Here is a 64,076-nt window from a genome sequence, read left to right as displayed (position 1 = left end):
AACAGAAGTGTCTGTTCTTCGCTGGGAAGAATACTAACTATAGTATTCAGAACTCTGGTTTTATATTTGCTAAACCTTATTCTTCCCAGCGAAGAACAGACACTTCTGTTAGTTAACATATAATTTATTGTGCGCTGTTCTGTAATAGTAAGGTTTTGACATGTAACTATCACAGATTGGACACTTTAGGTACTAACCAGTTGCGTGCAAATAATGTATTTTCTCTGACTGAAGAAGTTTGTGCACTTTGGAAATTAGACTGAGTAATTTGAATCCAGAGGAAGTGCAAATTGCTATCTTATCAAAATTTTCACCTAGAACACACAATCCACCATATCCAGTGAGTAAGACAGGAAAATTTGGCAGAATTAAGGCTATGGTTTTTGTGTAGACAATAATGTGATTCGGTGCGTTCAGAAGAATTTTCTTTAGGGCAAAGATGAACTGACTTGCAGTGTTATATTCGTGCTTAATGGACTCACAAATCCTATCAAAGATATGTTCCAATATTCATTTCAAACGGGTAATCCGTTTTCGATTATGCAATCACAAACAACAAATAACATATTGCAAAGTGGCAAAAGAATTGTAGAAATTGCACCTGCTCCCCTTAAAACTGGAATTTTGGAAAATGCAGGGTCAAATGTCCGCTTATTTGTGATGAGCTTCTATACAGATTTTCATCTTCCTAACTTGATGAGCTCCTGAGATTGCTCTATTTTCTGTATTAATTTTGAACACATATTCCTTTAATCAAAGTGATGATTGAAACCTAGCTTGGGGTAGATACTAAGTACGTTCCAAAATTCATTTCAAAGTTTTCAGTCATTTTCCCGTGATATGATCATAAACAACAGACATCACTTTCATTGCGGTGGAAGAAAAAAAGCCTCTTCCTCTTAGAACAGGAATTTTTAAAAACGGTGGTACACTTGTCCACTTATCTTTGATGAAGTGTATATATGCCGAGTTTCATCTCCCTTACTTCAGAGATTTATGTGATACTCAATTCTAGGGAAAACATTTGAATCCCGTTACCTTCCTTAGCAATGCATTTTTTAAAACCCTTTCTTATTAATTGCTCTCATAGCAAAAAGAGTTTTCTGACCAAATCTCACGGCTTAAATGTTCAGTGAATCAATTTCATATAACATATTCCCTCATCCCGGTACCCCTTCCAGGGGCGGAATTTTCGAATACACTGAAATATGTGTTTCCCTTATTTTTATTTAAGATAATATACCGAGTTTCCCATCTTGAACTTAAGCAAATCTTCACAATGAGCACTTTAGTCAATAAAGAAAAAGAAATTTATATATTATAGTAATGATCACCTTTTGCCCTACAAGGAGCGGAATTTTCCAAAATGCTGAAACACGTGTCCCATTACTTGTATTTAAGGGTTTATATACCAAATTTCACGTCTATAACTTAAGAGCAAAATTCTCACACATGGCACTTAGTGAGAAAAATTCGCTCTTTCCCCCTTAGGAGCGAAATTTTCAAAACTGTTGAAACACGTATTCTCTTATTTTGTGTTAAGATTGAATAAAGCAAATTTTACACCTCCAACTTCAACAAATCTTCACATGGATACTTTCTCAATAAAGAACGAGAATTTTGTATCTTATAGAATTGATTCCAGTTTTCCCTCTTAAGAGAAGAATTTTCGAAAACGCAAAAATATGTTTCGCTTTATTTTTATACCAGTTTATATACCGCGTATCACATCTTCAATTTAAGCGAATCATCACATTAGACACCTTCTTAAAAAAAAAAATTAAAAATTGGATCTTATAAGATTGACAATCTTAGGAGTGGAATTTTCGAAAACGCTGAAATATATGTCCTCTTCCCGCATTCGGCACTGTGTGAACAAATAATGGGGAAATTCAATATTATTGAGATTTTTCTCCTTAGTAGCAAAATTTTCGGAAACTGAAACATGTATTCTCTTATTTTTAATAGTTTATAAACCGAATTCCACACCTTAAAATTAAGCGAATCCCCACATTGGGCGCCTTCTGAATAAATAATGAGAAATTTCAATATTAAAGGAATTGCTTCTCTTTCCCGCCTTAAAAGCGGAATTTTCGAAAACTCTGAAACACGTACTCTCTTATTTTTCAAGAGTTTATCCTCTAGAGTCCTAGCACTAAGCGGTCCACATTTGTTTTTTATAACTACTGCTTGTAATAAGATGATTGTTGATGCCATCTAATGAACAAGATTAGTAATAAACACAGGTGGAAGGTACACAAACGTTACAAAGCAGTTTGTACTATGCAAGCCTCAGAATAGAAGCAAAAAATAAAAAGAACCAGAGGTGCACATATGTGCACCTATGGACTGAAGAGATTGTATACCGAATTTTATATCTCCAACATTATAGAAGCCTGACATTCGGCACTTAGTGAATTAATAAATAAAGGAAAATCTCAACGTGATTGAGATTGTCCTCTTTTTTCCTTTAGGAGCGAAATTGTCAGTAACGCTGAAGTTTGTGTTTCCTTATTTTTAATTAAAGGTTATATACCGAATTTCAGATCTCCAAATTAAGGGAGTCCTCACATTCGGCACATTCTGATTAAACTAAGGGAAATTTGAATATTTTAGAAATATATATTTTTTTCCTTCTTTCGAGCTGAATTTTCGAAAACGTTAAACACATTTTCCCTTATTTTTAATGAGTTCATATGCTAAGTCGCATCTCTCTAACGCCAAGGCTTCGTGAGACACATTATTCTTTGAGCAAATTTTGAACCCCTCTTTACCGCTTAGAATGGGTATTTCCAAAAATCATTCTTTATTCCTTACTTTCGTAATAAAAGGGGTATTCTCTCCAAATTTCATGTTAATACTTCTAGTAGTGTGACGTGGGCAATAATGAGTTATTACTTCTACCATTTCCGCAACCATTTTTATAGAGGTAGTTGGTGAGCACTTCAAATTATATACCCCGCACCCAAACTCCTTCTATTAAAAGTGTTGCGTGAGTACCTTAGGATTCTGAAACATGGATATTTGGATAGGGCACATATTAGTTCCTAGGTGAAGTCTTGACCCGACTTCAGTAGGTCCCATAGTTTTGAAGCTATGAACCTTTAAAATTCATTTTTTCATGTTTTCGGCAGCCTATAACTCCGAAAGGAAGCATTTGTGCATCCAAGTTGGTCTATACTTTTTGTCTTATCTTGGTGTCAGGAATCACCTCCCAAACGTTGTCGGTGTTGTTTTGAAAACACCCTAGATATATATATATATATATATATATATATATATATATATATATATATATATATATATATATATATATATATATATATATATATATGTAAAATTGGGCCTGAGGTTTCGTCTAGGATGATTTCTATAATTCTTTCTGCGTAATTCTTTGTACAATTTCACGGTAGGTTGGCTTAATAGAGTTTACATTTTTTGTTTTCTTAAAATATTCTCATCGGGTGCTAGCATTAGTCTGAATTTTTCGAGAAATTCTCTGAAAGTTGGTTGGTTCACCACATTAAATAGAACTGCTGTCTGGGTTAAAGCTACAGACAAATCAACATTATTAATATATATATATATATATATATATATATATATATATATATATATATATATATATATATATATATATATATATATACAAGAGAGAGTTTTAAAACAACACCGACAACGTTTGGGAGGTGATTCCTGACACCAAGATAAGACAAAAAGTATAAATTAACCTGGGTGCACGAACGCTTCCTCTAGGAGTTATAGGCTGCCGAAAACATGAAACAATGAACTTTAAAGGTTTGTAGCTCCAAAACTATGGGACCTACCGTATCAGGTCAAGACTTCACTTAGGAACTAGTATGTGTCCTATCCAAATATCCATGTTTCAGAATCCTGGGGTACTTCCCCAACCATTTTTAGAGATAGTTGGTGAGCACTTCAAATTATATACCCGCACCCAAACTCCCCACATATATATTAGGGTGTCCCTTAAATAAGGTAATTTCGTGTTACGATACTCACACCTGCTAAATGTACGAGGGCAAGTCAAAAATTACCTACACTTTTCATTCTACAGTTTATTTACATGAAGCTAGGGTTATATTATGCACATCATTTTTCTACGTAATCTCCCTCCTTATCAATGCACTTGGTCCAACGGTCAACGAGCTTATGTATTCCTTCCAAATAAAAGGTTTTCGGTTGGTCGTGAAGCCACTTTTGCACCGCATTTTGCACGTCTAAATCTGAGGCAAATCGGCTACCACGCAAAGCATCCTTGAGTGGCCCAAACAAGTGAAAGTAAGATGGAGTTAGGTCTGGGCTGTAGGGAGGGTGTTCCAATAACTCAAATTTCATCTTGTTGATGGTTTCAATAGTGTGATGAGCCGTATGTGGCCGTACATTGTCATGCAACAACAAAACTTTCTTCGACAACAAACCTCGGCGTTTGTTGCGAATTGCCGGCTTCAGGTTCTTTTCCAACATTTCACTATAACTCGCAATGTTGATCGTCTTTCCCTTTTCTATGAACTCTGCCATTATGAGCCCCTATGAGTCCCAAAACACATTTGACATAACCTTTCCTGCGGATGGCTCAGTCTTGAATTTTTTCTGCGTCGGAGATCCAGAGTGTTTCCACTGCATACTCTGGCGCTTTGATTCTGGCTCATAGTCACGTTTCATCACCGGTGACTATTCTGCTTAAAGATGAATCACCTTCATTGTTGAAGCGAGTGAGTAAGCGTTAACAGACCCTAACACGAGTGAGCTTGTGTTCTGCAGTAAGCTTTCTTGGTACCCACCGTCCACAGACTTTATGACAACCGAGCTCGTCGTGTATGATTTGATGGGCAGAGCCATTACTGATGTTCAAAGCAGATGCTACCTCATCGATAGTGATTCGCCTATTCGCCAGAACCATCTCTCAAGCTTGCTGAATGTTATCATCTGCAGTGGAGATTGATGGTCGTTCTGCTCCCTCTTTATACGTTACACTTGTTCGACCACTTTTAAACTTCTCGAGCTACAAAAAGACAGTTTTACGTGATAGTACACTTCTCCCATATTGTGATGATAGTCTGCGATGAATGTCTGACCCTTTGACACCTTCCGACCAGAGGAATCGGATCACTGCTCGTTGTTTCTCTTTGGTGCAAACTTCTAATGGAGCAGCCGTGATATATCTGCAACAGAAGGAAGAAAAATGGAGGAATTAAGATCACACTTTTACAGCATTTACCACAACAGTGTAACAATAAAATATGCGAGGACAGAAGACAAAGTGCGCAATGTAAGAAAAGTTATGACAAAAGGGTAGATAATTTTTGACTCGCCTACGTATTCTATGTTACCGTAAACACACATTAGTGAAATAGTAGCTCCCTACGAGAATGTTAACCCTTGCGGACTTGACGACAAAGTCATGAAATGACATTTCCACATTATAATATAATTTAGAGTGTCCAACAATGATAACGGAGAAACCAAAAGAGGCAAAGAAACGAAACTATGCATGAAACAACTAGAGAAAGGAAGATACCTGTCCGTGTATTGACGAACATCACCGGATGAATAGTGTTGCCAACCCAAGAGAAAATTATTTTTGTAAATCGAATGACCTAAATTGGATACCATCATTGGAAGAAACAATGAAAATAAAGACAAAAGAGAAGGTAAACGCATATCAGTGTTGCAAACTTTATATTCCAGAACGAAGTTAAATAATAATGGCGACAACGCATCTCCTTGCTTCAGGCCATTTTCGACGTGAAAGCTCGTGGACAAAAATTTTCCTACCCGGACTTTACTTTGGGATTCATTTAAACATATCTTAATTAATCTAATTAGCTTTCTCGGTATTCCAAGTTCTGTAAGAACATTGTATAATGTTTCTCTCCTAACCGAGTCGTACGCCTTTCTAAAATCAATAAATAATTGATGTACCGGGGTATTGTACTCCCACTTTTTTTCGAGTATTTGATATATATTATCTGTTAATGTAGAAAAGATATAAATCAATTTTCAAAAAAAAATACTGGGAACATTGGTAGTATGGCTGGTACATCGGGGAAACGATGCTAAGGGGCAACATAGCAAATCAATGCCTGAAACATATCCAAATCTGCTATGGTTAAAATCTGAGATCATAACACAGATCTAACAATGACATCACTAGATAAGAGTTAGTGTGTTTTCATTTGATAGCATTCGTATGCAAGTCTGATTCACCGTATCATAATATTTTATACTTTATTTGAAAGACAATCACCGTAGGTTTACATATGTGCACCTAATAAACGTTACGCACTGTATATGAGAGTAAAAGAAGATATTATTAAGTATTCTGCCTTTTGGTAAGTCTTGGAACTAATGAGGCTTTATTTATTTAGGTTTGGGCCCGTGCACAACTTTTACGTGCAAAGCTTTTACACATAAATCCTACATATATATATATATACCAAGTTTAATCAAAATTCATCTGTGAAATACCTTGTGTTCCCTCGTTCGTAAAAGGATATACACTTTTATAAATCTTATTTTGAATTCGATGTACGAACTTAAAGCAAAAGTTGTTTACATCATAGTTGGGAAGAAAAACACATTAAATGTACTGAAAACTCTCAGGCGGTGTCAATTGGTTATCGGACCCACAAACTAGAAATGAAACTTAGATTTCGCACATAGTTGTGGCAATCAACTAGAGATAGACCAAGAATGCACGAAAATTCACTTCAAGATTAAAACATTTGAACAACCTCCAAGGTAGATAGTTTCTTTTTCCCATGTACTTGTGAAAGTCATTTGTTCCAGGATCGTAAAGATTGCTTCCGATGCAAAGGTTTAGTCTAAATTGAAGTTAGGAAAGCGATTTGAACAAGTAGGTTATTCTCATATTTTTTTGTGATCTCTTACAACTATAGTTACCAGCAACTAATTGACAATACGCAAAGGGCCTGAGCTTTCAAGACATGAACGATTCGTCAACGGAATGTAATGAATAATGAAGAAATTAAAACGGTGCTAGAAATAAAAGTATGGTCATTAAAATGATTTTAGTTTAGTTTAGTTTAATTGTCTCATGGTTATGCCCTTTAGGTTGAAGGAGACGGATGGTTAATGAAAGCGAATGATCATGAAATTAAATTTGTGTAGTCTCCCACCGAGAACTCAACCTCACGAAAGGCACACACACTAGCCACTAGACCAGTAGGAAGGGGTAAGTCTGGTCATATATCACGCAGCCATATGGACTTTGACAGAAGGACACTTGGCCAGGTGAAAGTAAAAAAGGTGTGACGAAATGGGAAGAGAATGACAGAATCCGCTAAGAACTATTGCAGAGAAATTATAGAAATAACTAGACAGAATACAGAAGAATGATATATTAGCTTTTGTTCTATTATGTTAGTAGCGTTTGCTTACATATTATTACCTTTTTTTTTTTATTATTATTATTGATAGTAATTGTAGATTTTCAAAGGGGAAGGAGAGTGATAGAAGGGTTTTAGGGCAAAGTGGTAGGTTACATGTGTATCATTTGGTATATTCCTACTTTGCTGTATCGTATAAAATAGATACTTCTTTACATTCAAGTTAGTGCTGCCCTCCTGGGACAGTTTGCAGTACAACGCACACCTTTATGGCAGCAAATAGACAACTACTCGTATTTGATATTTCTTACAGATTGTTTACTTCAGATATCTGCAGAAGTTGATTTACACAAGTCTGCCGTACAGACCTTTCCTCCTGATGCCCATCGATACTAATATTATTTATAGGGAAAATAAAACAAACTTTATTTATAAAACATTTTTATTAAGTATGAAATAAGATGAGTATCACATGCATAATTCCTTATGAAAAATAAATGATGGCTTCCGGTCGTTAGACCTCAATACTTTGATGATAAACAAAATGATAGATATTTTTAACCACACGCTCACGCATACACATATTATATACACACATTCAAAACAATGCTATTTACAGACAAACATTTGCTACGATGTGGCACATAGATAAATTAATACAAGTATATAGTGAGCTTAGGCTCTTTAATACAATAGTTAATCATATTTTTGGTAATAAATTATTTTTGTAAGAGAAACAATTCTTGTCAATAATTCCAGTGTAAAGACAAAAGTTATTGTGAATAATTCAAAACTATTGCTAAACTTTCTAAAGCGGCGAAGGAACAAAACTTTGCTGCGCAGTTTATATATAGCAGGAGTCACATATGAAATTTAATTTATAGAATATACAGTATATTACTTTGCTACTACGGAGAAATATAGAGAATATTCATTAAAGGCGAGGTAATTGATAAATAACAGTAAAGTAGTTTCTAGTGAAAGCGCGTTCTAAATGGGAAAAATATTTCTTCAGGTGAGTTTAATCTTAGCGTGTAGTTAAAAGTTTGCTTTCGTTAAACATGCTATTACCTGTTTTCAAGGACAATGCGTAAATGCAAAATCAACTGAACAAGAAAACTAACAAATGAATCATAAATATTTCATTTTCAATGAAACGAGTCAGCTCCTCAATTAATAGATATTTAATAAAACCATTACGATTTGCAGAGATTGTCTCTAAAGATACTGGGCCTAATGCAGAGTCGTTTTGACGTATGATTAGCGTCATACTAAAGGCTTGACTACTGCAGGAAACAGTCAAAATCTTTACTATGGCACTAATCACGCGTCAGAACGACTCTGCATAAGGCCCACTGTGTTTAACTCGGAACTAAATAGTATATAAATATTAGTTATTACTTTTATTATGTGCGGTCTGGTTTCCTAAGATCAGTTCAATATAAAGCACTCTCATCCCAGTATAATACAAATCGCCTTTAGCTAATGACAGTCTCGTAAATATGTTAGAAAAACAATTACCCAATTTTATCTTAGTCCTGATATAAGTACTATGTTTAGTATTTGTATAGTACCTGTAATATATGAATTGAAGTACTCATATACAAATGTACTAAAACCATAAAGTATCGTTATGAATTCCCTCCGTGCAAGTAAAACGAAAACTATTAAAAAGAAGAGAGATAGGTAAAGAAAATACAATCAGGTACTTAACACAAAACAGAAGTACTAACTAGTTCAGAAACTTTTTCTTAGGAGAATCAAGTTAGCTGACTTTCCACTTAATAAACTGTAAAATCTTGACGGTTAGTCATACCTACTTGATGAGATATGTGGTAAGAGTAAGTTACGTAGTAAGAGTACAGTTTAAACTTACTTAAATACCGATTTAAGAATTAGTTTTCAAAATAATTTAAATGCTGTTTCTAAATACAATATTGTGAGCAATTTACAATTCAAGAAACGTATAAATGATCCTACATGAAGTATTGATTACTTTTTACTGGGAACCGTAACTAGTTGCTTCTTCTGACAAATCTAGTGGAAGAGCTTCATGTATATATTGGAGCCCGCCATCCGTGAAATCCGTTGCTGCATGGCCACTGCCTCTCAACACCCATTTGGTCGTCATTAGTCCCTCAACACCGACTGGACCACGAGCGTGAATACGGGAGGTACTAATTCCAACCTCAGCTCCTACAAAGAAATACGAGTAAATTTACAATTAGTAATTCTAATTCTATTCACTATTATGGTATAAACTAACAACAGTAAGGCCAATAAAAAAAAGAGAGAGAGAACATACATGTGAACATAACTGAGAAATTCTCAATTGTTGAGTCTGTTCAATGAGCTTTGATTTTCATAATTTCTGTTTAAGATACGTATTAGGTAGGCCTATCCCTTGATTTTAGTGATTATAAGTGGTAGTATTACAAGTATTGTACTACTGCTGACAGAACTATTTTATTCATATACTCTTGTCCTAAATAACTTAATTTTTAATTTTAATTATAGTCCTGGGTAGATGTGCATCTGAATATTTGAATGGTTGAAACGCTCCTTCTGATGTTTATGGTATGATATCTGCTGAGAGCAGTTTCCATTAGTCTACAGAGCAATCCGTAGATGGAAAGGTGAAATAAATTTTATACAAATTCTGCAATTGATATTATGTATAGTACAAATAAAATTGTTGTGTGTATAAATTGCAAGAAATTAAATTTTTAGTACCTATTCATTAGTATTAATTGGATTGTTATTATATAGTTGTTTTATACTTGCTATTTACTGAATACATACCTAGTCCAAATCTGTATCCATCAGCAAATCTCGAACTGGCATTATGGAAAACACAAGCACTGTCTACTGCTTTGAGAAATTCTTCCGCTTTATCGGCTAAATAACGAAAATCATGAGAAATATTAGTTGAAAAATCAATACTTTAAAAATCAAGTTTTAAAAATATAATAATTGCAAGAATTTGTATGTATACACATTGTTGATTAGTTGAAACTTACACCAAACAAATTCATAAAGATTTTCAAAGACTAGAATAGACATTTAATAGTATGAGTTTAAAATCATAGAAATGCTTAATTCAATGCTATGCGCAATTCAATTGATGAATGCTACTGAAGTATTTAATAACGAAACGTTTCCTTAGTAACTCATTGTGAAAATTATTTACTAATAGTTGAAACGTAAATGTCATTGCATTGCTGCAGTTTGTAAGATTTTTTTTCTTTAATAAAATAAGTGTAGGCCTATACAATAATATTATGTTTGTATATTAAACTCAACAATACAGTATATAATTTATTACGTACTATTTTCTGTTACGATAACATCTGTGTGACTGCTTCCATATTTATGAATATGTGTGATGGCTTCATGAAGACTCTTCACAACTTCTATGGTACATTCTAAACTACTGTATTCGATTTTTAATGACTTGGCTGGTGGAGGCCCAAAGGTTAGTTGTTTAGACAAGTTAGGTCCGGCATAGATTGTAACCTATAAAAATAATAAAAAAATATATCGTTTATGAAAAATACGATACAGAAACGTCCTAAATTAGGTTACCAGACGTCTCTGTTTCCCGGAAACATTCCCCAGATTTACAATTCTTGAGATAAAGGCAGACTTCCTATCGCACGATCATCCAGACTGAAGTTGAAAAGCGTCCCCATATTAATTGACAAATATCTGATAACCCTACCCTAAAAGCTTTTATAGATATGTAAAGTAGTACTATATTTAAGAAACTATCAACAGTATGCAGTGTGTAATTTACAAGATGAATAAGAATCCGGTAGTTTTATTATTGTTGTTGTTCATTTATTTTTAATCGAAATCCTGTCTTTATGTTTGAGCATTTTTTGTAAGAAGTGCATTATGAACAGAACAGTGGTGCCTCTTGAGGGAAGTCATATGGGTAAAGATTAAAGTTTCATCGTTAAAAATTAAAGGATGAAAGTTTACCTAATGTCCTAATTGTAGTATACAAAAATTAGGAAATTGGGTAAATGTTCTTCTCGTAGCTTGTAGCAAGAAAACCCGATTTGACTTCCTTCAAGAGAAACCGTTGTAATAGAACAGAAATAAATAAGTACAATATGTACCTTGTAACATATCTCCTTTTAAATTTCATTCATATACCTCTTAGCGTATGAGTAACTACATAGACACCAAAAGTTACAATATAGAAATTTATAAATTCCAAAAATACACTCAAAATGTACATGTCATATCAGAACTTAATAATTTCATAATGTTGTGAAACTTACCCCTTCTTTCTTCAGCATATTACAAACATCCACAAAGAAAGATCCAGAATGAATATGATCTTCGTGAACTAACAACGTTTCCATAGCATTGCACGCTGCAGGGTAGTCACATTTGGAATCTCGAACTATGTGAAAGAAAATAAACAGGAATCAGTTCGTTCCAATGATATTGATTGGTAGCTTCTAATAGAAATTCTACACATTATAGTATGTTACAATACCTTGCCTTACTTCTGTGTTTTGTGCAACTTTCACAGTTAAGTAAGTTAAATAAGAAGGAAAGACAGTCTGACGAAGGCACTATTTTGATTTCGAAACGATACTATTAAACAGAATTTTATATTTTTATCGTATCTATAAGCTTTGACTCAGTGAAACTCACATATTTCGCATGTGATTTAGGTTTGACCTTATAAATTAGAAAAGAAATCTGCATAATATAAAGTCTTCGAAGATCATTATCATCAGCGTTGCATTATTTGTAGATTTAGAAGGAAATATTATTGCTTCTATAATTTACCAGATTGAAGAATCTCTGGGTGAAATGTTCTATAGAGCCACGAAAGTTCGTATTTCTTGTAATCAGATAGAATTGAAAAGTGATAGTCACAGGATAAAATATCTATCACCAATTTCTACTGAAATATGCTATCATAGTCAACAACAATTTTGAAATTCTTTGTTTCAAAAAAAAAAAAAAAAAATGACCGTAGATATCCGTCTCTTACCTCAGCTGAATGTAAGCTTACGTAAAAACAGAAAATGCAGAAGCAAGTTCAAAGTAGACTGCGGCCTTGCGTTTTAATAATGAGCTTTAAATAACGTAAAACTTAAAACTTTAAATAAAATGTCAACGTTATACTCACTATAGTTCATTTCAAAACATAACATCCTCAGTATCAGATATTCGTAAAACTTACTCAATGGTATTTTCTTAACACACCATTGAGTACTAGAATACGATGTTCGGCTCTTAATAATGGATTTGATAACATCCTAAAATTATTTTCCCATCATTAGAAAGTAAGTACATGAAAAAAAGTTATGTAACGAGGACTCTATGTTTTGAAATTAACTATAAGGTGTTTGAAATAAATATATTCACTCTTTAAAACAATATCACACTAATTAAAGCAGATGGGTGTATAATTTTTGAGGTGGTGTGTACCTACAGGACGTAAATGTTTCTTGACAATGAAGATGGGTACTATTTTCAACAGGATGGGGTGCCACCGGGCTTTCAACTTGATGTGAAGGATCTTTTCGATTGCACATTCCCTGAGAAATGAATAGAACGAAGAAGTGTTATGCAGTACGACCACGATCTCCGGATTTGATCCTCTTAGACTTATTTGTGAAACTGTAAAGAACATAGTATGCACCGAAAAGTCGCAAACAATGGACAATCTGAAAGAGCAAATTGAGCAGACTTGTGATGCTATACCATTGTAAACAATACAATTGGTATGTATCTCTGTTTTACGTCATTGTTTATGTTGTATTACGGCGGAAAGTGGCCATTCTCAACATTTACGTCATTAATATACACCATACCAAAAAATTAAAAGAAAAAACTTTATCTACTTTAATTAGTAGGTATTCTATTTTAAAGAGTGTATATATATGTGTAATTTCAGACACACTGTGTACATTCGTATTTATCTACAAATGGTAAAATGTTTCTCTATTAAAGCAAAACACTTACGCAGTACAGAGTTTGACTTCTGAAAGGCATGAAATAATGTAAACGGTCTTGCAGATCTTTAGAGTAGTAACCAGAATGCATTATACATTAATGATGTGAAGTTTACAAAAATCAATTGGCAGCAAAAGGAAGTATTTCGTAAACAATCCACGTAACGGAAACACAATATGACATTAAAACAAAGGACAGATATAACAAGGGGATAAAAAAAATGTAGAATATTATTATTATGATCTGAACATACCTATCTTCATGGCCTTCTGAGGATCTGCCTCACTGTCAACGTAGACATGACAAATTCCTTCTGCGTGGCCTAACACAGGAATGTGATGGCTTTGTTCTTGAATGGTTCGTACAAGCTCATTAGAACCTCGAGGGATGACTAGATCAATGTGGCTGTCCATTGCTAAGAGGTCACTGATGTCCTCGCGAGTCGACACCTACGAGAATAAAAATCAAAGTAATTAAATATTATTTGCTTCGTGTGAGATAATATTCATTACAGGGATTGAAATTTGCACCCGTTATAATAAATAATATTTTGAACTCGAAAAATACTGCATCATTTTCCTTTTCTTAATTTGTCTAATGCTTGTAATCAATCCATATTTGTTTCTCTTTTACATTATCTATAAGTATTATAAATACTTAAGAAATAGCTTTTTAGTGAAATTTCAAAACTAACTAACTAACACTTGAATTAAGCTATTGATTATGTTAAACCATTGAAAATACAAGAGTAGTGACTGACCTTGAAAGTAATGAAGAGTTTAATGAAATCGATACTTCCATTTTTCGATACACAATGTATATATACCGTATATAATATCTGATAAAATAGTTTCCGCTTTTGACTATCCGAAACTAATATTATCATGCTTAGTTTAAACTAAATTGTTATTGGTGTACCTAATAATTCTTTCTGAATTAGAATTTGTATTTTATACAGAATATTCGCAAGTATTATTCATAATGGAATGAATTCAGATTCTTAATAGATGCATAATTTTGCATATCACTAGATAATTTACTTAAGAATATATTTTAATATTAGACAAAAGAAGATAATATTTTTAATCTCCACAAAATACTACGTCTTTGTATTTTAAGATAGAACAAAATAGTTCATTAAATGGAAAGATTAACAAAGTAAATACTTACCAGAGAAATAGCATTGCTTGCGCCAACTGTTGTTAAGGATTCTTTCACTAGTTCCATCAAAGCTTTGTTGCTGTGAGATGCCTCTTTTCCACCTTTCAACAGTAGGCCATTAGCAGTGCTAACAGCTAGTGCAGCAACCTATAAGCAAGATTATGATCATAAGCAACAATAAATAATGGACGATTTTTGATGTTTGTATTTTAAATATTTAATGAAAACAAGACATTTTCTCAAAAATGGTTTTAACTAATTTACTATTACACAATAATGAGATTGTGTTGCTAGCAAGCCCGGTAATTTTTCATTCTATAAATTTGAACTAAGAATTACTCCAAAGATTACACAGATAGTTTCAAATCTTGAAATTTATGTATTGGTAAGATACGTTCAGTTATATTGGAAAAAATAATTTTACTTGATAAAATTGGATTTTGTCATTAACTGGTAATTTTAATTCGTCTTTAGATTTAACTCTTCTTCAGCAGATAGCAGATGAGCTTAACCTTGCCTCCTGGATCAGTTCAAATCTAAAATTAATATATATACTTGAAATAAAAACGAACCTGAGGAAGGCAGTCAGGACGAGACTCAAAGATCACGAGAAGAACTCCAATAGGAACTGTCACTTGCGTTAAATCCAATCCATTGGCTAACCTTGTTCGTCGTAGCACTCGGTTAACATTTTCATGACTTGATTCGGCTATTTGTCGAAGACCTTGAAAGACAATTATTATTATTATTATTATTATTATTATTATTATTATTATTATTATTATTATTATTATTATTATTATTATTATTAGACTTGACTTTATGTGCCTCATTATTTTTCTAACTAGCTCATATTAGCTTTGCTATCTTAAATAACTTCAATTGGAATTATAAATCACTGAACAAAGCAACGTTTATTTAAAAAGAATAAATGTGTTACAGTTTCGCCAACTGACTGGACATATTGGCTGTGTCTGACGAAGTCAATATGTTAAGCCAATATGTTCAGTTAGTTGAAGCCAATATGTTCAGTTAGTTGAAGCCAATATGTTCAGTTAGTTGAAGCCAATATGTTCAGTTAGTTGGCGAAACTGTAACACATTTATTATTTTTAAATAAACGTTGCTTTGTTCAGTGATTTGTAATTCTAGTTCAAATTATTTTTTTTCCCTTTGAAATGAACTGAAATTTTTATCATGTGAATTAACTGATTTCTTTTTTAAGTCTAGTTAATTGTATTCTTGAATTTTGAAAATGAATTTGTATTAATACATAAATTCAATATTATTTAATTTAAATTTTATTATTAAATATTAAAATTAATTATAACGAAATTTAATTTTAACGAAGTAAAATACATTTAAATATATTTGAAAAAGAAATCAGTATAAATCAAACTATTAAAATTCAAACCATTAATTTCGTTATAATTAATTTCATCCGTTAATTTCGTTATAATTAGTGAATGAAATCAGTAAAAATCAAACCATCAAATTTCCCATTAGTTACAAACAAAACAGAAAAACAATTTCACATATCAATGAAACAGAAAAACAAAGATAGGGCAGGCATTAAATCACAGTTAAATATTATTTCTGTTATTCTGGTCACCAAACAAGTTTATATTTCCAACAATTAAATTAATAGAACTTATGAACTAATACTGTGTACTTTGTTCGATTTACCTGTAGACAAATTCTTCAGTTTCGTAGGATTCAGAGAGAGTCTGGATAAGAGAGGACCTGAGAGTCCATTCTTTGTTGCTTCTTCAATATCTCTGGTGTTAGCGTCCAGTATATCTGCTTGCTTTGTCACCAACAAATCAGCCAGAGTATAGATAATATTTGCACGATCTGATGGTCGTAATGTTTGTAGAATTCTACCACCATGACGGGCTGAAAGGAAAGAAAAAACCTCATTGAATAAAAACAAACAAAAAATTCTTATAACAGTGGTTCCCAACCAATGTGTCGTTCAGTTCCATAATGTGTGTCCCGATATTTTAGAATTTAAAAATTATGAAGCATTTAATCAATTTTGAGACAGATTGTACCAGTCAACCTTCCAGCGGCAGCAAAACAATGCTCACATTTAGTGCTACATAGAGTCACTATTTTACAGAGATAGAGACTTACATAGTCTTACATCATTGTAATTTATATTATTATTAATAAAAGGTGAAACAAGTGTGTCATGATAACGTGGATGTTCAATAAAGTGTGTTGTCAATCAAAAAAGGTTAGAAACCAGTGGCTTAATGATCCAGGTTGATATGGCCTAATGACCTATGATATGGCCTGTACCCCAGGAAAACTGGTGCCAAATCCAAATTTACATTTATTTCCAATCTCACATAATATGATCTACTGTCGTTTATTCTGCTTTACATCTTTTATTTTCAGTTTATATTATAAGAAATGCTCAAAAAGTTATTTCTTTATGATTTAACTGATTTGAAATATTTTGATCTTATAAAGAATGTTTATTTGTACTAAGTGATCACTCTCATGATTAAAAGGTTTCATAATTTTGAGATTTAATTTTTTTTATACCGAAAATCGTTATATCTTGCTTTAAGACAGGCATGTGTAAGTTGGAATATTAGTGTCCCAATCACAGTAGATTTATTAGTGATGATGTATAACGTTTTTACAAGAACTGAAAAAACTTGTTATTCCCATCTTGAATGGAAAAACTCATTCATCGTACACTAACGTCAAAGGAACAAAAAACTTGTTATAACAGTAACCGAAATATTTATTTACTAAGGAAAAGCACAAACATCTATTTACGTATCATTTTAGTAGGAAACTTGACTCTTCGTGTTCTGAACTAGTCTTTCACACCGCGCGAGATCGAGGGTTGGAAAAAATTTTAAGTTCAGTTTAAAAGATTACTACTTAGGAATACATTTTCAGTAACGGGTCAGGCGGACCGTATGAAAGAGTTAAATGGAAGGGGGTTGGCCCGGGAGCCGGCTGCTTTAGGAAATTCCTAATTGTTTCAAAATCTAACAAATTTAATTGTTTATTCATTCTCATCATCAAATTCGTGCACATGGTATATGCTCCTATATACAAAGACTATTTACCATTCTCTGCTAAAACTTCAACGGGTGTTCCCACACTCTTTGAGTCTGTGAAGAAAGTTCCAATCTTTCTACCATTTATGATGGTTTTAATCGCTTTTTCTTGCATTCCATTGCAGATGATAACAGAAACTCCATGATCCAGAGCCCACGTTGCAGCTTTCACCTATAAATCAGAGATTACTCATAATAATGAATACATAATTCTCGGTTGATTGATTATTACAACATAATTTTCCTTCAAAATTATGTATAATTTAAAAAGACTATAAAAGGATACTGAAGTCTTTCAAATCACGTTTTCCGAATTAAATTTTTAATTTTGTTATAAGATATGCATAAAGCAAAGCAGATTGTTTAAAGGTTAAAAAGGAAAACATTCGAAAAAGTTATGAGCATATAATAATAATAATTTGTTATAATCTATATTTATTAAGTCTATAATAATTTCGTTACTAAGAAAATTGGCTAGACTGTTTGGCTAACACGTTTTTGCAGTGAATTAAGGTTTTTACAAGAGAGTTTTTTTTAAATGTTATTTATTAATATTAAGTGTTTTGAACGAAATATATAAGAAGAGAAATTAAAGTCAAGAATTTAGCATTTTTTTTTTAAGTCAAGTGAAATTCTTGTATAATGGTAACATTTTGCCATATTCCTGATTTGATAAATGAAATTAGGATATACTTTGTGTAACACAGGAAACAAGTTATATATTTGAAAGGAAGTTATGACGTACCTTGGAGTCCATACCGCCTGTTCCAACCCTGGACGTGGAACCAAACTGAACATTTTCTCCCATGTCAGGTGTGTAAGTATTAATAAGACGAGCTCCTTCTTGATTGGGTGGACAGGTATATATGCCATCTACGTCGGACATCAGGACCAAAAGATCGGCCTGCACTTCAGCTGCCAACATAGCGGCTAAGCTGTCGTTGTCTTTAATGCTGATAAACTGAAATTTAAAAAAGATTAACGCGTCAATATATATCTATACAGATGAATAAAATGAACAATGAATATGTTTTATTTTACATTGTTGCCTCTAATGACGATCCCTAACATGTCTTACAAGAAATATTTAATTGCTTTCTAATTTGTTTTAGTGTTATAAATTGATTCAAATGTAAATTTTATAAGTAATATTAAATATAATTTTTTGCTTTCTTATTAAAGACAATTTTAGTTTACTTTTAAATGAAAAGGATCTCTTTCTTATACTAGTCGTCAATTAATTTTTGTACCCTTAGTGCAAATGTGCAGTTATTTTTCTTTGAATCAACAAATATATCTTCTAATTTGGAAATACATACATCCATAGATATCTGAAAATATCCATAATTATTTAAAGATTACATTTTTTGGACAATTTATTTTCTAGCAGAACAACAAGCAATGGAAATTTTACCTTTCTGGATCCAAATTTACTGAGATCTTCATCCACTTGTGGCGGAGGGGAAACGGCGTCATTTGTATTTATAATAGGAACAATGTTGAGACTAATCAACTCAGAGATTGTACTGAACAAATTCTTTCTGGTCTCTTCGTTATAGAAATCCGGTTTAGTAACTAAAACCTGAAAATCAAAGAGAAAAGTAATAAGATATATTTGCAAATTATTTCATAACTAACTTACTTACTTTACTTGCTTCTTATGTCTATATATATATATATCCAATCTAGAATCGATTTTAGTTTTAATGGTGTTAATTATTTTGACAACAGAAGTTCCCGCGTTGATGAAAATATATTTCGAAAAGTAGTTTAAATAATTTTGTAGTTCTAATAGCAAATTTTATTTAACAGAACAAGAAAATAAATATTTTTAGATGAAATCAAGAACTAACTGAAATTATAGTTCTTATTGATAAATCAAATAATTAGTGAAAGTTACATGCAAGTACAAATGTAATCTGTTAACTGAAAATCAGTGACAAATGAACTACTCCATGCCTGTTAATAATGTGAATAACGAGGTGTCTATTAATATGAAATTTCTTCATTGTGTTTTATAGTTAGGGTTACCTATGATGCTGTTTTATTTATTAATAATGTTATACAATGGAGAAAAGCAAACTATAAGATTTTTTTGTGTACTTTCATTAACTGACATGTATAGCAATCTCATTTATGTGTTGACATTACATTCGTCTAACACTATTATGCAAGCTGTATTTTTATATTCCAATCTTTAAGTAATTAATTGATATTCATGCCACATAAGAAGGCAAGTATTTTTTTTTCGGTAAATGGAAAGAACAAATATGTTTTAAAAAATTACTCCTCGAAAGTATGATTTTCACAATTTAGGGGTATAGAAGCAAAACCTGCTAAATCCATTTATCAATCTTGTCAGAAGACGAAACAAAAGCGACTCCCTTATGTTTCAGATTTGTTGAACAATTGTTTCTCTTTAATGGTTGATTTCATTCATCTGCATTAAGTTTAATAATTCTGAAACATAAGGAAGTCACTTTTGTTTCGTCTCCTGACAAAATTGAAAAATGGATTTTGCAGATTTTGCTTCTAAACCCCTGAATTTTTCTATGGTAAATACTTTGTTGCTTGTCCTACTATTGTAACGAAAGTGAATGTGTGTATGAACGAAGAAGGGAAAACAATGACACTTAAATTACGAAATAATCTAGAAAAAAAAAAAACAATGTTCAATATTTTTTTTTTTGTTCTGTAAAAACCATGAATTTTCGAATAATGTTACAAAAACAGTTACTAAGGCTATATTTTACGCTGAATTAACAGTAGAAGAGTGATCAAATAAGAGTGAAGAGGTATTAAGAATGAGATAAATCAACTTGAAGCGTTGGTTTAAATGTTAGACAAGCGAGTTTGGATTTCGAACACTATACTAACATAAACATGAAGAAAGGAATGACAGAAAAAGAGAATTTAGACAACATGCATTCCAACAACGTTCACAATAAGCATTAACACAAATTACACATAGGAGGAAAATCACATAATTCGTTTTGTAAAAATAAATTTAAAATTTTTTTAAATGTTTTGCTTAGTACAAAACTTGCTGCTGTGCTATATAAGAACTGATTTAGAACAATAGAAGTTTGTAATCAAACGTGTACGAAGAAGAAGAAAGTATTTCTATAAATTTTCAAGTGTAACTACTCAAACACACCTGGGCTATATGTATTCCATAATTCCTGAACATTGCCTCATACAAGGATTGCAGTCCGCTTTGACCAACAGCAGCAGGAGGTCGCTTAGTAGTGATAATATTACCCTGAAATGTAAAGGCCCAAGGAAACGTTACATGTAAGATCATTACATGAACGTTTTGTAGCACCCTTGTTAAATGCGCAAAGTTTTGTGATTTCCCCCAGTGTGTGTGGTTAAAATAAGTTCTTTTCTCCGCAGTGGAAAGTAAAACTAAGGCCAATATCTGTCAAATTTTCACATTTCCGAAATGTGAGGCTACTTTTTTTATAGAGTATGTTTAACTTTTTCAATTACAGTTATGCATTAACGTATAAATCTTGAATAAATTACGTTCTACTTTCCAGTACAGAAGAAAGACATCTATTACAGCAGCAACTATTCTTTATCTTCTTTGTAGTACCTGAGCAAGTTTAACTCCGTATTGAGCAAACATGGCATCATACAATGACATAAGTCCTGATTGCCCCACAGCTGCAGCTGCACGGGGTTCCAATAAAGTACCAGCATCCTGAAATGTAAAACTAACTATTGAAGAAACTAGTTTTTAAAAATACTGGAACTGCTCTGACTAAATTAAACGAAAGAATGAGAGTTAATTAATTGTCTTTCATTATTATGCAAGTCTGACATGTTAAACTTTAAACATATTTAAATTTATTCGAAACGTTCATTGTTTTAAGTAATAGGCATGGTTCTAGAAAACTGGTCCGCATACCAACTGAGTCCTCGCTAACGCATTCGCTTGGCATTACTATGTGTATTGAGTATTGAGCTTTAATAAAGAAAGGAACCAATCTGGCTACTAACCCACCTTCACCTATATATGTGGACCAGCATTCTAGAATCTTCCCAAGAAATCTTATTTCTACTGTGATGATCTCGTTTTTAACATAACAAAATTGTTATAAAATAAAACAACTATTTAATATAAAATGTTAATAGAATACGTGATTAAGATCAATTTTTAGCGATGATATAATAATGAAATAACGAGCGTCTACCCATCCATCTTTAACTTTAAATAGTCGAAAGCACTTAGACAAATTTAAATTTCAGAATCTGGTAGCCCAATCCCCAGAGGGATGCAGCGAGGAAACACTTAATGCCCTCACCTTTCCAGAACTACCATAATTTCCAAAATGTTGCATTTTATAGCTTAAGAAATCCATAAATGAAGGAAAATAAAATAATTCTAAGTTCAAAATCTAGTAGTCCATTAACTAAAAGGATATATATAATCTCAATGAAGAACTTCGAGTAGTGGTGTTCCAAGGACCACAAAAAAATCTCTAAATGTTATTTTTCATAAGAACTTTGATAACTTTTAAACAATTGTCATGATTTCAGCAAAAATCAACACTTAGATTGAGTAAATTTTATTTCAAACATTGACAATTTATTGTGTAAAAATTGATCTTTTTTCTTAGAAGTTAGAATTCTGACCCTTTTTTACTTACAAGCATTAAACACACGTCTTGTAATAAATATGGAATTATAGCAATATTGATATGATTTTAATCAACTTTTAATTAATATATCAACATTAAAAGATAAAAGATAAAAAATAAAAGATTCTGTTAAGAGCTTATGATCATTATGAATTAGTTTAAGTTGATCATATGTGTAAATAAATTATTTAAAGTTTAAATAATAAAGATCAGGTGAAGAAAGAAAAATAATATATAATGATATGTTGTAACAAAAATATATATATCTAATCTTTTGGTTGTAAAGATAAATGAAGGAAATAAATAACCTACATCTACTATGTAGCAGTATACCTATACTACATACTAAGAATAAAAAGAATGGATTCATGTATAGGGTTTAGTAATAATATACTAAGATTAAATAACTTTTTCTAAATACATGAATGATTTCTAAACGAATCCGTTTAGAAATCCTCATAAATTATTACTTAGACAACATACGCACCTGTCTTGTATGGTCTTTTGGTGAAAGCGTTTCACGCATACTGAGTGACATAAGTAGTTCTTGTGTAAGCTTTTGCTTCCCAAACGCCACTGCACCACTAGTCACCATAATACACTCCCGTCCTTCATTTTGTAACTCTGCTACCTGTTAATTAATAATATAATTTAAGAGACAAAATATAAGGACAGTACAACGATTGAAATAGTGCTAGTTTATTCGACAATCTAACATATCAGTCATGAAACATCTGACAAATAGTATGGCATTGACAAGTAATAATAAATTTGTGAAATAACATAGCAATACGAAACTACTGGCGTCTCCTACAAAAATATTGAATTACATCACAATATTACAATGAAATCCAGAATCTTTCAGTTTTACGTTCCGCAATTGTGCCGTGTAGGCTAAAGGAGAAGGTAATGATGAGACTGAAGAATGTGGGAGGAAACGGGCAACTCCGAAGAAACTCAGGCACATGGTGTTTGTCCACTATAAAGCTCAATTGAAGCAAGCTGAGATCGAACCAGGGACCCGGGCTGAGGTGAACGCTCTGCCGCTGAGCCACTGCAGCCATTATATTACGAGTATAATAAAGATACATGTATAATTACAAAGAGTAGGTGTGAATGTGTGAATTGGTAAACAAAACAATATGATTGTGAATTACGGTAACTAAGGAAAGTATTACAATTTTTAGGTTTCCATTCTTAACTAAATTATAACACTTATGTTAGCCTTGACTTCCGTATTTGATTGTAATATATTATTACTGTATGCTATTTATTTTATATTTTGCTGCAATATGAAAAAAAATCATAAAAATTATACATTTTAAATCTAGACTCTGTTGTAGTGGACATTTTTCAACATTATTCTATTTTCTAGTTTATAATTATTATCAGTATTAAAATATTTTACCTGCTCCACAATCGAAGCCAAACGTCCCAATGCGAGACCACATTCATCTTCTCTTGTGATGACAGCGCTCCCTAGTTTAACCACCAGACGTCGAGCATACTTCAGTTGACTACGATCTGTGAATCCACCTCGCCTTGGTTCAGTTGTTTGCAATGTTCTTGTGCCTCCATGGGAGCTCTACATGGTAAACAAAATCTGTTTTATTTTAAGGCTCTATCAAAAGTCTGACTTTTAGATACTAGAATATCTAAATCACCAGTAGGGCCTAACTTTGTATTTGAAGAATATTAATTTTCTATGCAAGTAAAGATGAATTCGTACTTACTCATGTGATATTACCTGTTACTAAAGCTATAGCTCTAGCACTCTTTATTTATAGTTCCTTAGTCTATTGTATGTTGAATTATTATTATTATTATTATTATTATTATTATTATTATTATTATTATTATTATTATTATTATTAGAAACGATTCGAAGATATTTATTTTGTTTGAAACGTCGAACTTGACGATGTGTTGTGCTCATATACAAATCCTTAGTATCTGAATCTCCTTGCAATACCCGATGTTCACATTTACTTTGGTCCTAATACTATATTTGACATACCAATATTAATACTATTATGTTCGTAAGTGACCTCGTAAATTCCAGGTTTGGTATCCAAATCTACTACATTGAAAAAGAAGTCCAGTAGCAATGAATAATTTGGCAAGTGATAACTTCAGAAACATGCAAGAAAGCAATTTTCTATATTTATATTTACCTCTTGTTAACAAAAAAAAAAAAATAAATAAATAAAAAAATAAATAAATAATAAATAAATAAAAATTAGCGTATCCTTCATAATTGCTCTTATAAAAGTAGTCTATCGAAATTATAAGCAATTAATTTAAGAATATAATATTTGAACATTGGTGAAGAATTATAGTCTATACTGTACATTCAACAATTTTAAGAACAACATGAACATTTGTGATCTTCACTAAGAAAATTCTTACAACCATTTCCACACTTAGATTTGAAGATTGTAAAGCGCCCTTTCATGAATTTGTATTGAAAGTATCCAATTAATCTCTTGATTTAATATTAGAAAAATTAAAAATATTTCGAATAAATAGGTTCCTTACCTGAAATGGAAGAAAAGTAGACCTATGTGAGAAATTTCGGCTGCTTACAAACACACCAGTTTTATTTTTGTATCCAAAATTTTGCCTAGATGCTGGAAAAGTTACTGGGAACTTGGGTGCTTCAGCCCTTCCAAAGGACACGACACGTCCATACTTGACAATCTTCGCACCTTTGGCATTGTTTGTTCTTGCCCAATAGACTGTTTGCACTGCGCTTCTACCGGGCAAAACTCGAGATGTTGATCCTATTAGCATGGTTGTCTCGTAACAAAGTACTTTACTTCTAAAATATGCAGTTACTGCTTGTCTTTCGATCGTGCTTGTAGAATATCTTGCAAGCTGTGTATTCTATAGCTTTTGTAGGCTGAAACTACTAAAGGACTATAAAACAGTCTGACTAGAAGGGTATCGAGTAAGAATGCAAAATATACTCCTTTTGTCACTCTTCTGGTATTTTCCTTTGATAAAAGTAATATTTTGCTCCTCTTTTGAAACCAAAACAAGGAAGTTCTAATCTGGTCCACGTAGGTGCAGTAGATTGTTCAACAGAAGATAATAATAACAATTTGTAAATGGTAGTGTCGGAATGGTCGAAACTTTCAACCGATTCAAAGCTTAAATAACAATGACCGCCAATTCCCATGGGCTCGAAGCAATCTCAGTCTGATGACTAAAATCTCTGGCAAGTGGATAACTATGTTTCGTTGGAATTCTCTTTAATGTCTCCAGTGTTAAACTGAGACTTTTCGTTCGACTGTTAAGTCTAGTTATTTGTATCGCTGATTACGTAGCACATTGGCAACTCAGAACTCGAAGGTTGTAATTCTCTGAAAGAAAGAAAAAAAAGTATAATAAAAACTAACCAAAAATTATAATAGTCTTTAATTCTGTATTTTGCTCTAAAGCTTAATATTGTTTTACTCCTTATAATCTACAGGAAAAACGAAAGGTAACTTTATCAACATTCGAATTTTTTTATCAGCAAATATTGACAATCGAACTCTGCTACGGATCATCTAGTTCATTAGATCAGAATCTGCATTCTTAAGAAATGGTGTCTGTCACAGAGAACAACACTTTTCTTCCATATCGGGTTCATAATTTCAAACTAAAACAATTGATATTGTGTTGTTGTTTCTAAATAGCTACAAATAATGTACGAATCTTTGATTAGTTTAAATTTTTACATCGAGATTATGTACGATGAAAAAATCGTGCATAATGATACAATCAACTTTACAAAGTCGTTTAATTTCGAAATAAATTGAATTATTGCCAGTACTTGCAAGTAATATAGATCATAAACGATTCAAAATAACACAACCTACTATTTTAAGTATAATTATACAGTATATACATATGTCGGTCTCATTAAATACAATTGAAGTAAAATTCGAGAAAAGAAATTTTCTGAAATTTGACTAAAGAGGAACTCACGGTATTTTTTTAAGATCTTAATCATCTACCAGGAAGATATAGTGCCAATTTTATTTGCAGAACATGGAGTAACAAAACAACTATTGCTCAATTGAATCTAAGTAATAAATATATAATTTATTAGAATCATAGTTCAGTTAACACATTTTATTTTATTTTATTTTTTGAGATTTGTAATATGAAATTGGGAATAAGGAAAAAATAGCTTCTAGAGAAGTCTCAGCATTGAAATAAAAAATCACTTACGTAATGTTAATGCCTCCGAATCAATGCAGATAAACTTGTTATCAGAGCTAAAAGTTGTTGTTATACTGACAGTTTCCACCCGAAAGTCTTATCAAAGAAAACAGTTCAGAATTTACCATCTAAATGTCAATGTTTTGACCATTGGCGAATAGAGCGTTTGTCTCTTGTGCAAACACATCACAAAATGTTATCAGACAAAGATTGATTATACAAATGCCATTCGAATACTGATTACACAACATACAGTACAAAGGTTGTGGCGGATTTACGGAACACTTAGGCAAAGAAAGATAAACAGAAAAAAAAAAACCTAGACAGCAGCTTGATATTGACAGAAATTTTTACCGATAATGTGCATATAGTTGTAATTTTAAGCTTCCGTCTTAACATGGAATATCCTAGAAAAATCTGCTGCAAGTAAATGTTCGTAAATTCAACATCAAATTTTCAAGATTTTCAAGCACTTATTTAATAGATTTCTGATTCTCATATTCATATAACTTTTCTTTGTCGTTTTTGAGGTTTGAAATTAAATATTTAAATTAACATGTCACAATTATGTTCTCCCGACTAAAGGAAAGGGGTTACATTGGAGTAATTGGTGGGAGTAAACAGAAAAGTCTTGATAGAATTGATAGTCACGATGCTGTCCACCACAAACTCAGCTGGGCTGGATGAACCCCAAATCTTACCCACCAGAGCGCTATGTATTGTGAGGTTTATTTAATATTAAAAAGACTACCATAATTTATTCATTTTGTTTTAAATATATTCTTGTCATAAATTTACTGAAATGTTAATTTTGTATTTGGTTATTCCTAACTTATACACTTTATGAAGCACCTGCAGCTTCTATTATTTAACATTCTTTTTTGTTATGACTCATTTTTTTTTAACAAAATTGAATAAGAATTGATCAAAAGCTTGTACTAAATGATTAGAAAGGCAAATTCAACTTCTATCCAAAGCATGAGAGGCTCATATTATTTAATCCATACATAAGTAATTAAGTTTATCTCATAGAATTCTACTGTAATTAATTCTCACTTCTAGAATTACATTCTATTTAATTTATTATTTACGCATTTATTAAGTAACAATTGGACCAGTATCTTTGATCAATACTTGCAATAGAAGCTGGATACTGATGCAATTTCGAAATTTGAGCCCTATTACATATTCAATAAATCAATACAGTATGGTAGATTGAGGAACCCGCTCTTATCAACTCATTAAACTTACTATTAAATATATCGTTTAACATCAGTTGGACTTAATGCACCAAATTTTATGTGAAATCCAACTCACTTCCCTCCTGACGATGATTTTAGAAGTGGAATTAAGAAAGTAGCTGATAAGTACTCATGTTAGATTCGTACAAGTTAGTTACAAAAAATTACTAAAACACAAGTCCGAAAAAGTTATGGTGTAATTTATCAAGGTGTAACTTTTATGGTGTAACTTTTCATATTTTGCACGTGTTTATTATGTTGTATTTTCAATTGGGAAGTGAAATTCATAAGTTATTACCTTCCCTAATTTTGCGTGCGTAAATAATTATATATTTCCACAATATTGCAAAATCCTTCAGCACCAGTATGGCTCAAGTGAACAAAACTTTTTGCAGTAAAATTATCATTCCATTATTATTATTATTATTATTATTATTATTATTATTATTATTATTATTATTATTATTATTATTATTATTATTATTATTATTATTATTATTATTATTTAACTATATTTCCGGTTGATCAGCTTCATTTTACATTCAAGAACTAAATTTAAGAATCGTTATTAATGGTAAAACTTGTAGCGAAGACAGATTTACAAAATACGGAGAATATGATTTACAAAAACAAGATAAGTACAGATCAGAGAAACCAGACAAACATATGAAAACTGATTTTGAAAATTTAAAACGAAATAGGTCATAGTGCCACAAACTAATTAATCATTCCCAGAGGCGGCTTTAGGAATTTAATTTTGGGTAGGCCCGCTGCCTCGCTGATGGATACATATACACATTTGATTGATTAATAACAATAGGAAATTACTTTCACAGTAGTGGTTGATGCTATTTTTTAAATAATTATCTACCATTAATATAAATAGTGGAAAATGTATTTACTCTTTATTGTATCTTTTAACGCTTATGTATTTTCCAAAATCTTTGGGTAGGCCCGTGCCTGCCCTGCCTACCCGCTAAAACCGCCACTGATCATTCCATTCTTTCTAAGTTTCGAATATCATATGGGAAAAACGATCTGATGTAAATTCTACTGATTTCTAGTTTGACAATTATTTCCCGTAACGAAAGAGGTTCATGTAGTAATATTTGTTTGTGTACATACCAACGGAAACAACATTCTTCACAAATTCTGTTAAATTTCAACACAATAATACATTCGTTTTTCGTATAAATACCACTTAAACTGTCACAGCGTAACAATACTTGCACTTACGAATAGGCAAATTGGATAACACGTCTCCTGAAAATCACCTACCTGTTATCCTTTCGTAAGTCATTCACTGTTCTAAATTATCCCGAGAGAGAGAGAGAGACAACTGTTCACAAGTAGCTCACACCAAGCACTAAGGATAGATGACAATGTATAGTGACGCTTCTTCACTTATAAGTTAGCGCAGATAAGTGAGGGGGCTGAGGGGAAGTAATCGGCGGAGGGAATAGAGACGATCTATATATGGGAGTGGGGTGCTTGAGATTGGTCATTGGAACTATGAGGTCAACAATTGCTACTGCTTATCACGTGTCCGTGCCGTGTCGCAATGACATAGCAACGAACAGTATGGTCACATTCCTATCTAACAAATCTTTTTTTCTTTAACAGATAAAGAAATGATTGTTATTTTTAGATATAATTACATCGTGTAGTGTTAATACGATGTCTTTGTGAAATAAATCATTGTCAATAATAATATTTTCTTGAGACATAGAGGGAAGTTTGTATAACATACTTCCGCTCAATTTCTATTGAATTTCTAAAATAGAAATTGATTTTCATTAATTTTTGAGAACGATATATATTTCAAAAATCAAGATTTAAAAAAATGAGATGAAACTTTGTTAAGAGCCATGAACGTTCCATTTTCAAAGGAACGAGACATGAAAATGTTCTAAAAAGAGTATTTCTAGATAAATGGTTATTATTTTTTTTTTAATGTTAATAAACTTAATTTTCAACTTAACATCATAGGGAAAGTTTATTGTATATTATTTTGTACAGAGAAAATGGCAAGATATTTGTATTAGCAAGTCATTAATTTTCCGTCAAGAATTCCATTAGTAATTATTTCGAGGACTCATTTTTTTACAGTTTGTATTTCTAGCCTCATTTATCCTTGTATTAAGAAACTCACGTGATGCCAACTTTTCCTACTAAAACTTTCCTTATTTTGTTTGTTTTAATTTAATACATTAATAAGTTATCTATTCTGTAAATTTAACTTATTTTATTATTTTAAAAAAAATAAATGATATAAGGAATAGAGAGAAATATTCTCTAGAATTCTCTCAAGAAATCCAGATTGTGGTAGTTCAAATAAACGTCATGCGTAAATAATGTGACGTAAACATGATTTTTTTCCCCGTTGTTATGATTTTAAGTTAGTTTAATTAATGCAACGATGTTAATAAACTCGCTGAAGAGATGCAATTAGCATACAGATAAAAAGTAATATTCAATATATGAAATGTATTATAGTATTATTCTTAGTACTAATTACCCAAAAATACAATAATGTTCGCATCAACTCTTGTTCCGAGATTGAACTAGAGAATTGGTGCAAATGTATACAGAAAAGACTCAAATTATCGTACTGTCTTCAAGTTTTATTAATTTTCAGTAATTGTCTGCAGGAAATCTATATAGCGTAGAATAGGTGGTAGAATACTATAAACAGCAATTTGAATCAAAGTAGTACTACTAGGTAATATCGCCTTAGTGCTTATCTATCTATATAAAATTGAAAGTGACTATGTTTGTGCCTTCATATCTCTTGAACCACCCAACCAATCTCGATCAAATTTTCAACATAGATGAGGTTCAGGCCTGGAATGATTTTTATCAATTCACTTTGATGGTACAAAGTAGGGGAGGGGGACATACATAAATATAAATTTAATAACTCTTGAACCACACGACCGATCTCGATCAAATTTGCCACATAGATGAGATTCGGGCTTGGAATAGTTTTTATAATTTCACTTTGACAGTGCAACTTAGAAGAGGGGAGGGGGAGATATTAAAAAATAATCGAAAATGACCGATATTAGTGTCGAATCCATATTTTTTGGGGTCGCTGAGATGAACAGTAACACTTCGGATGCCGTTTAAATCCAAATTCAGCCCTCTATATCCAAAATGAAACATATTTCCCCGCGCGAAGAACGGGTATTCTGCTAATTATGATATAAAAATGAAAGGGATCTTGTTTGTGCTTGTATCACAGGGAAACGGCTAAACCGTGTGAAATGAATGTTTGGATATATTTATCATACTTTGAACTGATTTTTTTAAAATCATGTTATTTTTATTAAAATGAGCACCCTAAGGGGGAGCAGGGGTCACAATTTATGCGAAAAATTGAGTATCTCACGATCCTATCAAGTTTGGAAGATGAAACTTTGAGTATAAATTCCTCATTAAAAATAAATGGATACGTGTCCCAGCGTTTTTGAGGATTTTCGTTTTAAGGGGGAAAGAGGACATTTTCTATAACTTGTTTGTTCATATTGAAAGCGATGTTGCCAGTTATTTGTGATTGTATTATGCTGGGATTTTATCATGTCCCTTTGATTAGAGGATGTCTCCTAAGAAGGGTTTAAAATTAATGTCAAAAATAGAATATGTCAAGTGAATCTTATTATTACATTTTCATTGATATGGGTATCCTTAGGAGAAGAGAAGGCTCAAATATGTTTCTTAAACCAATTCCCTCCATGCGAAGATTAGGCATTCAGCTACTATATTGTAAATTAAGAAACACCATATATATATAATCTTACAAACACCTAATATACGTATATATATATGTATGTTATGTACATTATATATTTTCCCAATGAAGGCTTATTTTGAAGAAAATGCATAGAATAGGCCATATTTAGCACTAAAGCAACTATTTAGGCAGTAAAGGTCGAAATAGGCAAAAAATGGCTTAAATCGAAACTATAACCCGCATATGAACTTTTGAACGTTATATTTGATCACATCTTTAATATTAAAGAATAGGCATTTTGCCTGATATCCGTTCTCTACTAATGAAATACCTGAGCATGCTGTGACTTCACTAGTGCGGCAATGTCCGGTTCAATCGTTATTGAGTATTTTAAATGACGCACATTATCAAGTCATTTAAAATACTCAATAACTTTTTTTTAACAACTGTCGAAGCTTTTTAAACCAAAATTAGAAATCACTTTATTTTATCACATGACCCAAAATTAACGGAGTTATGAAGTTTTAAAATTTTCAAACGACCTCCATTTGAAAACAGTATGACGGGTTCGGCTTCGATATTTGTAATATGAACAAACTGATGGAATTTGGTTTTAGTCTATTCGCTTTTAGGGAAGTTTGTGTATCCACCATATGCAAGAAATGGATTCTACTATTATAGAAATAGATGGATATCGTGAGACTCTGTAATAGGTGTATTAAACATACCATACAAACTTATTTCAAACCAGAAATTATAAGGGGGTCGTTGGCAAGAGGATGTGATAAAATGAGGGGTCGTGATAGGAATTAGATTGAGAACCACTGGCTTAGAGTAAATAGTAATTGGAAACGAATCTTGATTTAGAAACATACAATCTTTACATTGCTCTCTCAGATCATGATGCAACAGCTGCTGTGTTACTGTACGAAACTAATATGAAATAAATATCAAAATGAGTTCTAATTAGTCGCTCTAGTCAACAACAGAATGTACGCTATTTTTCCTAATAACAAAAGACAGACGTATCCTAATAACAAAAGGTGAACTTCACAGTATGTGCGTCACGGTAAAATCCTAACAATAAACAGTCATGCTAATATTGACGTTGCTATTTACGATATCGCTTGCCTGTACAATGAAGTCTAGCGTGAGTATGGGATGGATGGGATGGATGATTGGGATGGTTGGAGGGCTAACTTAAAAAAAAAAACACAAAAAAACTAAATAGAAACAATTAGCTTTTAATTAACCACGATTTTTACCTACAGTGTACAGTGGGCTGAAGACTCGTGGGAGGACTAACTAGTTATTTTAAATAATTTTCTTCCTAAAGGACGATTTAAGAAAAATAGAATAGTCACTCATCAGCTCCATGGATCACCAAAGGGTTCATAAAATCCACTATCCATAAAATATACCTTTATAAAAATCACTCAAAGTAACTCTGAACTAAGCAATCATTATAAAACTCACTTAAGCCAGGCTTTCTCAACCTATCTCACATCACGACCCCCCCTTTTTTATCACATGATCTTGCCAGTGACTCCTCAATGTAATTTCAGTTCATAATAAGATTTTTGATTATTGCTGATTATCACTTATAGTTGAATACGTGTATGAACCTTACACGCTTCTGCAAAGAATAAGGAAGGATCCTAAACGAAACCAACCCTTTTCTAAATGTCAACGAAATAATTTCTTCATTATCGATGTATCAACATACACAGTACAGCTATTGCGAGTTGGTACTTGGCTTTTGTAATTCCTTAGACCACCACGAAGAAAATAATTATTTGTTTTCGCTTATCATAGCTGATACAACCTCAATGCTTCTTCAAAACAATATCAAAATTTTCCATTGATAAAGATCGTAGGCTCTTTTCCTTCCCGTTCCGGATTCATTATTGTTGAAGCAACATTCTTAATAAGGAAGAAATGAACAAGTTTAGTGTTACCACTTAGCAAACCATTTTCCAGGAAAAGTGAGTTTTCATTGTAAATTCTTCTCCGCTCAAATATTGTTTGAGTTCTCCACAACAGTTTCGTGAGTTTTGCGCTTTCGATTGAGTTCAAATGTAACAACATATATCGTTACATTCAGTCACTCAAGGTCTTCCGTTAGTTGCTAGATCCTAATTACATTTACATTTTTCGCCACCCTTCGCGACAAACAAATATTCCTCTCGCATCCTGAGGTTGAGAAACCCTACTCTAAACTATTAAACAAATCCATAAAGAATGTAAAAGAAATTGTATATAGATACACATATTCAAGGGGCGTCGTATAAAAGGAAAATTCATTGACAAATAATCAGTACCGGTACCCCAAATAAAAACAAAAAAATCAGCAGAATTCAAGAAGTCAACTTGCATGGAAAAATACTATAAGCCAAGTACGATAACTGAAAAATTGATGTGTAATATATTTGGTCTAGGAATTAATTCGTGCGGTTGGTACGCACACATTGAAGCTGTAGTACAAACACAAAATACATAAATACCTTAAGAAAAATATTGTCCATCGCTAGCCACCACTTTCGCCCATCTGTCAGGCAATGTACGGATTCCGTGGCGAAAGAAGTCCTCATCCTTGGAAGCGATCCAGTCAGAGACCCATGTTTCGATATCTTCTGAAGAAGTAAACCGCTGTCCAATCAAATCGTTGTTCATGCAATCGAACAAGTAGTAGTCCGAAGGAGCAACGTCTGGTGAATACGGCGGGTGGGGTAAAACTTCCCATCCGACATTTTCTAAATAGGTTTTGACCGGTTTTGCGACATGTGGGCGAGCGTTATCATGTTGAACAATAAGTTTATCATGTCTGTTCTCCCATTCTGGTCGTGTTCTGGCCAGAGCTTGCTTCAAACGCATTAATTGTCGTCGATAACGTTCTCCATTCATAGTTTCACCCGGTTGCAGCAGCTCATAGTACACCACACCTTTCATATCCCACCATATGCACAGCATAACCTTTGCACAGTGAATATCTCGTTTTGGTTGTGATGGACCTGGTTCACCTGGTTTCACCCAGGCCTTTTTTCGTTTAAGGTTCTCGTAATGGATCCACTTCTCATCACCCGTAATAATTCGATGCAGAAACCCCTTTCTGCTCTGTCGTTGAAGCAGCAATTCGCAAATGGTTTTTCGTCTTTCAACGTCTCTGTCTTTCAATTCATGTGGAACCCAATGTGACATCTTTTGAATCATTCCCATGGCTTTCAAGCGTTTGGAGACTGTTGTTTGATCAACGCCTAATGCTGCTGCAAGTTGTTCCTGCGTTTGACACGAATCCTGCTCGAGCAATGCTGTCAATTCTTCGTCTTGAAATTTTTTTGGCTGTCCAGCTCGCTCTTGGTCTGCCAAGCCGAAATCACCACTTCTAAACCGTGCAAACCACTTCTGACACGTTCGCTCAGCTAGAGCATGGTCACCATACACTTCCACCAAAATACGATGACTTTCAGTCGCACTTTTCTGCATGTTAAAGTAATGCAGCAGGACACCCCGCAAAAACACTTTATCAGGCACAAATTGCGCCATGTTCACTTAACTACAAACTGGTGTTGTTGACGCTTTAATCCACTGCCCTATACTACGAACGATACGCGATGACAGGGGTTTGCAACACATGTGTGGATACACGGAACTGTGGGACGCTCCGTTCGTTGCGCCATCTCTTGTCCACCCGCACGAATTAATTCCTAGACCAAATAACATATTAATATTTATCAGTACGTAATCATAATTATAGCACTAGAAATTTCCCATCTATAAAATAATCGAACATAATGTATCTCTAACTCTTCCTGATTTCAAAGGCGTACGCAACCGTGGTCCATCCTCTCCCCGCCCCCATTAAGCAAGATATAATACAAAAACATTTACCATCTTAAGATATATGTACAATACAAGCCTGAAATGATATGAACTTGGGAGTTTAACCACCCTCTTTGATGAAATTCGAGATTCTGCGTCCGATACTGACTAATTTAAAACCACAAAGATAATCACGCTATGAAGAAATATAAAATTTCCTAACGAAGAAGTATCAAAATATTTGGTCCTGTCCTTAATAAATATATGTAAATATCTTATACCTTACAAACACGAATCTTCCCTAGTAAGTTTAACATCTAATAATTCTTAACAGATAAGAAGGGAGAAATATGAAAGAGACCAGTTGTCATTTAAGCACAAAATCATATTGAATACTGTAAGTATGTTTCTGAATGGACATCATATCTTTTAAGAAAATCAATACCATCATCATTATCATCACAGTTACTGTGCCATTATTGGCAGGTCACTTACTGCAAACTGAGAAACTTCCATTCACCACGGTCTTCAGCTAATAACTTCTTCGCCTTCATGCAGATTTTTCTATTTTAATACCGTTCATCAAAACAAATTTGTAAAAGTAGACCTAAGCAAATTAATGAAGCTTGTATTAAATTTTCTGGAAATTCGCAGGATATTTACACTACGAAAGAAAAGAAACAAATAAGTTGTTTGTTTCTCTCTCAGGCTCGGTGCCATGATGGTCTAAGTGGAGGGAGGACAAGTCTAGTTTCTGGGTGGGCGGGCAATGAAAATGAGTAGTGGATTATGTAGACATTTTAAACAATAATACGATTATGTAGTAAATGAAGGAAAGGTCAAGAGGGCGTAATTATTTCAATCGTTTACTTACTGTCTCCAAGGAGTCTTTTCATTACAAGTATGCAGATGAAAATGTAGAAATAAAAGAAGATCCAAACAACATTCAACCTGATCAATTATATACTCGATCTTTCGTTAATAACATGAAATAAACAATAAGCAGATAAATTCAAACTGCAATAAAAAGTAAGCTACTTCAAACATTTTTATCTTGGAGCAATTTCATTATAAGAAAGCAAGAGAGGAAATATTAATCATTTATTTTTTTCATGTTCTTACTTTGTAATCATTGAATTTTCTTTCAAGTAATCTCTACCTGCAAAAATGCAACCAAAAATATCAAGATCCTAAGGGATCAAAGCAAACTTTGGGGTCCGAAGCAAACTATTGACACCACATCCATACTGACCTGCAAGTGGCTCAGTTTTCTCAGAAGGAGGAAGTTTTTGTAACCACCCAAACTGAGTACTCACTTTTTGGAAGAAGTTCACCTATTTCGCATAGATTTTTTGTTTTCTGCAAAACGCCTTTCATTTATGCAAGTATTCTGTCAATTGCCGGAAGAAATAATTTAAGTATGTGGCCTTCTAGGGACTTTATATCTGCTTCCTAGATATTTGCTCCATTATAATATACTAATTTAAGTAATAAGGTAGTAATCGAGTTCTAAGCAATGGACACCTTAGAGATATTCCATTACTGTCTGTGGTAGTCAAAAATTCATCCCGGAACTCGTCGATTCTGTTTTGAAACATTACCTGGATAATCTAATACACCTTTCGTAATAAAACATAAGCTAAGGTGTACTCTTCGTGTAAGGTGTAAGGTGTTCTCTTTGTTTTTAAATAATCTGACAATATTTTCAACTTCCCAAAAAAAGCGTGAACAAGTCGAGTTGAACACTGGTAATCAAATAAAGTTTGACCTGCGCGGTGTACTAGATCCGTAGTACGTGCAATGCCAGTCTATGCAACCTGTACAGTAGCAAAGAAATGTTGGTTGCCTATAATAAAAGGATATATAATCACGTGATCATCATTACTGTTCTTTAGCAGAGTTTATTTTTTCACAAAATCTTGCTCAAGGGAACTTAACCCTGAACCCTGTCGCGTACGCCACTGTTCTTACCTATCTTAAATCGTGACGGTTGAAAGGTTTGTTGTCTAACTGGTTCCATTCTTTTTCAAAGATACGGTAGTTCTAGAAATACTCTTGCTAAAATTGAACTTACAACCTGTCACTCGTTAAATCTCACAGAGCTCAATATTAAGACCATACAGATAAGTTCTAATAATAGTGTGTGTTGTATCACAATGATTCAAGACGATCCAGCACGTTTTTCTAGAATATCCGGAATAATCAAACCTCAGGACTGCCTAGAAAAATTAGTCAGCTTTTGAAGGATAAGCCTGTTTTCTATGATCGTATTCTTGCATTTATGAGCGGTATTGAAATACCTAGGTAATAAACATTTTCTAAGGCTTTTCTTTTAAGATTTTTCGTGGTTTGTATTTTACTGTACCCACCCTTTTAGTCACTTTTCATGTTATATGTTTTCTGCTTTATTATTTTTGTCCACCATTTTCACGACCTTTGTTTTAGCTATTATAGACTTCGTTATTATTATTATTATTATTATTATTATTATTATTATTATTATTATTATTATTATTATTATTATTATTATTATTATTATTATTATTATTATTATTTCATTTAACTTGTACAGACATTACACTTTTCTAGAAGTTTTATTTTTGATAATTGCTTTTGTTATTATTAATAGCTGTTATTGTCGTTTTTCGCACGCGAAGAATAATATTTATGCAAAATATTTGAAAATAAACTGTGATAAAGACAATAGACAGGATCACGCGAAACATTTTCATGTATGGGATATGTAGAGGTACCATTAGTCGCCTTCACATTAAGATATTAAAAGATTGGCTTCATTGCCGAACTGCTCCAAGATAATTGGGCTAGCTCTCAATTGCAAAACAGAATTCAAGGATTCGTTTACTTGTATGGGATATGGACTATAGATAAGCACCGTTAAAGTTATCGTTATCCGTTAATACAGGGTGTTATAAAAAATGTATCACAATATTTTGGGAACAGATTCCTCACATCAAAATAAGAAAAACAGTTCATATGGACTGTGCTCAAAAGTGGATAATTTCGGAGTTATAGAGCGCCGAAAACGTGAAGAAAGCTCATAACTCTACTATGGTACCTATCGTAGTTAGGTCAAGACATCGCTGAGGAACTGGTATATGAACTATCAAAATATCCACGTTTAAGAATGCTCCAGTACTTACATACCAATTTTGAAAAAAAAAAATGAAATCTTTCAGTTTTACGTTCCACGGTTATGCCGGTTAAGCTAAAAGAGACGGTGATCATGAGGAATGAATGAAATGGTGGAATGAAGAAAGTGGAAGGAAACGGGAAAATTCGGAGAAAACCCACGCACACGGTGTTTGTCCACCACAAAGTTCACTTGGCGGGGGCTGGGATCGAACCCGGGACCCCATGCACCAGAGGTGAACGCTCTACCTCTGAGCCACCGCGGCCCCCCAATATACCAATTTTGAGAGGTAGGTGGAGAGTGATCAAGTAGTACTACCAAACAGCCTCTCTAAAAATGACTGCAAGTACCGGAGGTTCTGAAAGATAGATATTTAGATAGTTCACATACCAGTTCCTCAGTGATGTGTTGACATGACTACGATCGGTCCTATAGTAGTGGAACTATGGTTCTTTAAAGAAAACTCACGTTTTCGACATCCTATTACTACGAACCTATGCACTTCCGACTACAGGTCCATTTTTTCTTACTTTGATGTGAGGAATCTATTCCCAAAATATTGTGACAAATATTTTGTAACACCCTGTATACAGGGATTGACTCCATTAACGAACTCGGTCAAGATAATTGCTCTTGCTAGCTGTAGCAAGAAACATAATTAAAAGTTCCCTTACGATAATGGAATACGCGGTAGAGATAACCACGGATTGAGTCCATTATCGTATTCGACTGAGATAATCACTGGCTATCTGTTGCCAAGAACACAATTCAAAATTTCGTTTACATGTATGGGATATTGGCCATAGATAGCCACCGTTAAAGTCACCGTTATTCGTTAATCCTTTAACGGATTGACTCCATTAATGATCGCGGTCGAGGTAATTGCTCTAGCTATATATTGCAAAAAAACAGAGTTAAAACATTTGCAGCTGTTTAAAGAGTTATCGTTAGCAGTAACGGAGGGACCTACAACTCTGCGTGCTCTTAATAAAAAAAATGAGTAGAATAAATAAAGAGGAGATGCTTTGACCTAGTCTGAAATGCGCTTTTCTTCGCACGAGGAAAAGGGGTTTATGAAAAAGTATTTGAACCACTTCCCCGTAGGATACGCATTTCAAAAAAGTATTACCCCTGCTATGTAGGCAACCAACATTGTTTTATATTACGAAGTGTTGTCTAATTGGTTAGGGACTGTTGTTAAATTTATGAAAGATACAACCCCCTTCACACCTTAGCCCTAGAAATGCTAGATATGTCTGACTCTCACAGGTTTTTTTTTTTTTTTTTTTTTTTTTTTTTTAAAGATTGTAAGTCATATGTGCATTAAGTTTGGTTGAAATTGTTTCAGGCGTACCAGAGTTATGCTGAAACATATCGTGTGCTGAAATAATGGCGATAACGGAGACAACCGTCTTATAAGAGATCTCGAAAGAAGGAAAACATGCCTCCTTCAAAAGTTACAAGATTCCGAAAACGACGGAAAATAAACTAGCTAAATCTGTCATTTTCACGTACTTTTCCTTCCTTATCTCTCATATTATTTGGTCCATGTTTCTCAATCGCGGCCTTTCTCTGGGTGTTTTTCCTTCTGCCTTTCCCTCATTCTAGCTCTTCTTTTCGAAGTTTTATCTTCAATATACCCCTTTCCTTTCTTACCATTTCCAATACCCCTTTATTTGATACCTTATCTATTCATCTGATTTTCAACATACTTCTGTAACCTCACCTTTCGAAGGCTTTAATTTTAATTTTTATTCTCCTCCTAGTGTCAATGCTTCACACCAATGACACACTCCACATATATTGTTAGATGTAATATATTTAATTAAATTGCTTTCATATGAAAAGAAAGAGTGTAAGATCAAGTATTTAGGCTACATCAATCATTTCTGTACCAAAGCAAGTACAGAATACTATAGAGTTTTATTAAGAATGTGTACAAATGTCTGTCGAGTCACTAAGATTAGATGATCGTTTTCTGTGAGTACGCCCCTGGTGCATGCAAGACACAAGTATATTATTTAAAAGAGTAACTAAGTTTTGGGGAAGGGTTCTAGACCTGGTGGACTTTCTTCGTTGGTGCATCCATGAGCACGTCTCGTATACTCTCGCTCCTGAAAGAGATGGTAAACTCAAATTCCATTCAATCCTTTATAAAGACATAAACTTGGAACTTAAAAGTGATTTCATTATTTATTTTTAAATTCTCGTATGGACCAAGTGTTTATTTCTCTCCTTCCTCCACATGGAAAATGAAGTGTACTTTTTAGTTCAACGTCTCATGGTTAGTGTTTCCAAGACTAAAGGAGAGTGATAATGTAGGACTGAAATCATAAAACCGGTAGGATAAGAGAACGGGAGAACTACAAGAAAAAAGTCGTAGACAACTGGAAAAGAACAGTAGGACTGCGAGAAGGAATTCATGAACAACTGGAAGAGAATGGTAGGTCTGCGAGAAATCGACATGGACAACTGGAAGAGAATGGTAAGACTGCGAGAAAGAAGTCATGGTCAACTGGAAGAGAACGGTAGGACTGCGAGAAAAAGTCATGGACAACTGGAAGAGAACGATAGGACTGCGAGAAATAGTCATGGACAACTGGAATAGAATGGTAGGACTGCGAGAAATAGTCATGGACAACTGGTAGAGAATGGTAGGACTGCGAGAAAGAAGTCATGGACAATTGGAAAAGAACGATAAGACTGCAAGAAAAAAAAGTCAGGAACAATTTAATGTTGTCCTCCATAAACTCACGTGGCCCGAAACCAATATAGCGACCCTTGGTGTCAGAGATGAGTTTTGTCCTTATTGATCACTTGTTCCTTTTTTTTTCTTTCTTTAATTTGATGGATATATGTGTATGTGCGTGTGTGGAATATTTTCGAAATGCAAGTTGTTTATACGTATTTAGAGCCAAATACAGGAAACAAAAATCAAAGTTTACTGCGTAAATATAAAGGACAGAACTAGTTCTTAAAAAAAAAAAAAAAGAATTACATAAATATTAGGGAAAACATAAAAAAACGCAACAGAAACTTAAATCACGATTATTTTTTCTAAATGTTTCTTTGTTGTTTTTTATATATATATTTTGTAACTTGTATATGTACGCGGGTTTCTTTTACAGAAATAGACATTATAGGCCTATTAGTTCATAGAGCACACAAATAGCCATTTGTTTTTGCTATTTTCTTTATCTTGAGATAGTGACGCAAGTTAAAAAAGGTGAACTTTGTGCCTGGTGAGGTCAAGGAAGGATGCATAGTATGCGTAACTAACACGCGTCAATAAGCTGAAAATCAGTTGGGGGTCGAATTTGACCCTGAATTATATTTGCAAATGTTCTTTATGATAGAATTATTTGTGGATTCTCGTAGGCTACATAAATTTGATGACAATGACTTCTCATAGGAAAATGGATCATGATAGTCGAGGTACTTCCAAGATTTGTACCAAGTCGGGGTACCCCCCCTCCCCAACGTTCCTTTAGATATAAGTGTTGCTAATACTTTGTCGCTTCGTCTCTTAAATTTTGTAGAAGTTTTGGTTCGTCTGATTTTCGAATAATTATTTTCTCATTTCGATTCTCGAAAAAATGTTATGTACACTCATGTCCAAAATGACTGTCGCATATATATAACTGATTTTTTTGTAAGAATATAATTTGATAATGATTTTGCAGGGTACTTTTAATAGTGATACTATGTGTATAATCGGGAAATGTATATTTATGGTAAATTTCATATGAAAAGTATTATAAATACGAAAATTAGAATGAGTAAAACAAAATGTTGCTAAATGGAGAAGAAAGTTTTATTTTCGTTTTATTGTTCTTACTTACTACTCTTTTGACATGAAATTTGCCACATACATGTCATTGCCGATTATAAACATACTAACATTGTAAGAAATGTCGGGCGAATTCGTTATCAAATTATATTCCTACAATAACATACTTATAGACATGGTACAATAATTTTGGACATGAGTGTAGAAAATGTATACCTTGATTTTTTTTAAATCGTCTACCAGCTATCAGAATTCTTGCACATCACGAGAGGTTCACGAAGGGTGTGTTATAACAAAATTTAAACCATGTTTATTATTGGAAAGTATTGTGTAATGTCTTGTATATCTTTAAACGTTGATAAATGCTCTTCATTGTGTTCCTACTAGTTTTATTTATACTTTGGATTATGTAACACCAAAACAGTGTTTGAGATCTAAGATTATAATGAACTAGTGTTGTCCTCAAGACTCGTGAAATCGTTCATCTCGGAAAAAAGACGAGAATGTCCTGTTATTCGCCTCGTCTCGATTTTTTAAAAAAATACTTGTCGTCCCGTGGGCAATATTATTATAAATTCTCTTGATATCTGTCCCCAAAGAAGTACATACTCAGTGGCTCAGATCTCCAAAACCTCACTCCTCTCTCTTCCCTCCATGGACTCGTTGCTAGTGGGTAGCCAGGAGAAACTGAGCCACCTGCGACCAATTTCACTCTCTGAAACTTTCAGCTGTTTGTTTACATAAATATATATTAAAAAAAAAAAAAAGCAGTCGAAGAATTTTTTGTAGCTCATTTCATTGTAAGCAAGTCCCAAATTGGTTGTAGGGTAGAAGAATAGAGAACCCAATTTAAGCAACTAATAATATTCATATGCCACTGTAAAAAGTCCCTACGCTTGAATACATATCTAATTGCGCTCGCTACACTACTTTGTACCTATTTTTAAATCATATTCGTCGACTAGGATAATCCAAATAGTGGTAGTTTTGTAACTACGAACTTTGGCCACCGCTCAGTCAACGAATAAATTTCGTGGCGAAAGAAGCCATCACTGCGACTCGGAGAAGCCCTGAACCGCATGTTGCACCGTTCAAACATTAGAGAAGGCCTTCCTTCCCAAGAAGTACTCGATATGCTGGAAGAGACGGTAGTCGGCGGGAGAGACGTCAGAAGAATACGGTAGTTGAGAAAACGTCTTATATTGCAACTAATGGAGAGTTTGCAACGTCGTTTGAATAACATTTGCTCGTGCATTCTTGTGCAACATGAGGATGTCATGCCAGTCCTATATCAACCCACAGTAATGGTTTCGTCTCGACAGTGAAAGACAAGATATATCAACTCCACCATAGATCACCACATTAGCAATCTCTTCCAGGAGTTTTGGAAATCGTCATTGACTTTGATCAAGATCCAACCATTGTCCATACTACTTACGTTGACCCATTTTTAATCAAAGTGACAATCCGATGCAATAAATTTTCCCTGTTATCCCTCACACTCAGAGAACTCACACTTCCAGACGGTGATTTTTGGTGGCTACTATGAATACATGTGGCATCTATCAGTCTAACTTTTTCATGTTACCGATTGCAGGTAGCTGCTGTGTGTATCGTCTGCAATGGCACGAACACATTTTTAAGGGACGCTTCCACGGTATTCACGAGGATTTCATCTGAACGTGATGTTGGTTGCTACCCACGGAACTTATTTTGCAATACTAAGTCACTGGAACTAAGATTTCAGGAACCAACGGCGGACGATGCGTTCATTCGCCATTTTTTTACCCAAATGCATTGCTAATATTTTTTCAGCTTACTGTGCAAAATATATGGATAATTTTATATCAGACATTATAAAATTATGAAACATTTAACAGTGTCCAGGACTATTATTTTCTTCCATTTGCTAAAATTAAAATAATAAATCGTTTTACGAGAAAAATACGCATGACGGGGACAAAAAGTTTCGATGCTGACGCCTCCATTACAAAAAAAAAAATGAGAACAATAAGAGTGTATAACGTAAAACGTGGTAGAAACATGTAAAACTGGAGGAAAAATCTTAAGATCTGGTAATCTTACCGTATAATGATGTTTCGGGTTCTCATGCTTAACCTACTTTCACTGACTCTTCTGTAACTGCGGGGACCACAATCAGCAGGCTACAAGAGATTAATTGCTAAGACGTTCTCTTTCTCTTTTAACAGACTTTTGAAAAAAAAGAAAAAGAAAGGAGGAACTTCTCAATTCAATCTGATCAGCTTATATATATATATATATTTCAACAGGGCGTAATAATTGTCTTCACAGCTAGACCATAAAATATAACACGCATAGACTTAGGCGCGCCGATTTGAATGATTTATTTTTGATTGAAAGACTATTTTTTCTATTGGTTCCATATAAACTTAATGAGGATCGAATGATAATCTTCGCAGATAGAGCATAAAATTCCTCAACGGCTGACGATGTTCATACCATAATTATGTGTATGATCACACATAGCTTCGACATAGACGTACCAATTTTGTTCATTTACCTTTTGTTTAAAAGAGTATACATTTGCGATAATTTCATATCAATTTCATTGGAACCTGATGCTAATCTTTGGAACGAGATCATGAAACTCAGAACAGCTGAGAGTGTCATTATCGTAATTGACGGACCTCATTGTGAGCATGCTTCTGCATAACTTCTGTAATGATAATCTCCAAAGCTAAACCTTGAAACACTTCAACGGTTCCAGTCTTAAGACCCTAATTATTCGATTTCAATATGCTTATGTTCACGCATAACTTAACATAAGTGCACCCAATTTTAATTATTCATTTTTAATTTCAAAGAGTATACTTTGTTGCAGGTTACATGTAAATTTTATCAGGATCTGATTAGAGTTCTTCGAGTTAGACTACGAAACATATATAGTTAGACTATATGGACCTTATGCAGAGTCGTTTTGATGCGTGATTAGTGCCATACTAAAGAGTTCGACTAACATATGTTTCCTGCAGTAGTCTGGCTTTTTTAGTATGCGGCTAATCATTCGTCAAAACCACTCTGCATAAGGCGGTATATGTTTTGTAGACGTAGTCATTTTATAGGAAGTTAGTCTCTACCTTTAATTTAAGCAGTTAATAAACTACTAGGCTAACGAAAAAGTGGAAACATTCAACTTAAAAGAAAATTAACGAAAGGCACTAAAAAATAAAAAAAATACAAGCTTTATAAAAACAATATTAACCGATCTCAACAAGAGTGCTAAAAAGCAGAAAATAATAATAAAGCGCTTAAAAACAGAAAATAATTCATTACTATTATCTTTAGAAAAATAAAGTTTGTGCCAAGCAAAATAAATTAGTGCCTAATAAAAAAAAATGTTTGGATAGCAATTTTACAAGGCATTAATTTGTTTGGCTAGCCACAGACTGATTTTTTTTAGTTAATAGTAATAAACTATTGGTTTTAAGTGGTTTATTGTCACTACTTTCGAATTTTTTAGCGCATCACTTTTAGTGGGTTTTTTAGCTTTTACTCATTATTTTCTGCTTTTTAACTCTTTTGTTGAAATCAGTTTTTTAATATTTTTTTTAATTGGGTATTGTATTCACCTTTAAACGGAAGAAGCAAGTGCAATACTACCATGAGGAATGTATCAACTATTAACCCAATTCTTTTTGTGAGTTTTGCAGACTCTTTCAGTGTAGATGTACGTTCGTATTTTGTCGTTGCTGTCTCAGTTGTTTACAAAGCAAATATTTGACATAGCTCACAGAATGAAGTTTATCTCTTTCAATGCATTCTCAGTTCGTGACATTCGAGTATCAAGAGTTTGACTTCGGAAGACATCCGACAAATTTATTGTGAGAAGGGAAAGTTAAACAAAAACAACTTTGAAGAAGAAAACTGAGACAACACAAATATAGAATGTTTTTTTCTGCGATTAGCAAGCCAACTGATAATGAATTAATTGTAGAGTCGGATTTAGACTTGATGAGGCACTAAGCTATTGAATTTAATGGAATCCTTTCACGGGCGTCTCTGGCAGGGGGTCGAGGGGGACGCGTCCCCCCAATATTTTGAAGTATAAAATATTCAGTATTATATTCTAATTTAATTCATTTTCTAACAACAGAATAACTTGTAAATAATAATAATTATATTTATTTGGTATATAATATTCAGGCTATGAAACGATTATAACAGAGTTCAGAGTTCTTAGGGGGTCCCTGAAGATAACGAGAAAGGTAACAAATGGAATCGAAGATAATAAACAGATTGGGCTAGGTGGTACCATTTAATTCACTTTCTTTGATGCCCCCCCCCCAAAAAAAAAACATGTCAGAGACTCCAGTGAATCCTTTATATGTCCAGCTACCCTTTGTCAATGACAAATTGTCTGCACTACAGTATGCAGCTGCATGCTATATGTTGCCATACAACCAGCCCATGAAGAACGTAGGCACCCTATATGCAGAAATGAACAAACTAGTGATATTTTTGGGAGTAGGTTAGCAGGAGAGGTCCTATTACTTACATCATAGAAATCTACACAGCACAAAATATTGTTGATGTATGTAAGTTTTATAACTTCTTTTTCATCCTATAGTTTGGAAATGCAATCCACTTTTTTCTGTAAATTTTATTAGGATCTTCAAGAGAGTGGGGCCCTAAGCTATAGCTTGTTGAGCTTATACGTAAATCCGGCACTGATCAATAACAAAAAGAAGCTAACAGTAATGAAACTTCGATCTGTTAGTTTAAATATAAACTTTAGATTCCCAAACTATGCTTTCCTTAAGTATAAGGAATCTTTTAGGACGATTTCCTACGTTCGTCTGGGTTTCGACAGGTGTCAGGACAAAAACGATTATAGACAGTATAATATGCATCCATAATTACCAAAATATGGAAATACTGTACTCATATTTTACAACCGTAAATTTGTGACATGGTAACACTGAGCATAACATAACAAGCGTCTTCACATGTTGTTATTGTGTTAAGTGATCGTTTGTAGTATGTCAGGCGGGACAATACAGAACAGTGGCGTAACTAAAAGCTTGGGGGCCTCCCATAGACAGCATGGGGTGGGGCCTCTTCTCTACGTCTCATTTCATGATTTGGAGGCCTCCTGCAATGCGGGGTCTGCGGGGCCCTTACGCATCTGGTACGGAGGCATGTGTTGAAACTGGCAGATGGTGATAATGCAATATCAGAGGCTTTCTGAATTTTAAAAAGATTAAATCATGGGTGCCTAGTTACTTGGATTAAGTGTAGCTAAGGTGGCTTGTCGCGAGAAACAGTGTCTAAAGTAATACGGCCTACAAAAATCATGACAAAATAACATCGAAGAATAATAAAGGATGGAAGAGAAATCTCAGTGACAGTGATCATCGAGCATTGAACAGAATTGTCACGATGGACAAAAAAGTGAATGCTTCAAATATATATTTAAAATATATATATATATATGTTTTTAGAATACTGTACAAAGAAATGCAACTCCAGACAGTGCTTTTCCCTTGCTGTTTTTATTATTATTATTATTATTATTTCTTCTCGAAATGAACGGAATACAAAATCGGAAAAGACTGAAATTTATTAACTCCTAAGTTTTCTGAAAAAAAAAAATAGATAAAAATTATGCCTATCGGAAAGGTCAACTAGTGAACTTGTAAACATGTTGAAAAGCAATATTGAAACTTGACCTATCTTCACTAAATTAAAATTGTTGCATAATAACTGTTTGCTTCTCAAATAGTAAAGCACATCTTCTCGTATATGAGCATTGAAAGATTCGCATGACTTGCACGAAGTTCATGATAAAATAAAGTCACGTTTGTCAACCATCTGAAAAAATTCCATAATTTTGTTTTCCAGTCTTCAATACCATTTAAAGTGTGTAGCGATAAAACGAGCTTTTTTTAATGTAATAAAATATGTTCTTTTTATGATATCCTATCCACTACACTTTTCCACATTATTATTTGCGAAAGATGCACAGAAATATTCATGTTTTGCATGTCGTTTTCTGCAGGTAGTCAGGGTTTCCTACAAGACAAATGTTGAAGGTGTTTGATCTTGAAAAAGTATCGTGACAGTGGAAGAGCTCTGTATCGTAGTAATATCGTAGTACCTTATTTCTATTGGAAGAGCTCTGCCCCGTCTCATATCTCGTCACCAAAATTCTGCCTCGACCAGTGGCGAAGCGTGCTGTAAAAACGGGGTAGACACACACACATTTGTAAGGTATATGTTTACTATGTTCCTTTAAATATAAAATTTAATAATTAGTAAATTTGGTGCATAGTATTTTTTTTTTCGAAGTATAGATTTCTGAATGATACCACATTTGCTAGAAATAAGGCATTATTTCCTCATACCCTCTTTGAGGATAGTCATTTCTAAATACCTTAGAAATGAGCTGTAAACAAAAAAAAAAAAAAGATACAAGTAAAAAACAAACACCTTACAACACCTAACTTAATACCTAATACCATATATCTTACAGTCTTGTAAATGAGCTCCCTACTCTGTTCTTCATTTCGGAGAAAATACTAATAGCTCTTTCTTTGGATTCAGTTATCCTACAAAGCTTACACACCAAGTTCTTTAGTGTAAGTGCCTGTAATTCAGAAAGAGTGTCCATAATTTGTCATGCTGTTCCTTAAGTAAGTTTTCCCTCTTTTCAGGGCACTCATTGAATGTTTACAACAAACTGGAGTTGACGGAATGCTCAATACCATATTTAGCAGTTTTGTTGTTTCCTGATATATGCTTTGAAGCTCATTACTAAGAACATATTTCAAGTATTCGGGAAGAGAAATGTGTTTGTTACTATCGGAACATAAGTTAATAAGTTCATTTTTAAGCTGATCTGAGCAAAAAGTATTAGGAAAGGTGGATATCAAGTCATTCAGTTTGTTGTATGGAGGAATTTGTTGATGCGTACTAAATTTTCTATATAATTTATTAGTTCTACAATGACCAGATTTTTGTATTTTTCAACTCTTTCATTTGCACAATTATTGGACGAAGAATCTAATATAAATAAAATAAAGAGTTCGTTTGTGTGTATGTCTATCTGTCTTGGTGTCTGTGCGCCAGGGAACCAGACGAGTGGACCAAGTTACCAAAATTTGGTCACGGGTACCTTGATCCAGGCCCCAGACCAAGACGAAGCGTTTTTTTTTTTTTTTTTTTTTTTTTTTTAAATTCGAACCAAGGGGGGCGTTTACCGCAACATGTAAAAGTACTTGTTACTCTCGCGAGAAACATTTAAAAGTGACAGAATTGCCAATACATCTCAACTTTTCGTTAGGGGTCTTCTTTTTTTATTCTGATGTCGGAGACACATAGGAACAAAATATATATACTAATGTTCTTCAGAAGTACGTTATAAGAATTTAACATTTTATAGAGGGAGCTTGAAAGATGGTTTAAAATAAGAACAAAGAAGAAGAAATAGTGGTCTGTTTCTGTCACTTACAAATCCAGCTTAAAATAATCCAGATAGGCAGCCCTGCAAACGTAGACAAAACAGCAAATGTCTTTTCGCAGGTATTACCACTTAGCACGAGTCTTTGGACTTCAACTTCTCACGGGGCTGTTTATCCTACGCTTTTATAGGTTGATGCAAGTTAAATGAATGCAGCAGAGAAATAATGTTCAAGGTTTCGCGAGACGCTTTGCTTTCTGTCTTTCACATGGAGACATTTTTTAAAAAAAATCTCAGAATAAATTATAGAAAATTTTAAGTTCAGAATCTTTAAATTACAAAATTTTAAGTTAGTAATTTAGGCTTACTACATATAAAATTCTAAAGAATAGACGCTGTCTACCCTGTCTACCCTCAAGCCTCGCCACTGGTCTCGACTCGTCTTATGACCAACTTTACAGTTAGCCACAATTTCGACTCCCATAAACAGTGGCGTACGTAGAATTTCTTAAGGGAGGGTTCAAGTGCTCAATCTCATATCCTTTCAGGACAAGCTTAAAAACTAAATATTTATTTTTCCATAATAAGTTGTTCAAAGAGGCGAGGTTAAACTCCGAAATCTTTTGTATACGTTACTTCTCACAATTGTTCGGCAGATAACACTGTGCAACACAAAATCTGTCCTTTACATGAAAATATGTTTTTCTTATGTATTTTTGCATGAGAAAATCGACTCTGTAATTGAATGGGTGAGTTGAAAAAGGAACATATTCCAAAAACCTCAACTTCCAAACACTGGGTGGAAACATGAAAAAATTCCAGAAATATCTTCGATTTTTCACACATACGTTCCCGTAGACTTCAGTAAAGATGACCTAAAATTAATGAATGGGTTCCTTGTTCCTCTCAAGCGGTGTAGGTACATATAAAATGAATATAACCATCCCAGTTTAGCTTGCCTATTTTTTGGAATGTGTACCTTTTTCAACTCACTCGTTCAATTACTTTTTAAGTATCACATACCAATTTTGTGAAAAATTGAAAATATTGAAATTTTATACTGTGAAACATCGTATTTTTACGAGTGGTGATGAAATATGATTAATGATTGGTTTGGTAATTGAAATTTAGCGTACTTTTTTATAGCAGCGAGGCTATATGAGACGTGATCCCACAGTTTAAGGTGGAATTCTAACCATGGTGTCGTTCAATGTTCTCCTACCGGGAATCGAACCCGAGATCCCATGCACTGAAAGCGCGCGTGCTACCCAGTAGACCAGCAGGGAGGGCAAAAATGGCTTAAGATAAAAATTGTTGCATATGTAGTATAAGTTATCTTAAAATATACTTTCATTTAAAAATCATCCAAGCGACAATTTTTCCTTCTTTCCAGAAGGAATAATTACGCTGTTTAAAGAGGGGTTCTCCTCATCCCCCAATTTTCTCCTACCCATATGAGTCTTTTTCTGTATTATAATAAGAAGCACTAGTTTCTCATATTTCTCCTCACTCTTTATTTTCATTTCAGGTAGTAGCCCATTAATATCTAATAATAAACGAGTTCAGATTTGTGTTGCCTAAAACTGTTGCCATATATTCTATAATTTGTGTAATTTTTGGTTCAGTGGTGTTTCGTTAAGAGTGGTCGGACTTGCCGCGTTGTGTATTTCTGTGCTAGTGTGTGTTGTGCATCTGGGTTTCAAGAAAATGATGAATAAATGTACTGTACACCTTTAGTTAAAAAGGCTTATGAACTGTACTTTAGCTGTAGGGTTGGAGACTAGAGTAAGTCTTGGACCCCTCACATATGCTGCACTATGTGTTCCAGGAATTTGAGAAACTGGCTGCAAGGAAGACGTAGTTCTACGAAATTTACTCTTCTTATGATTTGGCGCGAACAAATAGATCATGTACTGACTGTTACTTTTGCTTGACAGATGTAAAGGACTTTTCCTCTAAACATCAGATTCAGTGCACTAATTTAAAGTCAGCTACTCGACCAGTTCCCCACAGTGAAGATCTTCCAGTACCTAAAGCTCCAGAACATTACACTATTGATTCAGAAGATGATACCTCAGACGTTCCAAGCAACGGGGAAAGTGTAGACTTTCACCCACCTGCATCCCAGTCAACGTCATCTTACTTGATCACACAAGAAGAGCTTAACCATCGTATACAAGACTTAAATCTTCCTTTTTAAAAAACGGAAGTGTTGGGCTCCAGCCATCAAGATTGGAATTTCTTAGCTTAAGAAATTAAAATCAGTTTGAGGACTAGTTTGTTGAAAACGGAGGCATTGTTTATTGCAAAGACGTAGATGGTTTATTTCAATCTTTGGGGCATGAACATAGTCCCACCGAGTGGCACTTATTGACAGCTCGAAACTAAGTCTGAAGGCAGTGCTTCTCCATATTGGAAATGTTAATCAATCTGCTTCTGTAGCATACGCGGCTCCTACAAAGGGCATATGCAGTTATGAGTGCAATATTGGACTTCATTAAATATAAAAAAAATTAAATGGGATGTGTGGGGGGACTTGAAAGTTACTGGTATTCTCATAGGAATGCAACAAGGATACCAAAGTATTGTTGTTTTTTATGTGAGTGGGACAGCCATGATAAAGTAAACCACTACGTCCTTAAATACTGGCCTCAAAGACAAGATTTGATTCCTGGCACCAGGAACATATCTTGTAGACCAATTGTGAACCCTCAAGATATATTTTTGCCACTATTACATATCAAGCTTGGGTTGATGATGATTTTTGTTACAGCACTAGATAGGCAGCACTAGCGTATTGCTTTCATGCATCTTAAGGATAAATCCCCGAACGTAAGGATGAGTATTTGTTGGTCCACAGATTAAAACAGTCATGCAGGAAACTTTCTGAAATTGAGAAATTAGCTTGGTTGCCATTTAAATCAGTATGTTCGGGTTTTCTTAGAAATGTAAAAGCTGAAAATTATGAAGCTATTATTAGTGACATGATGCGTTGTTTTCAACTCATAGGATGCAACATACCATTAAAATTACATTTTTTGCACTCACATCTCTCAAAACTTCGGCGTAGTAAGTGAAGAACATGAAGAACGGTTTCATCAGAATATTGTCACATTGAAAAGCGGTACAGTAGAAAATGGTCTGAAAGTATCTTGCTGAATACTGCTGGTCTGTCGTCAGAGGGACTCCAGAAGATGTCTAGAAGCGTAAGCGACCAAAGAAAGTATTTTAAAGGGTGTCAACAAAATTTAGTGTTAGTATAATACGCCTTTCCAGCCTACATTAGATAGTAAATATACGTACTGCCCAACAAAAACGTGACGTGATGGAACATTTTGGTTTCCACCAATAAATTCAGCACCTGTCATTTAGTTAAAATCACATAATTTCATTTGAAGGACAGAAAAACAGTTTAAATTTGTTGCACAGTGTAATCATTATTTATATGGTTAGCATGCGCGTCTACAGCGCGGAAGACCTGGGCTTGGTTTCTGGTGGTAGCTCAAATTCCGCGTTAAGCTCTGATTAACGTCTTACATATCCTTCATGGAGAAAAGAAACTATTAACTTGAAACTAACATATCAATTATGAAGGATTGCAGACAGAATTTTTTATGTCACTTTGCAAACATCGCAATAGAAATACTTGTTATTTATCTTCAGCTCAGCAACAATGTTTGAAATGTTTGAGTTTTACGTCCCACGATTATGCCGGTTAGGCTAAAGGAGACGGTGATGATGAGTAATGAATGAAATGGTGGAATGAAGAAAGTGGGAGGAAACGGGAGAATCCCGAGGAAACCCACGCACACGGTGTTTGTCTACCACAAAGTTCACTTGGCGGGGGCTGGGATCGAATCCGGGACCCCAAGCTCAGCAACAATGTGTGGTCAATTTGTAAATTTATCATCTATTTAAATGTACTTCTTCCGAAGTACTCACAAAGTTATAAATCTGCAGCTGGTAGGGAGGAAGGTAAACGAATGCTAACATTTCTAAATTTGATTCAGTTGTCGAAAAAAGGATGTTCACGTCCCATCGAAATTCTCGCAGAGTGAGGCGTTTTGCTTTAACCAGTATGATTCATCTCAGGAGAATCTTGTAAGTTCAGTGCGAGTCAGTGGTCAAAGCTGGAACAAACAATTGCAAGCGCTATACCCATTATCACAAACTCAAATGCATATATTGTGTTGCGTTGACACAAACCCGTACGGAATAAGGTCCCTAATTACTAGAGATGCAAGGGCTCGGAAAAAAACCGGCTTTTTTGAAAAAAAAAAACTCGGTTTTTTCTGCTTCGCTTTTTTGCTTGGGAAATTTTGGGCTTTTTTCAAAATTCTGCTTTAAATTGATACAGCAGACTTTGTTTCGCTTCTCTATAACGCTAAAAGTCATTTAATTAGTGGTTGATGCTGATAATAATATAAAACCTCGAAAATAAACCATGAATTTCGAAAAGATATTTTAAACAATTTTACTTCAACATTTCTACATTATGAATACCAAAGGATTAACTAATGTATGTAATAAAAAAATTTTAACCTCCTATATACAAAAGTAAGCAGAGTTGGCAAGAACCATGGTTGTTTCTGAAAATGCCAAAAACCTGTTTTTTGGGGGCAGTTTAAACCAGGCTTTTTTGGGTTTTAAGCCAGGTTTTTTGATTTAGATATTTTGCTTTAGGGCGATTCTCTGGCAAGTGGTCCATTGTCAGTAAATTTTCAAAATTAATTTGAAACTATGATGTTTATGTTTTTCTATTAAGAAATACTGTAACTATATGCTGAGACATTTAAAATCTTTATGTAAAATATATTTACTAGATTTTGACCACATAAACTTTACATGTTCTACACCATGCTCAATGCTTTTCGCATATCCCAATTTTCAAATAATTTTCAAACTAAATTCTAAATCTGAAATTATATGAACAATAGCAAAAAATATGAAATGGACCTTTGGCAAAAATCTGACAATTTCATTTTAATTAATGTTTTATCCTGGTAGGCAAAAATCATAGTTTTCTCATGTCATGTTTTGCTGTCCCTTGCGTAACGGAAAACATGTATTTTTCGTGTTTCCTTTGTAATTATAGAAGATAAAGTATTGAAACTTTTGCTCCAAAGTAGAATTATTATTAGCCTAATAGTGGTACTTATTAAATTTGTTTATTATTCTCCTTATTTATTTCGTGAGGTATAGAAATGTTGTCCCGTATGTAACGTTACGCACGGGACATTTGCAGATTTATGCAAGGAAGTGAATAAAATTAAGTTAGTAAGATTTCAGTACGTGTTTATTGTTATTGAGGTTAAACAATAAACAATATACTTTTATATTAACTCAAAAGAAGCATGAATTTGTAGAGAGAAATTAAACCAACAAAATAAGTACCAAAAACGTCTACGCTGAGTTACATAGAAACATTTACCACGAGGCTTAAAAACAAATTATCATGATAAATCACACTTCATTAGAAAGATAGGTATCTAAGTTGGTTTGACAGTCTTGTAGGGGGCATATGGATTCGCTTCAAAACTCTTTAGTTCTTTACAAAAACGGCTATTGGTTCTGGAACTTATAGTATATTCTTTCACCCTTTATCAGCAAATTAGGTGCTTGAAGTATATTTAAAACTTGATCGAATTAGACATAAAATCTATTCGTTTCATCTAAACAAAACTTTGTGCAACTGTTGTCCGTGCATTTCAGATTTGTTACTCTATAATGTCACCGTCTTCTTCTACACCACTTTCAGACACATATACATACGATATTTAATCTTAGTTTTGGAAGAACTACAATCAAATTTCAATAGGAGAAATACACCTGCTCTAACATTGCCCATTCTGCCCTCGACAGTTGGAGGGTTGGAATATCATTATGAACATCGTCTTCAAAGCTGTATTCTGAATTAATTTTGCTCTCATCACTTGATGAATATATCATTATGTACACTGGCACTTTTCGTTTTCCTTGAACCAATCTAACTTGAATTACCTTGTTTTTCTTCACATTTTAGTGTTTTCCTTTTCTAAATGGATAACAACGAAACAATGCGGAATGAGTTTCGCAAAAGAAACGTGAAAGGAAAAAAGTTAATTCTTTAACTTATCTATAACGCTGCATCCTCACTTTATTTTCCAGTCTCGCCTTGGTTCCTATGTTTAAGTCAATTTATATATTTTCTAGCCCATTCAGAGCCACTCATTGCTTTTTGTTGATCGACTCAGTTCATCCCTGACAATATTACTTGGAACAGAGTTACTTGCTTGTGAATCCATATTACTTACTTAAAAAACTCACACTAAAACAAATCTTCACTGTGAAATAACAATCAGTAATACCAAATAACCAAAAACCAACTGTTTCTCTTCAATTCACTTTCCCGCATTTCACCTGCCAATAGCAGCGTTCAAACGACTCAACGTTTGGTAGGTAGCACAGAGGATCGAGCAGCTCAACAGTTGTACAACATTATGTGGTTTGAACGCCACCAATCAGCGCTCACACAAATATCCCAAAGACATGGTAATAGCACTAAGCGAGTTGCCTAGCAAAGTTCGACTTTGATACTTTGGAATGTAATTTAATTCATTTAAATTAAGTTATGGATGCGAATTTTTTATGCTTGTTAATGTCCAAATGTTAGTCTTAAAATATCGATCTCTTTAGTAAGGGTATTGCATAATAACAGTCTTAGAACAACCGAAGAATTGGATAGTTACTTTTCTGTCCCGTGCGTAACGGTGAGTTGAAAAAGAAAACATAATGTGAAGCTAATTTAAATTATACTTTCCAATTTAAAAATATAATGCAGAGTAAGGAGAATGAATGTAAAACATAAGTGATGGTATATAAAATGAAAATGCTGCCACAAATCACAGAGAATGTCCAATGAAATTGAGATTGCCAAATGAGCTGTTTGTCTGAGTCCCGTGCGTAACGCTTAATTTCGGCTTATAACTCAAATTTGCATTTGTTTTGGGTGTTTCATTTTATTTAACTATGCACTAATAATTTTTACCCTAATTTTGACATACTTTTTATTTTATTTGAAAATATATTTTTGTTTAAAAAAGCAGTTTTTGTGTACAAATGTCCCGTGCGTAACGCTGAGAATTGCCCTTTATGTATTTATATTGCATATTCACAGAAATAAGTTTGTTTCGCCTTGGTGTTATTATGCAACAACGGGGTTATGCTGGAGGAGATCCCATAAGCTTAAAGAAGTCCGGTCAGTAAATTTCTTAAATTGAGAAACTCCCGCCCTAGCCATCGGGAAAATCCCTCATTATTTTAAATGTAAAACAATAACGGGAAAATCCTGTTATTGCTTTCCATGTAAAATTTAAAGGTCAACGTATTATAATCAGTACGCTAAATTGAGGTATTAAATTACAAATTTAGTATGTAGATATCATTGAAAGTCCAATTCAAGCTAATGTTGGAAGCTACGTAGGCAATCGATAAATTTTACCAATTTCAATCAATATATTTAAGCAACCTTGGCTTCTTTATAAAACAACAGGCATGCAGAAATATATAATTTGGTTTCGTTTCGTATGTTTAGGCTTAACATCCTTACGTAATATCGAGGTTATCAAGGAGAAGACTTTCGCTTAAAGTGACATCCGAACCGCTACTTGGTTTACACATGAAAGAAGGGTTGTGGTTCGACCGAGAATTGAAAGGTGAAAAGGAAATAAGACTAATGCAGATGGTTTGACATGTGGAAACGTCAACATGAAGTTCACACGATTCGCATTTTTGTTCTTTTTTATTTTTTGGTTTAAACCAGTTATTAAAAAAAAACAGCTGGTGTAAACGAGCCAACCCTAAAAGTAAAAACTTCTTTTAAAAAAATATACAAATAACTAGCAAAATTGTATGTAGTATTTTTACTTCAAAATATTCCATTCCCTATTTTTGAAACAAAATAAAACATAAGAAAAATACTTAGATTTATATCATACAATTAAAGGTTGCACATCTGGAACTTTTGGTTCTGTATATTCTTGAAATTCTACAGTTAAGTTTTTTATAACCACCATCGAGGGTGCCCATCAGGGGGGCAAGGGGGCGCTCGCCCCCCTAGAAGAAAAGGTACTTCAGAATATCGAAAATCCAATAGAATTTTTACATTAGTTACAGCAAAATTTGAAACTATTTTTGAAACGTCGCTTATACTTGCCCCCCCTTGGAAACCACAACATGGGCGCCCTTGACCACCATCACGGTTTACCCAGTCCTCAAGTTTTCTGAATTTTTAACAAGAGGGATTCAACATATCATTACGGAACTCCCCCCCCCAAAAAAAAAAAACTACGGAATATATTTAAGTTAAGCTAAATACAACTGCACAACAAACATGACTGAGTGGTTGGCTTTTGCGCTTCTATCGGGAAGTCCGGGATTCAACCCAGCATTCGACCATTCTGACCAAGCTTTCCTTCATTCCATCTGTGAATGTAGGAATAGTGCGTGTATTGGCCGACTAGGAGTGTAGGAGTTGGCCGACTTCATTTCTTATTGTTTTTAAATCGTTATTATTACTAATTACCAGCAGTGACGATTTTGCGAAGGTTAGGGGGTCGGTCTTTCGGACTGAAGCCTGTTCCCCAAAGTTGCGGAATGTCTAAAACTAACGAAATATCTATTAGTTATGCCTTTACTCATAAACTTTAAGCTCCCGTCAAATAAAAATTACGAATGTTTAGAAAAACTAAACATTAGTAGTAAGAAAACCCCTCCCAAAATACTTTTCTAAATTCGCCACGGATTCTCAGCATAAAATGATCTTCAAGGTTGTACCCGGAAGATTATTGCTAAACATATAAACGAAACGAAATATTAGTTATGCCTGTACTCATAAACTTCAAGCACCTCCCAAATAAAATTAGGACTTTTTAGAAAACGAAACAATCAGAGAAACCCCTCCCAAAGTACTTTTCTAAATCCGCTACTGATTATTTGTATAAATTGGTATTCAAGGTTGTATCCGGAAAATTACTGCTAAATCATTGCACAACTACAGTATAACAGAAATGTGGAAGGGTTTGGGTACAAAACCTCGCGGCCAGAACCTCGCGGCGACAACCTCGCGGACCAAAACCTCGCCTGGCCAAAACCTCGCCTCCCAAAACCTCGCGGCCCGAAATCTCGCCAGGCCGAAACCTCGCCTGGCCAAAACCTCGCCTCCCAAAACCTCGCGGGCCAAAATCTCGCCGGGCCAAAACCCCGCCTGGCCAAAACCTCGCCGCCCAAAACCTCGCGGGCCAAAATCTCGCGGGGCCAAAACCTCGCCTGGCCAAAACCTCGCGGGCCAAAACCTCGCGCCCCAAAATATCGCCATACCCAAAATCTCGCCTGACCAAAATGTAAATGTTCCAACAGATGATAAGGATGACGGTATAAAAGACGCTGTTTCAGAAGAAGTATCAGGGGTATTTGACCAAGTCCCGCGATACCATATGAAAATTCCATTTCTGTATTAGAGGATTTCAATGTGAAGGTAGGGCGACAGGATGTTTTAAAACTGGTTATAGGGAAAGAAAGTCTGCATAAGGAAAGTAATGACAACTAACGAGGTTAGTTTCGTGAACTTTGGAACATCCAAAAACTTAAAATTTTAACAAAAATCTAATAATATCTATGAAAATATGAAATAATATATGAGTTTTTACGACGTCCCTTGATTATGTCCTATAGGTTAAAGGAGACGTAGATGACCAGGATGAAGGAAATGATCGAATAAAGAAAGTGGGAGGAAACGGGAATAATCCGAGAAAGCCCACGCACACGATGTTTTGTATCATCATCATCTTATTATTATTATTATTATTATTATTTGTAATGTGGAATTGCATATCAAGAAACACATTGGGTAAATTTTAAAGAAAACTTTCATTCGCGGCGAGGTTTTGGCCCGGCGAGATTTTGGGTGGCGAGGTTTTGGCCCGGCGAGATTTTGGGCGGCGAGGTTTTGGCCCGGCGAGATTTTGTCCCGCGAGGTTTTGGGCGGCGAGGTTTTGGCCACGCGAGGTTTTGGGCGGCGAGGTTTTGGCCACGCGAGGTTTTGACCCGGCGAGATTTTGTCCCGCGAGGTTTTGGGCGGCGAGGTTTTGGCCACGCGAGGTTTTGGCCCGGCGAGATTTTGTCCCGCGAGGTTTTGGCCGGCGAGATTTTGGGCGGCGATGTTTCGGCCGCGAGATTTTGTCCGTATCCCATGTGGAAGTACGGTTTGACGGACATATTGAAAAACGTATGCTTTGACTGATATATAGAAAAACGTAAGTTTAACTTTTGTACTAGAAGCTAGAGTACTAAGCTCTTAGAAATGAAACATGGATGACAAACTAAAATGATCTAGAGAAGAAAAAAATGTCTATAACTCAAAAGTTAAAATAAAATTAAATAGCCTGTAAAATTGCCCTCAAATACTACATTCTTCATGTTAACTTTAATTCGTAAAACATGTGCTCCATCCATCTTAATGGTGAATTACAGAGCTAAATATGGCATTTAGGACATGGAATTCTTATCTAACTATAGAATATACTATAAGAAAGCTATTTGGATAGAAAAATCATGAAAATGAAAAAAGCCAAAATTTCCAAAATTCTCGTTTTTTCCCAAAAAAGCCGGCTTTTTACGTGAAAAAAACCATCGATTCAAAAAAGCCGGCTTTTTTGCATCTCTACTAATTACACTTTTAACGTTTTTGTTTTCCACTTAGTTATTTCTGTAAGATCGTAGTTGACAAGCACACAGAGAAAAATCCGTTCTCTGGACAGCGGTATATTGTACAAATATGCGGTATCCTCTTGCTTACTGTAGAAATCAGTACGGAGCATACGTTATCCGTATGCTACATATGCACTGCCCTTCGATGTTACATCATGCCGTTGCAGGATGTATGACATCTTACAGTTTTCCGTATATCACATGCATATACTTAAGTTACCTTCGTCAGCTATATGTTATATACGTCCATTTGTATGTGATATCCTGACCGCCTATACTGTTTCATACGGAAAGTACGTATTGATGGAACACTTATACAGAAAGTATTATAAAACATGCGTTTTCAGTTATACGTCTGCTATACGTTAAGTCCAAAAACTACAGGAATTACGCATGTAACCTATCTTTTTAAGTATGCCACCTACATTTTTTTTCTCAGTGCATACAATTAAGGAACAAACATGAGAGGACCTCACATATAAACTCACGAGGTATTTCTATTTAAGACAGCGATGTGAAGTAAGCGGTTACAGCCTGGTTATTCAACATGATTTCTGCATTCCTTTAGTATAACTGAATGGTTAATGTAGTGAAAAATCCCAGTCAAATATGTCGGCAACCGTATTTAAACTTTCAACATTTTAAATACGATGCTCCCATGTTATACATATCCATATCCTTTACACCACATCACGGAGTGCCAATTTTCATAAAGAGAACTTGACTATTCAGCCTAATAATTGCACATGCATTAATGTAATTTGAAAAACAGTACGACAAGAAGATTGAACAATGATGCTAGGCAAATAAAATCAGTTGCGAGTTCTCATAAGAAAACTTGACTGTTACTGTAAACCGATCCGAGAACTGAAAAAGTTAATTGTTCTGTAACTATGAACTTATTATATGTGTTTACTAATATTTAAATTAGTAATCAAAACCAACCTCAAAGTATAAAAGTACAGAAGGCTGTACTACGTATATTTGCCCAAATGAGATTTCTTTCCTCTGTGTGCAGAAAGAGCTCGTCTGTTCTTGGTCAGGTGCATCTATAATTGTAGTGTGGAAACTGTGATAGAATGCTTGTGTTTGCTCGCTGGAACACAAATCCCACCAAAACTAAGCCGATTTCTGGTAAAATACGTTATTCCTATAATTTTTTCAAGTGTCTATGTTTTCTTTCTGGGCCGAAAATGAGTCGCTTTTAGAGGAATTACGTTGTAGTCCTTTACTATTCAAAGGATAGTATTTGGACGCTCATGGAGAAGTGTAAGAGCAAGAGTTGTGGCATTAGCATGACTTAAATCAAGAAAGTGATCGGCAAGTGATAAGGATTCGTGACCCCAGCGTTCAGTTCTCTAACAAAGGGGACGAAAACATGGCCGTGAACACAGACCACTACCAGCATGCAGGTGAAACTTCGCAGAACGGTAATGCAAGAGAATTCCCCGACCTAAAGGTAAATAGCAAGTCGTCAAAGTGTGCCTTTGGGAACAGTCAAAAGATGTTCAAGGCTAGTGGTCATCACTTTACTGATGTCTACCTATGAGGACAAAAGTGTAACGCTTGGAAAATGTATGAGAGGCATTTGGCAAACCAAAGGAGCCAGTACGTCGCTAGACTGGATGAGGCGTAGGTGTACCTTCCCGAGGTAAACCAAGAGACATCAAGTTTAGAGAGAAAGGCTCAAAGCGCTTCATAAAGTGGATCCAAGCATCCAAAGAGGCTTTCCTGAAAGGATTCATGGTGGTTGCCGGCTTCTGCTACCGAGACAAACTGAAGATTCTCAAGGCAAAGATGAACTGCAAGTTAACTCGTAGTACCAGGGGAAAATTCCGAGACCGATCTATGAGTAGGAGCTACCAGAAATGTACGGAAACGAGATCAACATGATACGCATCCATTAAAACAAAGATCATCCTCGCATTCTACCATGATATGAAGGAAGCTACTGGAATATGGGCCATATCTTTCAACTAGATACCTGTAAAGTCTCCGGATTTCATTGATTTGGATCGCTTAAAAGGGCTTTGAGCAAGAGGTATGTGACTTCTGTAAGTGAACTCTGGAAACTTGTGAAATAGAAATAGAACAACATCCCATTATAGTTCTCCAACGGAGCCTTCTGCAATGGAAACTACGTTGCCAATTCTCGCTCGGGGCCACGGGAGATACATCTAGCACTACCACGCCTGCACTTGGACTTTTGTAACTACTTTGTAAGTACAATTCGGTGTAAGTACATATATATGAGAAACAGCCTCTTTATGCCCATTAACACAAGAAAAAATAGCAGACGGCGACATTCCATAGATTTATTTAATTAAGAAATCACCACTATATAATGTTGGAATTTAAATGTAAGAGGGCTATTTCCAATATATCGATATTTTCTGCTCATAAAGGGGAATTTATTCGACAGTATATTTGTTCCATAACTGTTACTTTTACATTTTTATTTGATTATTATTTTACCCCGTCCAGAAATTTTAGTATAAACCACATCACACTAATCAGCCTAGCTCCCACTTCTTAATTAATTTTTGTCATATGAAATAAGAAAAAAATTAAAGTACATATTTTCGGAAAACTTCGTCCGAAGAAGACTGACGCCCAACTGTAAACTACCTCCTGTGATTTTTTTTTTTTCATGGGAAATAACTTATGCCATATTATGGGCAGGGGTAAAAGTGGATTTGAGAAGGTAGGGGGACGCTTGACGCCACGCCATCCCCGTGCCATATCTTTCTCCATTGTAATTTTTTTTTAGGAAATGATGAAACGCCACAGATATTTTCTGGAAATGGTGGGCGACGTCTCCCCGCGTTTCCCCTCACTTTTACCCCTGATTATAGAGTTATTAATGAAACATTTATTGATGAATTGTACATAAAATATCCTAAATTATTCTTTGATAAAATCGTTCAAAAATAAATTATACCTTATAGATTCTTTCATGAAATATAACTTACACCACATAACATCATGGATGATAATGAAGAATTTATTTATGAAATATAAGGAAAATCATCTAAATCATTTTTGAGAAAATCATTCACAAACAATTTATCTCCAAGAGTAAATAACCCCTTCTTAATTCTTCTCAGAAAATGAGTTATTTCAAATTATAAAGTTCCTAGAAACAAAAACCTTAGAGCCTTTTAGAGAAATTCGTTTGTTGTTTTCGTCTTCAAGTAAACTATCATTATCTTTTTGAGTAAGAAGAAAATTTAATCCTCCCGCGTCCCCTGCAGAATACTACAAAAATTGTTTAAAATTTGGTCCTGATGCGCTTAACGGTATGGCTTCTAGGCGAATTGTCATACGTACATCGGGACAGACAGACTTCTAAATTTTCTATATGTAGAAGTCATGAAATATATATCCGTTGACACCTGTATCTCGGATTCAATTCTTTTCACGATACTATATACCTGTACTTTCTTCTTTCCTATCAGGAACCGTTCAAATTTAAAAAGAAAGAAATCAACTCAGACATGATTGCAATTACTCTATGGGTATGGTAGATAGTACGATCGAAGTAAATCTAAACTTGTTGGGCGGTACTGGTATACGAACTCGGGACCTAGTAGTTACAAAGTAAACATATCACTTTGCATTTAATCCCAGCAAGTACATTCAGAACGAAGTTGTGGCGCCTGGATTTCAACAATATTTGTAACATGAATGATGTAT

At 34.1% G+C, this 64,076-nt stretch overlaps 1 protein-coding gene across 2 annotated transcripts; it reads right to left on the bottom strand.

Moving 5' to 3' along the window:
* Positions 1-7,797: 7,797 nt before the first annotated feature.
* Positions 7,798-29,139, bottom strand: P5CS (Delta[1]-pyrroline-5-carboxylate synthase). 2 transcript variants are annotated; one of them, XM_081767048.1, is made up of 16 exons: positions 28,979-29,139; positions 24,786-25,612; positions 23,656-23,832; positions 22,735-22,878; positions 21,200-21,307; positions 19,016-19,183; positions 18,347-18,562; positions 17,611-17,773; positions 16,205-16,414; positions 15,092-15,243; positions 14,529-14,666; positions 13,612-13,807; positions 11,663-11,787; positions 10,703-10,889; positions 10,176-10,271; positions 7,798-9,569 (listed from the first exon to the last, which is right to left on the bottom strand). In XM_081767048.1, exons 2-16 carry the CDS (start codon positions 25,038-25,040, stop codon positions 9,373-9,375), a joined length of 2,532 nt encoding a protein of 843 aa, XP_081623174.1. In that variant the 5' UTR covers positions 25,041-25,612; positions 28,979-29,139; the 3' UTR covers positions 7,798-9,372. The 2 variants fall into 2 exon arrangements, with proteins under 2 accessions (XP_081623174.1, XP_081623177.1); XM_081767051.1 differs by lacking the exon at positions 21,200-21,307 and adding an exon at positions 20,759-20,863.
* Between the last annotated feature and the right edge of the window lie 34,937 nt (positions 29,140-64,076).

This window comes from Thermobia domestica, chromosome 1 (genome assembly GCF_964235325.1).
Source record: "Thermobia domestica chromosome 1, izTheDome1.hap1.1, whole genome shotgun sequence".
In the NCBI taxonomy this organism is placed as follows: domain Eukaryota; kingdom Metazoa; phylum Arthropoda; class Insecta; order Zygentoma; family Lepismatidae; genus Thermobia; species Thermobia domestica.
This window is presented reverse-complemented; position numbering and strand designations above follow the sequence as displayed.

Coding starts and splice junctions, on each gene's coding strand:
- P5CS (XM_081767048.1), bottom strand. CDS start 25,040: ATGCTAATAGGATCAACATCTCGAGTTTTGCCCGGTAGAAGCGCAGTG. Junction 21,308..22,734: donor CAAAAGACCATACAAGACAG/GTGCGTATGTTG, acceptor TTTACATTTCAG/GATGCTGGTACTTTATTGGA. Junction 10,890..11,662: donor ATATGCTGAAGAAAGAAGGG/GTAAGTTTCACA, acceptor TTATTTTTATAG/GTTACAATCTATGCCGGACC.